Source organism: Eumetopias jubatus, unplaced genomic scaffold (assembly GCF_037043125.1).
Source record: "Eumetopias jubatus isolate StellerSeaLion01/CBP00866 unplaced genomic scaffold, mEumJub1_p1.0 scaffold_6, whole genome shotgun sequence".
Lineage (NCBI taxonomy): Eukaryota > Metazoa > Chordata > Mammalia > Carnivora > Otariidae > Eumetopias > Eumetopias jubatus.
This window is the reverse complement of record NW_028274812.1, coordinates 108,734,461-108,803,924: the sequence shown is the minus strand read 5'-3', so window position 1 is coordinate 108,803,924 and position 69,464 is coordinate 108,734,461. Positions and strand designations below refer to the sequence as shown.

The window sequence follows — 69,464 nt, the reverse complement described above, 5'->3', positions numbered from 1 at the left end:
AGTGAAATTGCTAAGTCCCCGTGTTTGAAATCAAGTTCAGTCCATAACATGAACAAACGTCCAGGATAGCGGGCTCTGGCCAGCCTTGCCCCTCTGACACAGTCCCATCCTCCAACTTGTGACATACCTATCCTGCCAAGAGAACAGAGATGTGGGAGGCTCCCGAAACCCAGGAACGGGTGCTCCTTGGGTCGCCCCTCACCTGGCTCCTGTCTCCTGGGACACCCTCAGAGCCGCAAGTACCCTGTGGACTAAATTGGAAAGTAGTACCTGAGACCCCAGGTGCTCAGCTTCCTGTCCTGGGCATTTGCCTTCAGAGAGAGCTCTGAGACTGGGATGCAGGCTGGGTGGGCTTTGAGAAAGTCCATGGGGTTCCATGGGTGGGGGGGCACAAAAGTCTTGGTGAGTAGCAGAGAGGGTGCCTCCCCCGTCTAACCTCTTTATTCCATAGGTGGGAGGGAGGGAGTCCTGGAAAGAGGGCTGCAAATCAGCTTCTGGATGCTGTTACTCTATCTCCTCAATATGATTCCTTCCCGGAGCAGTGAAAAGGCCAGGATTTGCCAGGATTTACTTAGCTGGGTGGCCTTAGACAAATTACTAAACCTCTCTGAGCCTTGGTGTCCTCCTCAATAACATGGGAACATTATTGTTTGTTAGCGTTGTAGTGCAGTAGCAAGAAATAGAATGTTGACAATGTTTTAGGTTTCAGAAATGGGAACAAATGTCAAAAAGTCAAAATAGCCAAATCAAAATGTCACATACCTATGCTTGGCACCTAAGAGATGTGGGTAAACTCTCCTTTCTTTCCTTCCTTCCTCCTGCCTCCTTTCCTCCCTTCCTTCTAACCAAATCAATTTTACCGTTCTTTTGACCAATTCATCCCTACCCTTTGGGGCAAGTCAAATTCCCTCCTGACCCAACTGTAAGCCTTCTGGCTCATCTGTGAGGGAGGGGCTGCCTTCAGGGTCCACTTAGGGCACTATCACTTCCAAGTCTTTGGGAAACCACAGTCTCAGAATTCCCAGGAACTCGCCAGTGATGCCAATTTCTGGACACTCCCCACCTGCTGAATTAGCACCCAGGGGTGGGCCTGGGCATCAGTGTTTAATAAGCCCCCTCGTGATTCTGACAACCACTAGATTTGAACGCCACCTCCTTGGCTCTTTCTTTTGCACCAGGTCCATACTGTGTGGTCTCAAGTTTGTCACATGGTGTTGAAAGTCCTTGTCTTGGGAACACGGCTGCTTCTTCTACCAGCCAGGAGACACACGCAGGACAGTCTGGGAGAACCCGAAGCCACTGGGCAGGATGGATCCCATGTTGCCTATATACATGCCTTCTCCACAGTCTGCGGGAGTTGGGGGCTTCCCAGCCCATCATCCACAGCAGACTCTGCCTTCCTCTGGTCAGTACCTCTGGGTTTCCCCAGCAGATGGCCTGGAACACTACTGGGGCTCCATGTCAAGCCAGTTATGAGCTCCCGGCCCTGGCATTCAAGGAGATGGGCTCAGGTGGGGCAGGTGGCCTTCAGACTTCCCAAAACCCTCCCTGCACTGGGGCTTGGGGAGCAGGGCAGCTTTCTGCGCCTTCTTCCCTCCCTGGACCATCCCCCAAAGGATGGCTGCCTTAGTGTTTGGGGAAGGACTGGAAGGGGGCCCATCTCAGCTCTCTGACAGCTTGCATTCCCCCTACATTCCAAGCCCCACACCCTTCTAACTACTCCCACCTGCCTTCACACGAGTTAAGTTGACCAGAACTCTACCAAGTGAGGTGCCCCTGGGAGAAGGGGGCAGTGGGATATGTGTTTGAAGTCCTGGCTTTCCACAACCAGTTGAGCAGACCATGGCAAGTCCCTCCCCTCCCCTCAGGGAGCAGCACCTGAAAGCTGGGGCCCCAGAGAGGCCACTTTTATAAGTGCTAAGTGAGCACAAGGTATGGATCCTTTTATTCACATTTTATAAGATGAATCCTTTTGTACCCTCCCCCTAACAGGTGCAGGCTACCTAGGAAGCCCCCTGTCCCACTGCCACCTCTCAGGGAGTCCCAGCCTCAAGCTGTCTGGCTCTTAAAACAAGCCCATATGTTTGAGGGGGCTCCAGAGGCAGCTGGGAGGGGCCCCCAATCACCCCACTCCTTCCAAGAATGGGTGAACCCTGTTCTAAGGTAGCCTTGAGCCATGATGTCTGCGCGGGAGGTACTGGGGGAGGCTGGGAGTGGAGGCACCAGGGAAGAGGACTCTGGGAGCCAGATCCTGAAACTCCCATGGGCGTGAGACCAGAAACCCAAACTCTGGCCCCCCACCCTACCCCCCAAGCCACCGTCCGGAAAAAATAAACTATTTCCTGCAACCAGCTCCGAAACAAAGTCTATGAGTGAGCTGTGACACATGTTACATAAATAGAAGCCGCAGAGGGGAAAAGCCTGTTTTCTCTTTCATTATTTATCACTCTCTAACCATCTCCAGCTGGGTGAGTAAACAGGCGCATTGGCCCATAATGAGGAACAGACTGCGCCACGGGGCTGCCGCAAGGGCGCGGGTGCGAGTGTGACAGTGTGTGTGCCCTGTGTCCATCTGTCTGTCTGCCTGCCTGTGTGCCGCCCCCGAGAGGGGAAAGTGGGAGTCTGCAAGGAGCAGGCTTGTGGGGGGACACCTGATTCCAGACAGCAAGGGACAGTCCCCCTGGTGCCTTGGCTGGGGTGCCACGCCTCCCCACCCCGAGCATTGTTTGGGGACCCAGTCGTGTTGGATGGAGGAGGCGTCAGAAAGGGAGAGACTGTGTGGGTGGGGGAGGATGTGAGCGGTATGGGTGGAGTGTGAGGCTGAGAACGTGCTAGGTCTCAGAGCCTGACCCTGGTGGTGTGGCCTCTGAGTGTGGCCAGGGGATGTGTGGGAGCAGGGCGGGAGCTGGAGGGTGTGGGGGGCTGTCTGTGAGACAAGGACTGAGGGAGAGGGGGGCCCGGGGAACGTGGATCGTGCGGGCACGATCTTGGGGGTATATATGGGTATGTGTGATTTGTGTGATTTTGTGACTAGGGGAATGTGCGAGACTTGACAGCATACACATCTGCATGTCACTGTGGGAGATGATCTGTACATGTGAGATTTTATGGCCATAAATGTGGTTATGGGTTGGATATATTGAAGTCCTAACCCCTGGCACCTCAGCATATGATCGTCTTTGGAAACGGGGCTGTTGTCAACATACTCAAGACGAGGTAGTGCTGGGATGTACTGGTGGCACCTGATGCAATGTGACTAGGGTCCTAGTAAAGAGACGTCCGTGTGAAGACGGAGGCAGAGATTGGATAATAATCGATAATAAGGTTCTGTTGCTTCAGCCATCCATCCACGACCCGAGGAAATGAACACACAAGTGTAGTGTATGAGCATGTGCGCCCACTCGGGAGTGGGCAAATAAGTGTGGGAATCCGTGGGAATGTGGACATGAGATCCTGGTAGTGAAGACGGGTGTGGGTGTGACTGACTATGGGAGCGTGTAAATATGTGTGTAAGACCAGGGAATGTGCAAATGTGCATGCTAGTATGTACATATACGCACTTGGTATCCACCTACCGTCATCCTGGAAAGGAATCCAGCATCCATCCTTCACTACTGGCTGCCTCGGCACACCCTCAGGACCTTTCCCTGACCTTGGCTAGTCCTCCCCGAGGTCAGGTCAGCCCTGGAGGAGGGCTGAGCTGGTCCTGCTGAGAACTGTCCACAGCCTGCCCCCGCCTTGGGGTTAACCCGACATCAAGATTTAAACCCCACTCATGCATGCAGAAACCCACGTGCTCATCAGACTCCTTGTTTGTGGCCCTGGGCATTCTCGCCCAAAGCCTGATTTCTCTCTAGCTCAGGGCTACTGAGCCAGTATCACCTGTCCTGCATGGGGAGTTAATAAGGGAGACAGGCCTAAACCCAGAGATTCTTTTTTTTTTTATTCATGAGAGACAGAGGCAGAGGGAGAAGCAAGCTTCCTGTAGAACAGAGAGCCCGGCGGACTCAATCCCAGGACCCTGGGATCATGACCTGAGCCGAAGGCAGACGCTTAACCGACTGAGCCACCCAGGCGTCCCAAAACCCAGAGATTCTTGGAACAGAACTGGGTTCCTGAGCACCTGTGTTGACAGGCCCATCCCAGGTGACCACTGAATGTCACAGAGCCACCCAGACACCTAGCCTCCTGGGCTATGTCCAGACTCACCTGTCCTGCCACCCAGTCTCTGCCCCTCCAACCAGGGGATACCACAATTGTTCAATTACTCAACACAGCACAGCACAGGCCCCTAGACTCTATCTTAGAATCCTCTAAGGTGTCCCAGAGAGGCCTTTCTGCAAAACCTCAGACAAGCCACTTAGCTCTGAGCCTCAGTTTCCCCTCTGTGAAAAGGGCACAACCCTTGCCCTGCCTATTTTATAGGAATGGTGTTGGGTTTAGGGGGCCTAATGGACATGAACTTGTCTTGTAAAGAAATGCCTTATAAATGCTCCCACAGGGGCACCTGGGTGGCTCAGTCGGTTAAGTGTCTGCCTTCGGCTCAGGTCATGATCCTGGGATCCTGCGATCAGGCTCCCTGCTCAGCAGGGAGTCTGCTTCTTACTCTCCCTCTGACCCTCTCTCCTGCTCATTCTCTCGCCTCTGGCTCTCTCTGTCAAATGAATAAATTTTTTTAAAAAATCTTTAAAAAATATGTTCCCACAGCCTGCCTCTTCGAATGGCACATCACAAGGGAGTCCCACATAGGAAGACCTGTGGTATCAGTATCCTCTCTACCATCAAGGTGGTCTTCTGTCTCCTTTCCCAGCTTCCCACAATCTCTTCCCTTAGCTTCGTAATGGTTTGATTTAATTCAGTGCTCTGCAAAGTGTAGCTCCTGGACCAAATCCTGCAGGTTTCTATATGGTCTATGAACTAAGAATGATTTTTTAAAAGATTGATTGATTGATTGATTGATTGATTTGAAAGAGAGAGAGGGTGCGTGCACAGAGATGGGGAAGGGCAGAGGGAGAGAAACTTTAAGCAGACTCCAAGCTGAGCATGAAGCCCAATGCAGGGCTCAATCCCACGACCCTGAGATCACGACCTGAGACGAAAAACCAAGTGGGATGCCCAAATGGCTACACCACCCAGGTGCCCCAAGAATGATTTTTATAGATGAACATTTGCCATCAATTTTATGATAGGGAGCATTAACTTTGAATTCCAATCAAACAAAATGTGAGCCCTTTCCTTCCCCCAAATCCCATTCTTTTCATTAGCAGACGTGTACTATAAAAAATTATATTCAGTTATCATTATAATTATAATGCCATTAATAAACATTTTGTGAAAGCTTGTTTTCTTTCTTGTTATATAAGTCCCTACATAATATCCCTGATGCTGCCTCTTGGTCCACAAAGCCTAAAATATTTACTATATATCCTGTTACAGAAATCATTTGCTGGTCTCGGCCTCCACTACTGAACTCTGCCATTCCAGAAACAAGTTGGCCATAGTTTGCCAGTCCCCAAAATAGAACACTCTAAACCCTTGGCCATTTTGATTGGTTTGGAGAGAGGCAAGTAAATTCCTAGACAGGTCCCAACAAGCCAGGGTTTGCTCGAACAGTTCACTGGCCTGGCCTGGGCAGGATGTGAAGTCTCAAGCCTATGGAACTCCCTCCAAGGACGCTGAGAACAAAGCCCACCCACGGAAAGGCAGAGTTAAGCAATGTAGAGAACCCAATGGCATTGGTTTAAGCCCCTGGATCACACATCACCTGCAGTGAGCCCTACCCTTTGATTTTTTGGTTACAGGAGCCAATCAATTCCCATTGTTATGTAAGCTTATTTGAAGTGAATTTTCTGATGCTTGCATGGAGACAAAAGCACAAAAGAAGAGTGTCTAATCTAGCTCAGGGCATTCAAGGAAAACTTCCAAGAGGAGGTGTCATCTAAGCTGGGTCTTAGAGTCAGCCATGAAAGCAGAAAGAAAAGGTATTCCAAGCGGAGAGCAGGACACAAGAGGAAGGAGCCCAGCACAGGCCACGAGTCCCAGGTGGCAGAGCTGGGAGTGGCCAGGGAGAGAATCGGAAGTTCAAGAAAGGAAAACTTGTGTACCAGGCCAGCATGCGTGATTTTAGCCCTGGGGAGATGGGTCTTAAGCAAGGCATCACAAGTTCGGGTTGGCCCTTAAGATAGAACTTTGGACCACTGCTGCAGGGAGGTGCAGGAAGGGGATGGGGTTGGAGGTGGGGAGGCAATGAGGAGCCTACTGGGATACCCCAGGGAAAAGATGATGAGGGTCCAGACCACTGGGAGTGGGGAATGGGGAGGAGGGAATGACTTTAAGAATATTCTGGAAGTCACATCCAGAGGACTTGGTGACTGATTCAACGTGAAAAGGAAGGGATAGGGAGAATCCAGGGGGTGTCTCCTACTTTCTAGAGGGACGGGGTGGATCACGATGCCACCGCTGAAGAGAAAATGCAAAGGTGAGGCATGTTTTTGGATACAGATGACGATTTGAGTCTGGGACGTGTTGAATATGCCATCACTGGCTCACAGACACGGGGGTGGGAGTGAGGTCCAAGATAGCGACAGTCCTCGGAGCCACCAACCCACAGATGTGGTTAAAACCACGAGAGTGGGTGGGATTGTCCAAGAGGACATGTAGCTTGAGGAGAGCAGTGGGTCAAGGCTGAAGCCTTGAGAACCACACCAAGCATTTAAGAGGGGAGTGGTAGGAAACGACACGAGCTCGCAAAGGCACATGGAAAGGAAAAGTCAAGGAGGAGAACAGAGGGCAGAGTGTGCCATGCGTGGGCACCCTGCCCATTATCTCTGGGCACATACGTCTAGATGAACAAGGCTGCTCCCTGCCAATACCTGCTCTTTGCCAGAGGGTTTTCCTGGCCAGAAACACCCTCGGCTCCAGCTAGGGGCATGCTGGAAGTGCTGGAGAGTCAATGCACCTGGAAGCAGCCCTGAACCGATTGCAAAGGGGGGGGCAGGGTGAGTAGCTAAGTACCCCAGCTTCCCTGCCCTGTGGTATGGATGACCTGAGGCCTATCCCATATGTCTTCCCAAGGTTCCAGCCAATGGAGGACGTGTTCCCGTGCATTCCCAGCCTGCCTTCTGTCCCGTTCCTCAACAGGTGTTTCCTGGGACCATTTCCCAAATAGACCACTTGTGCTTGGATCTTGGTTTCAGAGTCTGCTTCTGGGAGAATCTACCCTTATCACAAAAACCAAACACATAGAACATTTCAAACATGCTCCCTCCAGGTAACTTTTGTCTTGGGGCAGAGGTGGGGGGGGGGGATTCAGGTCATGCCGGCCCCAGGCACAGTGCCCACCTCCACATTCATAAAGAGGCGGGCTAATTTGTGCCCTGATCCTGAGGTTCTCAGCAGGGGTATTCCCATTCTGAGGCTGAGCAAACTTCACTATCAAAATATCCTTTCCGGGGGTGGGGGGTCCTTTCCTAGCTCCCCACCTCAGCTTCTCCTGTGTTACAGGGTATCCTGTGGACAGGGAGGTGTGCTCACAGCCCCTTGAATACTGCAGAGGTTTAGAAAGACTCCCTCAGCCTGAACACCTCTCCTGGGACTCCTGGCTCAGCCCTCTCCTTTTCCAGCACTCCAGGTGGCTTTCACTTCTTTCCAGTCATCCAGCCCAGGTGTTCATCGCTTCTCTTTCCATCTGCGACCCAGGGACTGGCTCTGATGGCCAGCAGCGACCCACAGGGAGGTAGGGAGGGCTGGGTGGCCTGGAAACACTCCCCACTTACAACCTGCTCTTCACCCCTTATCTCTCAAGGCAAGAAACCAAGGAGAATGGCCTGGAACCAGAGTTCTGGGGGCAGGGAGAAAGGGCCCTCAAGAAGCCATATGGTAGAGCCATGAAGTGGACACTTGATGGGTACCAAGCCAGGGTGTGAACACAGGTACTTTGCTTTCGTTACTGTGGAACTCTGTATGAGTTTCACTGAGCTGTGGGCTTGTCACTTGTAAAGTGAGGACAACAACAGTACCCACTCAAGTGTAAATTGGTGCAGCCACTGTGGAAAACTGGACGGAGGTTCCTCTAGAAATTAAAAATAGAACTACCATATGATCCAATACTCCCACTACTAGATATTTACCCAAAGAAAACAAAAACACTAATTTGAAAAGGTATATGCATCCCTTCGTTTACTGCAGCATTATTTACAATAGCCAAGATTATGGAAGCAGCCCAAGTGTCCACCAATAGATGAATGGATAAGGAAGATGGAATATCACACAATGGAATAGTACTCAGCCATAAAAAAAAGGATGAGCTCTTGCCATTTGTGACACCATGGACGGACCTGGAAGGTATCATGGGAAGTGAAATAAGTCAGACTGAGAAAGACAAATCCCATATGATTTCACTTATATGTGGAATCAAAAAAACAAATGAGCAAACAAAGAAAGAGAAACAGACCCATATATGGAGAGAATAAACTGACAGTTGAGGACGGGAGGAAGAGCCTGGAACAAATGGGGTGAAGGGAACACAGGCTTCCAGGTATGGAAGGAATAAATCACAGGGTTGAAAGACACAGCATAGGGAATAGAGTCAAGGGTATTGTAAGAGTGACCTGTGGTGCCAGATGGTCGCTACACTTGTGAGCACAGCATAATGTACAGACTTGCGGAATCACTGTGTTGTACACCTGAAACTAATGTCATGTTGTGTGTCAACTAGACTTCATTTTTTTTTAAATGGGGTGGGGGGAAATGGCCCCTGTACCTATGAAAGCTGTATACTACTACTCCCAATGATGGAAATGCAAATTTTAAAAAAATAACAGTACCCACCTGACTTCTGCTGGGTTCCCCCAGAAGTAGGCCCTGAGACAACTATTCTAGTACACATGGTTGATTTAGGAGGTAAAGGAAACACCAGTAGAGAAGTGAAGAATTAAGACACAGAAGGGAGGGAAGGCAACAAAGTGTATGCTATCACACCATATCCTAGGGTAGGCTCTCCCTGGGCATGCACACAGAACACATACCACCAGAGGGATGAGGGAGTGGCACTATTTATACACCAATCCCACACTTTATGGGTGGAGGGCTCTCCCCGAAAACTGTGAATGCCCCCACACTTCTGGCCTCCCACATAGTGGTAAAGTGGGCATGATGCCCAGAGGGAGCCCTCTCAGGCAAGGACAGACAGGTAGGTGCTGGTGATTGGAAGCCTTGGGAGTGGAAGCGGTCAGGGGAAGGGGGCATAGGAACAGGGCACCAACAGCATCTGCTGCATCATCTCAGGGAGCTGTTAAGAGGCAAAATGAGGTCACACATGAAGAATGCTTAACACGGTGCTTGATGCACAGTTGATTCATCGCTAATTGAGATCCAGCCTCACTCCAGCCTTCAGATGCCTAGCTTCAGTGACTTCCTGTTGCCTAACAACCATAAAGGAGGTCTTGGGGACGGGAGGGCCAGGGATCAAGAGAAGAAGGGACTGGAGAAGAGAAGGCCAGAAAGCAGAGGGGGTGCAAAAGAACCAGGAAGGAAGTGGGCCCTGGAGCCCAGGCCTGGCATGGAATGTGATCTGGAACAGAGTATGAAAGCCACAGGAAAATGTGGGACGCCCACTCCATGGGCCCAGCCAGACACCACAGACAATAATGAACCTATAAAAACTCTCTCTTATCATCTCCCCTTATGTCCATACTACATTCATTGCCTCTACCTTTTGGGATGGTGCCTTCTCTTAGGAAGGAAGGAAAGAAAGAAGAGAAAGAAGAGAAAAAGAAAGAAAGAGAGAGAGAGAGAGGGAGGGAGGGAGGGAGGGAGGAAGGAAGGAAGGAAGGAAGGAAGGAAGGAGGGAAGGAAGGAAGGAAGGAAGGAAGGAAGGAAGGAAGGAAGGAAGGAAGGAAGGAAGGAAACCACATTGGGACCATTGTGGGGATCGGAGATACATGTGAGCAGTGCCTGGTAGAAGATGCCTCCTAGGTGTTAGCTTTTTCCAGTGTGAGGCTACCTTGGCTTTGACCTTGCTCCTCCACATCTCATCTCACCCTCCAGTGCCAGCAACTAAGACCCCAAATCCTAGGCCTTCAAAGTTCCCCAGGGAAGGAATGCTTCCCTTGTTCAGCACAGAGTTCAGAAGGCATCCATCCCCGGGGACCAAGAGGAAGGGAGCTGGGAGGAGCGAGGACAATGGGAGCACAGCCCTCTGAGAGGAGGGGATGGTCCCCAGGGAGAGAGAGAGAGCCACCTAGCTCCATTTTCTATCCAAGTCCCGCCCCCACCTCCCTTGCCTGCAAGCTCCGCCGGTTCCTGCCCAGGTTCTACAACCCCCAGCGGATACCTTCAGGGCACCAACTTGCTCTGAGGTGTGTCAGGCTTTTTTTTTTTTTTTTTAACTGTGCTCTAAAGTATCAAATCATAATAAAAATGAAATCAACAAGCATTTACTGTGCAGCTACTATGCAAAATACACTGGGCGGGGTGCAACAGGAAATTCCAAAACAACTACAATTGTCCGCCACTGACCTCAGTGTATTATGTTGTTGGAGAGATGAGGCATAAATGATTAAACAGTTAACAACACAATAGAATGTGTTAGAAGTTTCTAGGTGCTTATTAAATAAAAGTTAGCCAACAGCACATCGTAACATCCACAGGAGTGCCAAAGAGGAGAGGCAAGGAGGTGTCAGCGGGTCCGTAGGTAATCAAGGAACAGCCACCCAGCTCCAATCTACCCTGTGCGGACACTGAGGAGAAGCCTGTGGGACTTCTCTTCCTCCCCACCTCTCCACCAGACCCTCCATTCTCAGTCGGTCCTGCAGCCCTGAGCGAAGAAACACAGTAAGCCCCTTGCTTCGGAATTCAGCCTAGAAAGTACCAGAATTGGGATTAAAATCCCAGGATCTTCACAAGGAAGGAAATCATGGGGCAGGTCCCGAAGGATGAAGGGAGAAGGGGTTCTTTCCTCTGTGCCTGCTCCTTGGCTTTTCCTCGTCCCCAGGCACAACTCTTCCACAGAAGGCTGGGTGCCCTGCACTGAGGAGGGGGAAGGGCACTGGGTGCGCTCTCCCCGCCCCCCCACCCCATTCTTGAGTGTGTGTCGTGCTATCTCCCTTCATCAAAATCCCTCCAGAGAGAACTCTCACTTGACCCAAAGACACTGTGTTCTAATTGATGTAAAATTGTCCGTTGCTTGTCAAGTTATTGTTCATTTCCTGATCCTTAATGACTGATTTTCCACCAATTAGCCTAGAGTCCCATGCCTGCCACCCCATGGACCAGGCCTGAGTCTCTGAGGCCCTAAAAATGACTGCCGGGGACCCCGCAGATATCTCCCAGGACCCAGGCACCCAGCCAGCCTGGCACCAAGCAGGGCAACTGGGCCCCACCCCCAGTCCTGAGTGCCTTCCACCCCACAGCCCCCTAGAACAGCTCCCCACAGTACATGGTCCTCTACTCGGGGCAATATGGTAACCTGATAAGCTTCCCCCCCCCCAGGGCTAGGAGCCTCCCTGAAAAGGGGGGCATCTAGAGAGTGTCTTGAGGATTCCTGGCACAGTTCATTAAGATATCAACCCTTAATGAAATATTTCTTTGTTTAAATCATCATTTATCTTGGGGAACAGGGGCCTTTGTGGCCAAGGAAAAGGCTGCCCCCTTCCATGCCTCCCCCACCTCCACCCAGCACAGTCCCCCGATCTTTCTGAGTCAGAAAGACTGGGAAGCAGGGTGGGGAGGAGCAGCTTAGAAATGGGGAGGGGAGGAGATTCCAGAGTGGACGAACCACAGGGAGAAAGGGGGACAACTTGATTGAGCAGAGAGCAAAGGAGGAGAGAGAAACAGAAGGCCTAGGGTGGGATGGGGAGGGGAGGTGCACACAGAAGGAAGCCCACTGCAGTGTGACCACAATGGCCAAAGGTTGGAAACAACCCAACTGTCCATCACTGGGAGACTGGGCAAAGAAACCGGGGCACGCTGATACAGTGGAATGCTCTCCACCAGCCTTTTCAATGATTGACCTAGAGATACATGTAGCAAACTTAAATTAATCTCCCCAGCATGAAATAAACACCAAGAAAGAACAAAAAGTAAAAGCAAGGAGCAGAAAGATACCTTCTATTTAAAATTTCAAGATACCCAAGCAACACTGAACGATTAATAATATAAACCTTACTTGGGAGGGCTACCCACCAGCTGCAAGAAACTGGCTACCTCTGGCCAGGGAAGTTTGGAGAAAGTGAAAGGGATACGGAGAGGTCCTCAACTATATCAGCAACAATGTTGATACTTTTTAGTTTTAAGCATGAGGAAAGGCACACCAATTAGAAGTATACAGCAGCTCAATTAATTTTCACAAAGGGAACACACCCTTGCAACCAACTCCTGATTTCAAAAACTCAGAACACTCCCAGACCCCCCAGGAGCCCTCTCGTACCCTCTCCCGGTCATGCCCCTTCTCTCCTGAGTTCTAATGCTGGAACCAGTTTTTGAATTTCAGAGAAATGGAATCTTACTGGGTGCTTTGTCTTGTGTGATGTGTTTATGCTCAACATTCTGTGTGTGAGATTTCTCCATGTTGCTGTGCATGGCAATGCTCGGTTCGTTCTCATTGCCAAGTACTAGCCCATGTATGAGAATACCATGATTTGTTCACTTATTGCACTGCTGATGGCTATTGTGCAGGGTGCTGCGGAGAACATTCTAGTGTATGTCTTTTGGTGAACACATATATATGTTTTAGGAGTGGAGCTGCTGTGTTATGCTGGAACGTTTTATTCCTTAATAAGGCTAAAAAAAGGTTTTGAGGGGGAAAAAAAGTAAGACTCAAACAGTCAGATGAATGGAAACATAAACCATCTGGGCCTAGATGTGTTGAGACTGTGGAATTAAGGAGACTAATGTTTTTGTACACACCTCCACCCCCACCCCTGAGTGCCAGGCCTGGAATGAGGAATAAGCTCACCCCCTAGCCCACTTCACCCCTACCACAGGGAGGCAGCTGACCCTGGGGAGGGGTTTCTGCTTGGAGCAGGAAGACCTGGGAGCACACCTTGCTTCCCCACTCCCAGCTGTGTGACCTGGGGCAAGTTGCCTGACCTCTCTGAGCCTCAAGTTCCCCACTTAGAAAACGAGAAGAGCCACTATATCTGGGGCGATAAAGCACAAAGGCACGTGAGAGTCAGGTGGTCAGCGCACGGCAAGCATTTAATAAGTATCAACTGCAGTTGTGTGTATGGTTTGCATTTTTGTGAGGTCAGTACTCCTCATTTTTAGGTGAGGAAACCAGGGCTTACAAAAGGGAATGGGAGCATTTCTGGAAAGCTAGATGATTTGCCCATGCTTTTTCCTGCCAGCCACCTAAGGAGCCATTCTCCTAGTGTTGTGGATAAGGAAACTAAGGCTCAGACATCATGTAACTTGCCCAGGTCACACTGCTGGTAAATGACAGAGGCTGAAGTTCAACCCAAGGTCACCTCATGCCAGCCCCTGTGCTTTTGACTACAGCTTCCCCAGCAGGGCTAGGCCATGGGCCCTCATTCTTGCCATAGTCAATGCCCCTGGCCCCTTTGAAGGAATGATAGTGCCTCTTCCAGGTGACTCCACCTCGGGAGCCAAGGTCTCCTCTTAAGCCTTCTCACAGAGCTCTTGTACCAGAAGGAAGAGCTTCAGACTGGCTGCGTTGATTTTGGGGTGATTGTTTGGTACCTTTCTTTGATGAGGCCTTGTTTTCCTCACCAAAATGCCCGTTAGGTGAGGATAAGACAGGGTCTCTTGCCTCCCTTGTGCCCCCCACTGTGACTCACAGGGCGCTGGACACTGAGATGGCCTGGAGATGACCAGTAACCTGAAATGAAAGCCAAAGCATTTCCCAGGGAACCCCTTTTGGGCAAGGGAGCCCCTGTGGGAGGTGCGGAGGGCTGCTGCAGGAAGGTGATGGGTAAAGGACTTGGTGAGGCTGAGAGTTAGCCAGAAAAGAGGTGGACAAGCCTGTTCCACCTCCCCTCTGCCCAAATCCCTTCTTTTGTACTGAAAGCCATCCTGAGCCTCTGCAGAAAGGATGGGCAGGAGGCCTGAGGGGCATGGCCACAGACCAGCTGGGCTTAGACAAGGACTGGCCAACTCCAGGCCAGGCCCAAACCTGTCCACACACCCCGACTCCCACCAGAGCTGACTCTCCATGGAAGCTAAACTGGATCACATTACCAAGGGCCTCCTTTCTCCCAGACTGCACTCCTCCTCAGGTAAGCCACAAGCCAGTGCTGCTTTAGAAGCCTCCATGTGGTTCTTCCCCAACCTCACTGAAGTGGTCAGAATCCTGCTTCAGCACTTACCAGCTCTGTAACCCTGGGCAAGTGGCTTAATCTTTCCGTGCCTCAGCTTTCTCTTCTGTAAAATAGAGATAATGGTACTATCCACCTCATCGGGTTATTGTGAAGATGAAATAAGGTCTTTGCCTTGGGGCGTCTGGGTAGCTCAGTCGTTAAGGCTCTGCCTTCAGCTCAGGTCATGATCCCCAGGGTCCTGGGAGGGAGCCCTGGATCGAGCCCTGCATTGAGTGCTGCATCTGCATCGGGCTCCCTGCTCAGTGGGGAGCCTGCTTCTCCCTCTCCCTCACCTGCTGCTCCCCAAGCTTATGCTCTCTGTCAAATGAATAAATAAAACCTTTAAAAATAATAATAATAAGGCCTCTGCCTGGCCTGTTGTCGGACTTGAACATTAGCTATTGTTATTCCTTATTGAACTGCTATTACTGCACTGGGAAGGACACTGGAGAGTCACATAAATGACATTTAAAATCCTCCTCCCTACAATTTCCCACCTAAATACTGAAGGGTCCCTGTCACACCCACCCAGTAGGGCAAAAACATAGGGTCTGGACAATGGACGAGGTATCACTAACCTTACAACCACTTCTGACTATTTGTACCTGCAGAAAAGGGATGGAATAATTGATGAAGAGCAACCCAAAGCGAGCCTCCTTCCCTAGGTTCCTTCTCTTCCAAGAGATCCTTCTCTCCCCAAGCGACAGGACTGACTCACCCTAAGCACCCACAGCTTACACTCCACAGGGGCAGCAATGTGTCTGCCCTGTCTCCATCTGCCTCAGGTGATCTGGGCCTGGAAAGCTTTCAAGAGCCACTGCCTTCCTGCCCTCCTCCCACAGCAGGGCCCTCCCTTAGTCATGGGCATTCCTGGAAGATCTCTGGGGTGTCCTTCACCTCTCCCCACCCGCAACACACAGAGACAGACAGGAGACGTTTTGTGAGTGGAGGTTTTATTCAGGTTTCCACGGGTGTCTGAGTCGAGCATCTGCTACCAGCATACCCCTCCGCCTTGGAACTCGGGCCTTTCCCCATCCGGACTCCCCCACCCTCGCCCCCGCCCCAACCCACGCCACTGCCACCACCACTATCCCTCCCAGCCCCCAGGCAAAGACACAGTTTTGTTTGCAATCCAATTTGTCCGGATAATTGCCTCGACTTTGCACTTCGCTTTGCCCGCGTGTATCCGGCTCTGGGCCCCTTCTTCACCGGTTCGCAGAGCACTTTCTGGGAAATTCCCCTTCCGGTAAGGGAGTCAGCGCGCGCCGGGGGTGAACGTTCACAATGCCCAAAGGAGCCTCCCCACCTCCCCCACCCCGGTTCAGAAAGCTCACCCCCAGTCCCCCACGCAGTGCGGAGCAGGAGGGAGGCAAGGAAGAACTCGGGCCGGACACCCGCTCCGGGATCAGGGCCCCGGGCCACTCCCCGCGCCGAGCGCAGCCCGCCGGGAACCAATGAACCGTGTGGGAGCAGGGTTCGGCCGTACCTCCAGACTCCAGGGAAAAGCTGGGGTTTGCAAAGCGCGCCACAGGATTCGCGGGAGCAGGGAGAATCCCTGGGGTCTTTCCACCTCCCGCCTTTCTCAGGTCTGCAGCCCCGTGTCTTCTCCCCAAGTCCCCACTTTCCTTCCCCTAAAGTTCGGTCCACGTGGTCTTCTCTTGCTCGCCGCGGCGGCCTGGCCGGGTGAAAGCGGCTGCACCTGCTTTAGGCGAATTATGGTAGCGCTAGAAGTTGGTCTCCCCTCCCTCCACCGCTCGCTCGCTCCCTCCTCCCAGGCTCTCCGCGCGCTCCCTCCTTCCCCCTCCACCCCGCGTCCCCCGCCCCCTCCCGCCCCGCCCGCGCGCCGCCCGCTCGCAGCCACTCGCAGCCCGGGCTCAGTCGCAGCCCCTCGGAGTCCGGAGCCGGCCGCCCCTGCGGACCGGACAGCGCGACCGGCGGCCGGGACGGAGCCCCCAGCCCGCGAGGAGGGCGCGGCGCAGGCGGCGGCGGCGCGGCGGGGAGGAGCCCGGGCCGGAACCAGGGCTGGGCCGGGGGCGGGGACGCCGGGGTCCCGGAGCCCCGGAGCCGGAGCTAGCGAACAGGCGTCGCGGGAGGACCGAGAAGGAGGAGCACCGCCGGAGCGAGCCGAGCTGCCCACGAAGTGCGATGCCCCGGCGGGGCTAGGGCGCGCAGCGGCCGGCGCGGCGCGGCGCGGAGGGAGGACGCCCGGGAGCTGCGCGGCGCCGGGCGGCGCGGAGGGGCAGCCCCAGCGGGCGGCGGCGGGCCCGGGCTGCGACCCGAGCGAGCCTCATGCCCCGCGCGGGCTGACGGGCCGGAGCCCGCACGGAGCGGCCGGGCCGGACAGGTAGGTGGCCGGCCGAGCCCGGGGACGCGGGTGGGGGCTGGGCCGGCGACCAGACCAACTCCCTAGCTCGCGCACTCTCTCGCCCGCTCACTGGCTCACTTTGTGTTTGCAAACTGCCCGCCGGAGACGCGCCGGGCGCCGGGAGGAGCCGGGCCCAGGCCGGCGCACTTTGTTCCAGCCGGGGCCGGCTGCGGCGCCCTGACCCCGCGCTGCCACCACACCCCGCCCCCGGCCTGGGCCCCCGCGGCCCAGAGCCGCCTTGGGAACAGGTGGGGGCTGCGGCGGGGAGGCGGGAGGTGGGGGCAGCCGGAGGTCGGCGGTTGGGGGGGGGGCTGGAAAGGCTACTGAGGCCCGCCCTTCCCCCAGAATCTGGGCCCCGCCCCCTCCTGGCCTGGCCGCTAGGAGTGGGGTGTAAGGGGGCGCGACCCCCCCCGCCCCCCGCCCGAGTCAAACAAAGAGTACTTCCCGGCCCGGACTTTCCTGAGCTGGGGAGGGAAGTGATTGGCGCGAGCTCCCCCAACCCAACCCCAGTCAGTCTAGGATTCCCCGAGACGCGCCGGAGGCAGATGGGGGGGTGGGGGGGACCGCGGTCACACCCGCCGCGTCGCCTCGGGTGAGAAGGGGACTTGTTTTGCTGGGCTCGCACCTTGGAGGTTCCGGGGCCAGTCAGCCCCGTTCCCCTGTGGCTCGGCCAGCTCGGATATAGAGTGGAAAACTTCTTGGGGACTTGAGAGCGTCTGGAAACGGCCCCTGTGATTTTGTGCGCCTGTGCTGGAGGGCGGGGGACGGACCCGGCGGATACCTTTATTCACCCCGTTTAGGACGAGCCACCCCCACCCCACCCGCCTCATCCTGTTGGGGGGAAGGGGAGGGCGGCAGCAGGGTTCCGAGGCCCCAGGGAAAAGGGTTCCCGAGTGACCAAGCAGGACCAGCAGGGAGGCCTCAGATTGCCGACCCCAGTGTCTCCTCCGGACAGCCCCCCCACGGACGCCTCTCTGACCCGCAGTCACCCCGGCGGCGCCCCGGCCTCGCGCTCCGCGTCAACGCCAAACTAACTTGGGGCTGAGCCCGGGCAAAGCCTGTGGCGCTAGAATGCGGGGCGCCCTGAGCGACCTGGGGTCCCGGCCTCCCCGGCAAAAGACCGTGTGATTTCGCGGGACGCGGATTCTGAGACAGAGGCCCTAACGGCTGCGGATGCCTTACTACAACTGGGGCGATCTCGTGAACACGGCCGCGTCCCTCCCGGACCCTCTAGGCTGGGGGAAGATGATACGGGAACGCGGAGACCCTGAGCCTATAGAGCGCCAGGCTCATCCCTTTGCACTCCGGCTCCTCTTGCCAACCCCCGCCTGGCGGATTGCCTCGCTCCCTCGGCGCCTGGGGTTGAAGGCGTCTGGAGATCACCGTGTGTCTCGCACCCCAGCACCGGGTCTCCCTGCAGATTGGCCGCGGATCCTGGAGCAGGGGTTCCGTTGGGGGGATGAAAGAGCAAACCTGAGTCTGAAACTGTCATCCCTGAGGTTCCTGAGAAAGCCCAGGGACATTTTGGCCAATGCGGGTTTTTACTTGAACTTCAGCGTCTTCATACCCCGTTTTCAAGCACCGCCTGGATTGTCCCAGGGCAAAACTGTGTTGGGTCTGGGATTGAGGGCCCCGGGAGTGAAGCTTGAAGGGCAGCAGGGGTTGGAGCCAGAGACTGGCTGGGGTGCCCCCATCTCCCACGCAGAAAGAAGGAGCAGTGGGACCGTCTATACTACTGCCTGTAGCTGAGGGAGGGTCTAACCTGCACCACCGGAGAGCGCAGTGGGTAACCCAGACTGGAACACCGAGAATTTGAACCCAGACTCTCACTTTCAGCAGAGAACCAGGACTGAACGCTTCCGGCTCTGGGCATTTCAAGCCCCTGACTCTCCTGGTGAGCCAGCGGGTGGTCACAGGGGCCGGAAGGGCAGGGATGGCCGTGTCTCAGCTGCCGGAAAGAGAGACCCTCGCTTCAGACAGCCCCTGCCCCAGACAGTCCCCACACAACCCTGCAGAAAATTGCTTCGGGGAATGGGAAGTCTGGAGGCTTGTTTTGTTTTGTTTTAAACTTGAGAAACTTTGTCTTGCCTGGGTTCTAGGGTTCTTTGTCACCTGGCAGGCTGGAGGGAGGGCCCCAGGACTGCTGTAGGCACCTGGACGACTTGCTTTTTCTGGCTGCTTTAGATCTGAGCCTCTCAAAAGCAGGGATGTGCCTGGGGGGGTGGGGGGACTCCCTATCTGGCGTTGCTCCAACTCTTGTCAGCTGGGCAAGGTAGCATGGGAAGGAGGTGGTGCTGTGGGTGCCCGGTCCCCCAAACATACCCAGGACCCTAGCAAGATAGGAATCTCTTCTTCCAGACCTTCGGCCCACCACCTTACTCTGGTCCCAGCCTTAGCACTGAGTTAGGGGAGACCATGGGAACCTTTTCTCTTGGCACTAAGCCGTTGAGTGTCTGGGTGGGGTTTTCTATCCTTCTCCCAGTCCTGGGCAGGTTTCCCAGGAGTTATGTAGTTGGGGAACCCCTGAGCCCTGGGGAGAGAAAGCCCTGACACCAATGCTGGGGAATGCCAGGGGTAGGGCAGGTTGGACCCAACTTGCAAGAGGACCTGCCCCTGTCCCTTTCTGTGTAGGTGCCCTTCTCACACCTAGACACTGATACCCCCACCCCCTTTCCTCTGTCTTTGGCCAGAAACTTCCTTTCTGGCTGCTGGCAGGTAGGTCCCTTTTTGCCAGGAATGTGCATATCCTGCTGGGCCCCTACTCCAAACACACCTCTTCCTTAGGGGGAAGAAGGCAGGGGGACATGGGGGGGGGCTTCCTTTGATCCAGTAATTCGCCAAGTGTTTGCTGAGCCCCTACTCTGTCTGGGCAGGTCCCAGTCTGGGTACTAGAGAGCCCAAGAAAGAAGGCTGGGGTCTGTTCTCTGATCCTCCTATTGCCCAGGTAGGAGAGACAGACAAGATGTCACATCAGGGAGAGGAGAGTGGGAGCAGGGTGTCTGTTTCGGAGGAGAGGTGTGAGCTGCAAAGGGAAGGAAGGGTCATCTCAAAAAGAAACCCCCCTGCTCCGCTACACCTGGCCTGGCCGCACCCTCTTTCCCAACATCCTAACCCTTCCCTGTGCCACTGCCTTGGTGGTTTGCCTGTCTTCCCAGCTGAAATGCAAGCCCCTCCACATCTATCCCCAGCACAATAACTTTACTTTCCTAGTAGCCCAAATTGTGCCAAATAAGAATTTCTTCTTCCCAAGGAGCTCCACACAGTGTCCTATCATGCTCTTACAACTCTCCCAGCTTCCCCAGAACCAAGGCCAGGCAGGTGCTACTCTTGACAGGATTCTACTGGCGGAAATGGTTTCCTTGGACTTGGTTCCGGAACCCGGGGCAAGGAACTGGGGCCTGCCTAGGGCAGAACATGGGTCAGGGTGGAAAAGGCTTTGGAACCCACCAGCTGTGATGGGACTCTGGGTAACTTAATGAAGCTCTTGGAACCTCAGTTTTCCTCTGTGTAAAGTGGGTCAATAATACCCACCTTAGAGAGTCTGTTTGGGAGTTGAATGTAAAGTACCTAGCATGGTGCCTGGCACTTGGCAGTGCTGACCAAGGGGTGGTTTTTATTACTAGATTCCCAGCACTGCCAGGACACACGTTGGACTGAATACTGGAAATGCTTATGTTTTAACCTCCATTTCACGAGCTGGGGAAATGAAGCCCAAAGAGAAGAAGCAACTTGTCTGAGGTTATACAACTAATCAGTGGTAGAATCGGGGCTAAAATGTGGGGCTCCTAACTCCCAGTACAACCAGTAGGGCTTGAGCCTCTGCTGTGGGGAAGGGAGAAAGGAGCGGATGGGAGGGCTTGTCAACTCCCCCCTCACTCTTTTACAGACTCAGGCCTGGGCTGCCCCTCTGCCCTGAGGTGAGAAGGCTGTGTTTTTTCCTCCTGCCTTCCCTTTAAGGGAGGGTCTATGTTCAGAACCTGGCATTTCCCACCTGTACTTAACCCTGGAACAGTGCAGTCATATGTTACCCACCCCCCCCCACACACACACACCACCCTTTTAAGGTGCTGATGAAGACAAATAAAAATGCGAGGGATAATTCCCCAGAGTGCAGAGGAGGAAAATGGCTGGCACCACCTCCAGAAGGGAGACCTCTGGGATTTGGAACCCTAGCCTACACAGTCTTACGGAAGACAATTTTGACCACCAGTCTTAGATCAGTTTGGGACCTACCTGTGGATGGATCATCTCAAAGAAGCAAAAAAAAAAAAAAAATACACACACACACACAACTTTGGCCTGAAGTTCCTGGCTTTTTCAGCATTGCCTTCCTGGATTCTCCATGGGAATGCACCCCTTCTTCACCCAGTCCCACCCACCACGCTGGGATCACAGCAGGAACCCTTTACCAAGCCTTGTGGCTGCCCATGCAGTGGTCTCGTGAGATGGCATGGGGGGGAACGCGGCTTACGGAGCCTGGACTCAGGGCACGCCTGCCTGAGCTAGAAATCCAGAGCTCCCAGCACAGAAAGCGCATGAGTCTAAGTGTCCTGTGCCTTGAGGGGTTCATCCAGGCCTGGGCCTGATGGATGTCCTCCCTTCCCTTGATCCCTGTCCCAGGCCTCCTCCTTTCCAGGTCTTTGCCAGGGTGTCCCTCACTCCAGTGCAGCCCCGCACCTTCTCCCCACCCTGGCCAGAGCCCTGCAGCCTGTGCCTGGAATCCCAGTAGCTCTGCTGACTTCACAGGTCCCAATCCTCTGCTCAGCTGGAGCCTCCAGAGCTGGGGCCTGAAGGCCACTGGGCTCACTGGTGGTACTGAACAGAGGTAAATGGCGTTTTCTCTACTACTCCAAGCTGATTCCGATGGAACCTGACCTGGGCTACCATGCACATAGGGCGGGGGGACAAGATGGTGGGTTTTCCTCACAGTAAGAGTGGAGTGTGTGGACTAGCGACCCTTTGGCATTTGTTCAAGATAGTCAGGGTCAGCAGGTGGAAGTTACCTAGAATTCTCACCAGCAGCAAAGGAGGGACAGAGGATGGCGACTCAAGGGCAGGGTGACTCACGGAATGGAGACCAGGAGGAGGGCTGCTCTCCATCCCACAAACACTGTGGCGTGCATACTGTGCAGTGGCAAACAAGGGTTTAGGGGAGGAGGTTTAATAAGAGGTGACTCGATTGCCACTTGGAAAATCAGAAATGGAGCAAGCGCCGCAGGACTGATCTTTCAGATAGGGACTGGGGACTGGAAGCAGGGCTCTGGTCCTGATGCTCCCGAGGGGGGAGGGGGCGCGACAGGATGCCTCTGCTGGCCTGGGAGAGCCCTCAGGAGGTCTGTGCTGTGTGAAGGGAAACTGGGGGCTGGGTGGGCGAATGGGCTCCCATTCTGGGTTCCTCAACCGGATGAGCTCCCTTGGATGGGGTTCTGCAGCTCTGGAGCCCACACTTCCGGGAGACCCAGGCTGAAAGAAATTGGTCCCCAAAAGGGTAGCGGTGTACTTCCTCCTTTCCTTCAGGGGTTCCCCGGCCAGATGTGCATCCGCACCCTGCGAGGAAGGGCGTGCGCAGCTGAGGAGAATTTGGGGGAGAGACTGAATGGCGGGATTTGCGGGAGACCCAGGGAGTGGCTGCAGCTGTAAGCGTTTAGGGAGCAAAGCGCTGAGCGTGGAGAAGCTCCCTATCTTCTCAAGGCTTCCGCATAACTGGATCGGGGCAGGAGGCGCTTGTGAAGGTCGGGTCTTGTTAAGGATGCCGAGTTGGTCCACCTGGGAGAACCCTTCCTTTAGGAAGCCTCCGGGATTTCCCCCAGAGAGCCTGGGCTACTGGTCTTCCCTCCCAGCTCAGCGCACTTGCCCGGGGTTGCTGGCTTCGCCAGCGTTTCCCCGAGCCTCCGCGAGCGCATCCGTGCAAGTTGCAGGAAGCTCCTTCATCTCTGAGCTCCGGGACGCAGCCCCGGGACCAGAGCACCGGGAAAGAGCCTGGGGCTCAGGACCCACTCTGGCCAGTGCCTGGGGGTCTAGGGAATATTGGAAGAGGGGACTGCTGGTCTTTTAGCTAGCGGGAGGGCCGCTTACTCCCCGCGTGCTGCACTCCTCTCACTTGGGGATGACTTAGCAGGTCTGAATGGTAAACAAGGTCTGGATTCACTGACGAGAGTCACTGCTATGCTTGCTGCTAACCCACTTCCTAACCCCCTGTAGGACCTTAGGCATGGCCCACTTCTCTCTGGGCCTCGGTTTTCCTAGCTGCACAGCTGACTTGGGAACACCCGCAGTGTCTTCTCCCGGGCCTCCCCTGGCCGAAGCTGCGGGCTGGGCATCAGGCGAGAAGAGAAGCGGAAGGTCTCAGCGCACTCCCCCTTTGTTCACCGTGGCCCGAGCCTCCTGCCTCTGTCGCTCCTTCCCGAAAGGGGCGCTGTGGAGTGCGGGGCAGGCGGCCTAGGCAAGGCTCCTCCTTCTCAATTAGGCGGCGAAGCCTGATTAAAAGGGGGTGCTGCCCGCCCCCCACTACCCGATCTCCATCGACGAGATTTCCCTTCATCAGAATCTCACATCCTCCAGAAATTAATTTGATGCCTCTTGTTATCAATTAATTGAATCTCGTTGGGAGAGAGAGCTCAACGAGGCTGGCAGCGGCTTGGCCCTTGTGCGTCGCTGTTCTGCCCTCCCCCTCATAGCAGGACAGCCTCACCCCCTCCCCATTTCTCTGTTTCTGCCTTGCCTTTAATTCCACTTATTTTCTAAAATAAAACCACCGCTATGAACCCTTTTGCCCAGTTTGGCTCGGATGGGTACCCATCCATGGACGGGGCACTGCCTGGGATTCACCCTGAGCTGCGGAGGGGGGCGGGGCAGGGGTTCCTCTTCTCTGGGCCCTGTTCCATCCCTCTGAAAATCAACAGAACCTCACCCTTGGGGAATTTGGCCCTGACCCTGACCCTGTGTACTCCAGGGGCTGCTGGTGAGAAACTTGGAGAGGAGGCCTGGGGGAGGGATGGCTAGGGACAGACTGCAAGGAGCCTCCCCCACTAGACACACACACCCTAGTTGGAGGAGGGGACACTGGAGGGCCGGGCTAGGGCCCTGTCAGTCATCAGGATTTTGTCCCTGTGAAAGTTTCATCTTTTTTAGAAGAGGCAGTTAGGAGCTGTTGCCCTGCCAGGGCTGATCTGCTCAATGAAGGGAGAGAGGGCACAGATGTGTGGTACTTCCTAGCTGCCTAAGAGCTAAGTCGGGCATCCACAGGAACAAGGTGAATGAGAGAGGAAGGAGGAAGGTTCTAGAAGACATCCCAGTCTGGGAGGGGGTTGTGGCCAGTACAGGGTACAACTAAGTGGTCACCAGACCCTGACTGAGGGGCTGTGCCTTGCCATTTCACATACCTTCCCTTCCCTTCCCTTGTCGTGATCCTCACAACAGCCCTGGGAGATTCTCCAGGCAATGATCCGTATTATTCTCAATTGATGGGTGAGGGACCCAGGCCTGGAGAGGTAATGTAACTTGCCCGGGGTCACACAGCTAACTGGAACCTGCTTCTCTGGAATGCTGGCCATAAGGGCTGAGGTCACAAGTTGACCAACTTCACCCCTTCAGAGTTTTGTTGACCCACACAAAGCTTATTACAAGGGTACATTTCACACAAATATCCCCACTTTGGCTTCTTTTGAAAACCCCAAACCCCGTCAACACTCAGCCTGAATTGCCACGTGTGGTAAGGACAGACCGGGATTGAGTGCCCCACACTTCTCACCTGGCCTCCTAGGTGACCGGCCTAGCCCCTGAGGGCATTTTGGGTAGTAATTCTGTCTTGGAGATCTCACCGGTCCTCAGTATTCTCCAAGGAAGAGCTGGGGAAAGGGGGGTGGTCTGAGAGACTCAGAGAGGTCTTTACTAGAGCTCAGAGAAGACCTTTAAGGACACCCTGACCCCAGTTGAATTCCCACACAACTGTTTGAAACTGATAGTGGGGGATAATTCTCCTGTTTTTTTACCCTGGAGGGGACTATAGGGTCTTGTGTCTCCAGGAGCCCGTTCTAACCTGAAAGCAGCCCATCCTTGCGCAGGTGAGCCCCTCTGTGAAAGTCACCCTCACCCTCTTACCTATCCCGCAAACTTATGTATTTTTGTGGGGGAGGGGAGAGACTTTCTCCCAAGAATGAAACCGCAGGTGACGACTAGAGAAGAACTGGGCATAAGTCACCTTTCTGGAACTCATTTTGGAACAGAGAAAGAGGGGGAAGGATGCTGAATCTTGCGTGTTTGGATGTGGATGTGTTCTGGATGCCCCTTGAGTTGGTACCCGGGAGCCCTGTAAATGCCACACTTGAACATCATCAGGGAAGAAAGCGAGAGGGCCCAGGGCCGGTCAGGGGCAGGTTGGGTGTGAAGCAGTCAGGGACCCAGGAAGGGCCAGAACCCAGTGGTCTGTCCCAGGCTGGCTGGAGCCCCTCCTCTGCTCACGGGAGCCCCCTGGTGCCAAGGGCACTACCAGAACCAGGCTCCAGATGGCCACTCAGGCCCTGGATGAGTCACCCCCACCCCTTAACCAGCGGGGGGCCCCCCCACATACGACGTCACTATTTAATTAGCCATCTCTGATTAACCAAACTTGGCATTCGGCTTCTCTTGCCCTCATCTTTCCCAGCTCCGAATCAATGGCTTTGATATGCTAATTAGGGAGTAATTTAATTTCAAAAGGCCGCAATTAACAAGGGTGTTGTGGACATGCTGTAGTTAAGCGGAGTAATCTAATTTGCATTAGTAACAAGCAGGGACTAATTAGAAGCTTAATTAGACACTTAGATGGCTCTTATGTTTACTTTCTTAATGAGATGGAGTGGGATCTTTGGTTCTCTTTCTTTTTTATTTTTTTTTTTTATTGTTAATTCTTCCTCCTGGTATGGTTCTAGAAAGGAGTGTTGAGGGAGGCCACCTTGCTAGGGCCTGGTGGGAGCATTTCAGGGCTGGGGTGGGTAGAAAGTACACTGGGTGGGGAGGGGGGGCAGTGGTGAGGAAAGGTTTAGATTCCAGGGAGATTCCAAAGTGACTGCCCTCCAGGCCTTGCCACCTCTGAGGTGGGATTCCGGAGAAGAGCACTGATTTGGGAGTCAGAAGAGCTGTAGGGTTTCAGTTGGGCTCAGCCTCCTAGCAGCCAGGTGACCTTGTCAAGTCAGTAGGCATCTTCAAAGTGTGGTTCCTTCATCTGTCAAAGGAATTCCAGGTTGTATGCAGAAGAGGGGAGGGGACAGGGCATGGGAAAGGGCTTTCAAGGACTCTGTGAGTGGGATGGCTGTTATTAAAATAAAATATAGTCACAAATTTGTGTGCCCAGGCTTCCCTTCCTTGGGACTCCTGACTCAGCTTAGAAGTCACCTCCCACTGGAAGAGCCTTCCCAGAGTATCCGCATTCCCTCTAGGCACCCATAGCCAGCCACCCAGTGTCAATTTAACATAACATTTGTAAAGCTGTGTGTCTTACAGAGGGGAGGTTCTCAATCCTGGCTGCAATTGACGTTTAAGATTTTTTTTTTTTTTTTTTTTTGAGAGAGCTCAAGTGGGAGGAAGGGCAGAGGCAGAAGGGGAAGCAGACTCCCCACTGAGCAAGGAGCCTGATGCAGGGCTAGTGCCCAGGACCCTGGGATCGTGACCTGAGATGAAGGCAGACGCTTAACCGACTGAGCCACCCAGGCGCCCCTGCATTTGAAGTTTAGAATGGACAAGATTTTAAAATTATCCATGCCTGGGTCCCACTCTCCAGAGTCCAGTTTGATGACGGGTGCAGCCTAGGTATTGGGTATTTTTCTTAACGCTGTGTTTGCCTGGGTGTCTCTCTTTCTCTCCTAATGTGTAAGCCCCCAAAAGCAAGGGCTGTGTTTTGTTCCCTCTGTCTGCCCAGATCCCAGTACGTACTGTGTTCAGTATTAGCTGCAGGCAGAGGGCCACCAGCCCGCTGTGTGCCCTGTAAACTCACCCAAGTGTTGCTTTTTGAATGCCTGATGCAGGATCTGAGAATCTTCTGGAAACAGACCTGAGGAGAATGGAGGGAAAATGCTAAAAAGGTGAGGGGGCTTGTGAGTCCTCCAGGGTATGGGTGCTTTGCCAAAGGTAGGATAAAATTGGTACAAATTTCATGGATGTCAATTAGGGAATAAATGTATTAACAGCCTTAAAAATACACAGTTCCACCTAAACATGTATCGTAAACAAATAGAAAGGTCGAGTATTCTGTTCGCATAAGGGTGTTTACTGCAGCGTCCTAGAAAAAAAAAAGGTAATCTGGATGTCCAACTCTAGGGGATTGGCTAAATAAATTCTGGAACATGCAGCCCATTCGAGCAACTATGTGACCACTAAAAACTGTTGCTTAAAATATTTGATGTCATGTGGAAATGGTTATGGTAGTAAGTGGTGAGTGGAAAAATAGGAAAATTCAAACCATGTACAGATTATGACCCCAGTTTCACTTTTTAAATGTTTATATGCCAAAGAGAGTGAAAATGAACTGACTAGAAAGGGTGGATCCCAAAAGGCTAGCTCTCTGGGTAGCACAATTACGGGTACAACTTTTTTCTTTATACTTTTTTTTCCTCTTCAAAGTGTTCTACCAAAGTGTCTGTTACTTTTAAGATTAAAAAATAAAGTTATTTGAAACTTGGGAGAGAACTTGAAGCAGCACAGGATGGTGGTTCACCTTCCAAATCAGAGGCTTTTTGCCACCTTTTATTTATTTTTAAAGATTTTATTTATTTGAGAGAGAGAGCATGTGTGCATGTGCAGCGAGAGAGCAGGGGGAGGGGCAGAGGGAGAAGCAGGCTCCCCGCTGAGCAGGGAGCCCGATGCTATTCGGGGGCTTGATCTCAGAACCCTGAGATCATGACCTGAGCCGAAGGGAGATGCTTCACCCACTGAGCCACCCAGGCGCCCTTGCTGCCAACTTTTAGAGAGGCAGATCCTCACCCTGCCATTTGCACTAAGTTCCTCGGGCCCTGAAGTTTTGTGCTGAGAGGTCTTGAATGGCCCCTAACACTGGGGCATATGGCTGCTATTGTGTCATTTAGGGAGAATCTTGGGCAGAAATTGGAGTACAGAGGGAAGCCTAGGGTCCCCGCCTCTGACCCACCCAAAGGAGAGTCCCAAAGTACGGGACGACATGGGCTTGGAGCGGGATTAAGCTTTTTCTGGAACTCAAGAGAGCCCCATCTTCTTGGGGAAAGGCACCATTGGCCTAATCAGAAAGCCAGGTAGCGACGTGACTCACATCATCCTGCTCTGGTTTGGGGACGCATTTTGGAGCTACAGAGACATTCTAACCCATGGGCCCTGCCTCACTTTCCTCAAATGCTGAACCCAGGGCTGTGATAAAGGATCCTAAACCCTGGTCCGCTCAGAGTTGAGTTATAACAGGACTTTCTGGGCCCCCGTAATTATAGCCTCCTCTGAGTGGCTTCTTCATGTATTGGATTTTATTTGCTATCACAGCAACCCTGAAAGTAAGATTTATTGGTATTAGCCCCAAATGACAAATAAGGACACTGAGGCTCAGACTGGTGACCTCACTGCTCAGTGCTCTCCATACAAAGATAAGAGACCAGAAATTGGTCAGCAGGTAGGATGGCAAATGAGTGGCTCGCTAAGGAGGGCCAAGGCCAGAAGTGGCTACTGCCCGAACCCTCATCTCTTCTGGCAGCCTGACCCCACAGGCCTTTGGGGCCTGAGCTGAATGAGGGAGGGGGATCCCCAGGCCTTTGCATGATGGATGGGGAAGCGTTCTTCGGTTACTTGTAATGTCAGTGCTTATTGCTTTGAAAAGCCCTCTGCTTTATGTCCCTGACACAAGATCTGATAGCAAGACAGCTAGAAAGATAGGGAAAGAAAATGGGAAATATAAGGCGTCTTCATGCTCTATGTGGTACCCAGGTCTTTTTATGGAATCTAGCAATATGTCCATTTCAAACACTTTTAGCTCTCGAAAAGTCTGAAACTGGCAACCTCTCTTACAAAGTAAGGGCCCTTGCCTATGCTGTTTCCCCTGCATTCAGTGTATACTTCACCTGGCCAACACCGACTCACCTTTCATTTCTGAGCATAAATGCCATTTCCTCGAAAAGAAGGCCTTCCCTGCATTCCCCTCCCCGCCCCCGTTTAAGTTAGAGTCCCCTGTTTATTCCCTGTACTCACATTTGATGGAACCTACTTTATGTGAGCTTATCTATATATTTGTGTCCTCATTTATCATCTGCCTCCCCTCATGGGAACCATGAGCTCCAGCAGAGTAGGGCCTGTGCCCTGTTCTGCTCAGGTCTGCATACACAGAGCCTGGTGCACTGTAGATGCTTAAGTATCTGGCGAACCAGTGAATAGATGAAGGGTCATTGCTGGTGCTGTACGCTCTTGGCCATCCAATGGAGGAGAGAGAAGAATGACTTCGTTCATGGCCAAAACTCTACTAGTGGCTAAATTTTCAAAAAGACAAATGCCAGATTTACCCAGTAAAAAGGGGTGGGGGTGAATAGGATCCCCATTATTACAAATTACCCTCAAAGCATCTAGGGCACTGCTGCACTGGTTTGTTCAAGATTTGGAAACCTGCAGAGGGCAGGGACCAGATTCCAGTGTCCTGCAAGATAGATCATCAGGGTTTGTCTTTTTTTTTTTTTTTTAAGTAAGTTCTATGCCCATCGTGGGGCTTGAACTCACCACCCCGAGATCAAGAGTTGCATGCTCTACCAACTAAGCCAGCCAGGCACCGCCCCCCACCTCCCTGTCAGTGTGTGTTTGTCTTAATCAGGCACTAAATCCATGTTGAATGAATAAATGGCCTTGGAGATGGATTGTCTCATTTTGCCCATCAGGCAGCTCGTAAAGTCAGTGGTCATCACCGGGAGACCTGTGGTCTTGGACGAGCAGCACCAACATCACTTGGGAACTTTTTAGAAATGAGGATTCTCAGGCGCACTCCAGACCTACTGAATTAGAAACTCTGGGCCTGGGGCCCAGCAGTCTGTGTTCTGACAAGCCCTCCAAGGGCATTCTGATGCATTCAAGTTTGAGATCATCTGGCTTAAGGTTTTGGCCCATTTCGTTCTCCCTTCCTACTACCCCGTGATATATTTTAAGAAGCTTCATCTGTCTTTTATTGTAGTCGGCTTCCTGATCTTTCTTGGAAGTCGACAGGGGTATACACTGTAAATAGATGGCTACATCTAGTCTGGTTTCCCCCATTATACAGAGGAGAAAAGGGGGTAATGAACTTGGTTGGCCCAAGTCCCCCAGCAAGTTGGTGATAGACGGGGGGCCACATGCCAGGTTTCCCGACTTCCAAGCTCAGGTTCTCAGCTCTCTCCCTGACTAGATTGTGGGTTGGTGGAGGGCTGGAAGCTGTGACTACTTGTTTCAACCCAAACCACCACCATTGCTGCGGGTACGAGTTACCTGTGGTCACGCCCCCATGGCCTTGCTCTGGTTAGAGCTGGGGTGCAGCAGCTGTCCAGTTGCTGCGTGTGCACATGTGCGCTGGGGGCTGCCCCGCCCCTTCCCCCCCTCCCTTGCGGGTAAACTCCGGGCATCCATCAGTCTGTTAATTGCACTAATTAGAGATCGCAGAGGTGTTAATTGGAAAACCCTGGTATTGTGCCTGTTTGGGGAAGAAAACGTCAATAAAAATTAATTGATGAGTTGGCAAGGCGGGCGGCGCGGGTTCACGGCAAGGCGCAGGGTGTCGTGGCAAATGTTACGGCTCAGATTAAGTGATTGTTAATTAAAAAGCTACGGTAATTAATACTCCCTGTACCATATGTGCCCACGGAAAAGGCACAAAGGTTTCTCTGCGTGTGGGGCTCCCGGCCCTTCTTCCTCTCACCCAAAACACCCTAGTCCTTGGGTTCTCCTTTTAGCCCCAAGGTGGGTAGAACCCGTCACTTCTTGCCTGGGAGGGGACCAGGCAGACCAGGAAAGTTACAAGGAGGCGTCCCCTGTGACATGCCCGCCAGGGTTCTTCGAAGGGCCAGGAGCCTCAGGGGAAGTGGGTGCCCCCAGCGGCCCGCAGCCTCCCCCAAAGCGGAAGAGGAAACTGCGGCTTTGACCCAGCTTCCTTCCTTTCTTCCTAAGGTGTCTGCAGGAGCTTCGGGGCCTGGCCCAAGGCTCTGAGGTGCGCTGGCTCCAGGCAAGGGGTTCCTTGAGAGATGGGAGACTGGGGACCTGCTTAAAGGTGGGACTAGAGCCCCAGAGAGAAATCCTAGACCACCTAAAAACAATTCGGCCTCAGTCACTTGCCCCTGTCCCCAACACATGGTAGAAGATGGGTCAGGGAAGGCTGGGGTGGGTGCGGGATGAGGGCCTCAAATTTAGCGAATCCTAGAAAGACCTAATTGCCCGCTCCTGACGTGCTGTATGAAGGAAGACCAACCGGGTGACTTGGGCAAGGGGCAGTAACTTGCCCAAGGTCACATAGCTGGCCTTGAAACCAGATGGTCTCCTTCCCCAAGCTCTCCTCTTCTGCAGGAGTGTGTGGAGAGAGGGGGTGGGGCAGGAGTGAAGGGAGGAGGGGTCTCTTGGAGGGTGCCCCCCCACCTGTCCCAGAGAAGGCAGCTCAGGTCCACATTAGGTGGAGCCCTTTGGGCAAGGGACCACAGCCGTGACTCAGATGGGCCCTCGGTGGCTCCCACCGGCCACTAGAACGCTGTGGCTTCATGTGCACATGCTGAGACTAGGGAGTTTTACTCCTGGAGCTTTCCAACTCTGAAAAGACCTCCAGGACCACCTCTCCATGTAGAAATGGGGAAACTGAGGCCTAAAGGAGGAAGGCAGAGGATTCACAGCTGGTTGTGGCTGAGCTCAGGCCCCTGCCTTCTCCTAGCCAGGGTCCAGGTTGTCAGGGCACTGCTACCAAGGCCTGCCTCCAGCACCCCACCCCGGGCCCAGCTGCCCTGGCCCCCAGAGCCTGCGCACCCACAGGGCAGAGAACACCCCAGTGCTATCACAACACCCAGTGGAGAGATGGGCAGGAGGCGTGAGGCTGCTGGTATGCTCATCCTCAGAGGGCAGAGAAGGTGAGGGTGTGGAGATGCCTGGGACCATGTGCAGATTTGGATGCGTGTTGAGGGGTGGGTGGGAGCAAGGAAGGAGGTGAAAGCCCTAGGAGAGGGCAGAGCATGCCACATGGGAATTAATGCCATTCATACACCCTGCGGAAATGACTTTTCAAATGCATATAATCTCAAGCATGCAAATGAGAGGCTTGCTTCACCCTGTTTAATATGAATGATCGGTCCTTGAATAGCTATTATTACACGCCACATTGCAGCAATTATGTTCACTGGGTGTCGCTCTGTACCCCCCCATAAAAAGACAGAAAAGAAAGGGACACCTCTGTTTGCAGCCTCCTTCCTTTCTTCTCCCTTTTTCCAAACTCGCTGTCTGATCTACAACTTTATGGTGTGTGTGTGAGTGTTGGAAGGGGGGCACTCTCCCTTACCCCAGGGAAGTAACTGCTGGGTTCTCTTTCCTTTCTCCTGTGCACACACACATACCCCTGAGGCTCTGGTCTTTGTCCCCCTGGGGCCCAGGAGTTCTCAGATCTCAGAGAAGCTAGACTTGGGATCAAGGCAGGCAGCTGCTCTCTACCCCCAGCAAGGCCAGGGTTGGGGAAGAGGGAGCAGAGTGGGCCCCTGCTGTTGCCCCATCCCCCTTATGTGTAGCTGGGGCCCTGGCCTGAGTGGGGGAAGGTGCTCTGTAGGCTGCTGGCAGGGATCAGGGTGGGTGGCTCAGAGGAGGGGGTTGGGGCCCTGTGCTCTGACGGGTGGAGGATGGCGCCCACCCCATCCATCATTTGGCAGCCACTGGCTCTCGGGCTGACACGGCCATTAAGGCCTGGGCCCAAGTGCTCAATCTCTTCCGAACCATCGCCCCCAACCTCACCCTCGCCCTGGCTCACCTCCTCTCAGAACTCAGGAGTGGGAGCGGCAGCTGGGGGACAAGCCCTTGGAAACACACAGAAACGCACAAACACGGGACACATTAGCAGCATAGGGTTGCCCAGGGGGCCACACAGATCAAGCCATTAGGACAAAGACACCTGGGGTCACAGATGGAGAGGGGCACAGGAGCACACGTGACCGGTGGGCTGCCCATGGACCCTTAACACCTCTCTGTCCCCTTCACAAGCCTCCAGGCCCTCACATTCCTCCCAACTCTGCTTCCAGCAGGGACAAAAACAGCAAGTGGCACAGCCAAGGGTGGGAAAAGAGTTCTTCCAGAGTGAAGGGAGAGAATTTCTGGGCAGGAGGGAGATGCTCTTGGGAGCGGCCACCTTGGGGAAGGAGCTAGGGAAACAATCCAGCCTCTCCCAGCAGCTCTCTGGTCCGCTCCTCAGCTGCCTACCAGGAGACCCTGCGGTCCTGGGTCTGCCTAGGCCAAAAGGGGACCAAGAAGGGAAGAACAAATGAACCCTGGCTGGCTTCCATAGGTCCCTCGATCTCTGTGCGATCTGGACCAAGTCTTGGGCCTCTCGGAGCCTCAGTCTTCACCCTTACAAATAGGGCAGGTGGAGAAGGGGTGAATTGGAGCTCACGTGATGCAAGGTGGTTTTACATGTGCTGTTTTATTTACTCCTCACAGGACTCCAAGAGGCTGAGATTAATTGCTTCCACAGACAAGGAAACTAAAGTTTAGGGAAGGTATTTTTTTTTTTAAAGATTTTATTTATTTATTCATGAGAGACAGAGAGAGAGAGAGGCAGAGGGAGAAGCAGGCTCCCAAGGAGCAGGGAGCCTGATGTGGGACTCGATCCCAGGACTCTGGGATCGTGACCTGAGCCGAAGGCAGACGCTTAACCATCTGAGCCACGCAGGTGCCCGTTTTTTTTTTTTAAAGTTAATTTATTTAAGTAATCTCTGTACCCAACATGAGGCTCATACTCACTACCCTGAGATCAAAAGTCACATGCTCTTCTGACTGAACCAGCCAGGCGCCCTGAGGTTTAGGGAGTTTAAGACGCGTGTCAAAGATCAGTGGTGGGTACCAACCAGGTCCCTTTTGACTGCAGTCCATGTTCCTTTCAAGGGCGTCTGGCTTTGGGGATAGCTGGGGCCTGCGGACACTCCAGACTTGGCGAGCAGCCCTGTATACACACACCCCACCCCCGCACCCCCGCACCCCCGCGTAGCAGATGTTGGAACCTCCTTGAGTGGTAGAAGGAAGCTCAGGCCTTCTCCTGGCTACCTTTGACCGTCCAAACATACCCTCTCTTTCTGGGAATGCTTCCACCACTGGAGAAACACCTGGGGGAGGGAGGGAGGGCACAGGATTCAGGCCTTGACTCTTTGCCTTGAACTCTCTGGACCCTCAGTTTTTCCATCTGTAAAATCAGGATGATAATGACTACCTCGCACCATCCTTGTGAGAAGGCATCATGGTACTTATAGAAACAGTAAATATTATGGAGTGTCTGCTTTTGGCCAGGTGCTGGGCTGAGGGCTTTAGAATGGCAGGGTGGGGAAGTGGGACCATTGGCTGCCTTCACCGGCAGCTCCAGGCCCAGCCAAGGGGCTCCCAGTAGGTGCTGGGCAAAGGGCAACCACATTTGTGGAATGAATGTGGATTAGAACCTTTCTGGGTCCCAGGGAAGGAGACCCTATAAGGAGGCCCAACCCTGGGGGAAGTCTCTATCTATGGGGACACACACAGAGGTCATTACTGGTGGGGGTGAGGCTCAGCAATATGGTTGGTCCCAGTGAATAGCTCCTCCGTGCTTCCATATCCTAGCAGGTTGATAGCCTAGCGGGACCCTAGCTTCCCCAGCGCCCTAGACTGGAAGGAGAGGCCAACACAGGTTTCCCGCCCCACCCTACCCAGGGGCAGGGGTGAAGACATCACCTCCTCCCCTTCCCTGCCAAGGTCCCCTGGAAGTCCAGGAAATGTGGGGGAGGACCTGCCCCTTCCCCCCAGCCTAGGGAGAGGATGACATTGGGAGGGGGCCCGCAACCCAAGAGGGGTCCCAGGAGCCGCCTCCAGGAAGTTGAGGAGGAAGAGATACCCTAAGACGGGATTGGGGGGGCATGGGAGTATTAAGCGGTGGTGATGTGTTGTTTGGGGGTTGAGGGGCTTTTTGTTGGGGGGGGGGCTTCGGTGGCTGCCCCAGGGAGACTGCGTCCAGACTTGAGCCTTAGCCCCTCCCCCATGTCTCTCCCCGACTCCAGGTCCTGCTAGAGCGACATGATGGTGGAATCCGCCTCGGAGACAATCAGGTCGGCTCCCTCTGGTCAGAACGGCGTGGGCAGCATCTCTGGGCAGGCGGATGGCAGCGGCGGCGGGGCCGGGGCGGCGGGCTCTGGTGGCACGGGCAGGGACTCGGCGGCCGGAGCAGACAGCAACGGCGAGATGAGCCCGGCGGAGCTGCTGCACTTCCAGCAGCAACAGGTAGGATCAGGCACCCCTCCCCAGCATCTGGGAGGAGGAGAGGGGCGCGCTGGGCCTCGTCCCACACTCTCTTCCTGGCAGCGCCGGTCGCAGGCTTCCTGCCAAGCAGCTTCACTTTTAACCCTCTTGAAAAGGTCCAGCCTCCAGGGACCCCCCTCTGTGCCCTCCCATTCCAGTGGCCACCTAAGGGGGGCGGGGAGCCGTGCTCCCAGGAGAGAGAAGTGGGACCCAGGAGGCCCACAAGTCAGGGAGCTTGGAACAGTCTGAGAAATGCCCACAAAAAGAGACGCCCCGGGCAGTAGGCTTGAGAGTGTGTCTCTGGGGTGGGTGGTGGCCTCGGCTCTCCTCCTGCACACTGGCTAGGTTAACAGGGTTGCGACAGGGAGACCACTCTCTAGGGTGCATGTTCCTTGGAGGAATGGGCTGTGTACGCAGCGGTATCTTTACTTTATTTGTATTGTAAAATATTCCCCACCGCCATCTCTGCCTGGGCCCCTAAATCCAAGCCGTGAAGAAATGAAACTTCCAGGCACTAGAGTCCAAAGCAGCTAGGAAAAGGCCAAGAGCAGGAGGTGATGACAGGCCTCCATTTTTAGGGGTCAGACTGGGAATCCCTATCTGCCTCCTCCTTCTCTTTTCTCCCCTCCATCATTCCACCCTAAGCTGCAGAGTTCAGGAGTTCAAGACCAGCCGCTGAAGTTTGAGAGGCCCTGGGGTGGGGAGCCTGGTTGGGTGATGACAGAGCAGGGGCCCCAGGTTCTGGCCCCACGGCCCCACCCCTGGAAAAAGGGAGAATCATGCTTGACAAGTTCAGGAGAACCGGCCCAGCCAGCCCTGGCCTTGGGATTCTCCTCCTTTTATTTGACTGCTCCCCAAGCTAGCTGGTGGCACTACCCCTTGGGGGCTCCACTGAGAATGCATAATAGTTAGGTCCTGCGCGCATCCCACGCACACCCCCACCCCTGCCTCAAGTGTGCACAGATGTGTATACCCATCTTGCCCTCATGTTCTCTCCCAGGCTCACCCTGGGGCTCCTCCCCTGATCCATAGCCCCTCATAGGGCCCTTTCCCACCACACTCTGCAGAGCGGGAGGTCAGACTTGGAGCAGCACCGTCCGAAGCCCAGCGCCCTGCCCGGAGTTGGTCAGCCACCACTAACACAGAAACTGAACCAATGCGGGTTAAGTCTCAGCCAGCCCCTTAACCAGCAGGACAACCTTGGCCAAGTCCTGGGGCCTCCCTTGAGCCTTGGCCTCCTCAATGCCTAAAGTATCGGGTTTTTAGGATCAGGTGCAATTTGAGCGTGAAGTCTCTTCACACACCGAATGGCCCATGTGGATGCTGACAGAATTGAGGACTTTAGAAATCACTTCCTCTTACGGACTGTGGAGACCTGTCACCTTTCCCTGGGGAGATAGCTCTTGGGAGTTTGCTGGCATCTCCCAAGCCTTCCCAATAAGCAGGATCTCTGGGAAAGAGACCCACAGAGTTTGTGACATCTCCTGGGGACAGAAGCTCAAAGGTCCAAATTCTACCCTTTATGAAAATAATAACAAGACACACCCCACCAGAAGTCTCCAAGGCCACCCGTTTTTTATAACCACCTCTTCCCTTCCCCTACCTCTGTGCACACAGGGCTAGGAAAGATTTTGAATGTGGTGGGGGATGGGATGGGGTGGGGAGAACTACTGACACTGGAAAGTGTCTTTTAAACAATTACTTCAACTGCAGAGTGAACATAGGTATCTGTATAACTGGGAGATGTGTGGGGTGGAGAGAGACAGGACTTTCTGTACTGATCGGGTTTCTTTGCTCTGCATTGCACACAAGCCATGTTTTGCCATCTATATTCCACATTCTAGTTATTCCTGTTTGTTTTGGGGAATATCCCAAAGGCCTGGAAAATCCTATATCTGTTTCACAAATAAACTGGGGTGGAGACTTGGAGGCAGGCGGAGGGCTGTTTTATCCATTTGGGCTCACTCTAGGCCTGGTGCCTGGAGCCAAGGAAAATATTTGAGATTTAAAAAAGGTCCTGTTGGCTCTGAACTATGAAAGAACCCCACAAAATTAAAATGATAAGTTTTTCAATTAACAGGAAAGTGTGTGGCCCATCCTTCCAGCCCCAGTCTATGAGCCAGGCTTTGGGGGAAAACTTCAGGGGTAACATTTTCCGGTACCCTCAACGACAAATGTCCCTTACTATTTGTGGCGTAGATTAACTGTAGAAAAAAAAGTCCTGGCCCAGTGGGTTCCTCCTTCCTCCCCTCAGCCCCAGTCAGGAAGTCCTTCAAGGACAAACAAATGACCTTGCCTCGGTTTGGTGCTTTGGGTCTTTCTCATACGCCAGTCACTTAATCACCTGGCCAGCCCTGGGAAGTGGGTATTATTATTCCCATTCTGCAGATGAGGTGTCACTGACGGCTTGGTGACCTCAGGTCTCCCGGTTCCTGGACTGGAGCTCAGCACAGCCTTGTTTTGGCCGCTACCCTTGTCACACAGTTCCCTGTGGGAAATGGAGGGAGTGAGGCCTGGAACATAGTAGATGCTAAATAAACGTTCACTGGTGAATGCGGGAGAGCCACTCCATTCCCAGCCTTAAAAGCCCTTAGACAACTGAAAGCAGTGGAAATCAACACTCTCCGCAGGCCCTACGTCACCACTCTAGAGGAGGGAGGTTGGGGGCAGGTGTGCAGGCTGTGCACTGCTCCCACTCCTCCTCCTCGGGCCTCCTCGGGCCTCCAAGCCCCTCTCCCTCTTTCCGTCCGTCTGCTGGGCTCTGTCCCTCTACTCTGGGTAAACAAGCCCTGGAAATGCAGGCTTGGCCTTTGGGAGTAATGAGTTGACAGAGGGGAGGGAGATAAACAGGGCGAGTCAGAAGTCAGACCAGTGACAGGACTGGAGGCTGAAACAAACAGTGCCAAAGAGGGAGGCTGCATCACTTTGGAACAAGAGCAGGCACCTGTTTCCATGCAACAGCAGGCCCGGAGCTTGTTCAAACAGAGGCTAGGGGTGGGGGTGGGGGGGAGACATGGTTTGGTGGCCAGGCCCTGTCTGACTAGAGAGAGGGTCCCCAGGTGGCTGCCCCCTCTCTGAGCAGCCAAGACCCGCTGCTTCTGGCTCCCTCCTCTCAAGCCCCTGATTGCTGAGTGGCAGAGCCCCACTGCCTCCGCGCTGTCCTTCGGGCTTTCACCGGGTCTCCAGTCTCACCCCCTTACGGGAAAAGAAGGCTCACGGTGCAGTAGGCCTTGGAGCGTGCATTCATTCAGCAAACATGCATTGAACCTTATTTACACCGGGCTCCCCGCACGCCAGCTGGGGTTGATGATCCCCAGCTACTATGAAAGAATACCCTGGACCAGCAGACATGCTGGCTACCCACCCATCCCCTTCCTTCACCGAGCAAAGTCTCCTTCCTCATTGCTCCTTCCTCCCCTGTTTTCCCTCTGATGGGTTTTTTCTTTGAAGGTTGGCCTTGCATTTTATCCTAATCTGATTTCACCTGGATGAAATGTCCCCCCGAGGCGGGGGTCCCTAGGGACTGCGCAGAAACCCTTTGGGCTCTGATGGGGAGCAGTGAGGGCCAGGACGAGTGTGGGAGGTGGCGGGCCTAGAGCAGCCTGGGGAACAGGGCCTGGCCGCTCTGGCCCAGGAGAGCCAGTCTTGGGGCCAGAGGGCTGGGCCAGGCGGGGTGGGGGCTACCAGGGCTGCTGGCGGCCACACTGAAAGGCGTCCTGGGCCTCCAGAGCCTGCACTTCCATTGTCCTCAGGTTTCGGGGGTGACAGGTCAGGGAGGGTCACAGGAGGGTTGCCTAGCGTCTGGGCACTCCCACTGCAGTTGCTGTGACAACCAGGGCCAAATCCCACCCTGTTCACATCCTGTGAGGACATTCAAAGGGGTTGGGGGGCTCTGCACATTAATGGGCTTTTAACTCACCCCCTCTAAGAGATGGGGGGGATGTCAGGGCATGGAGGAAAGGAAGAATGGAAGACATTTTTGTTTTCCTCCTGCGTCTGGCCCTCCTCTGCCCAAGCTACTTAGGGGAACGGGGTGGGGAGGCTTCTGGGGTGAATTAGCACACACACCCCCACCTCACACACACTGTCAACAGTGGTCTTTGGTCCTCAGGTCAGGGGCTCGTTTCTCCTTGGGACTCATGCCCCCAGACTCCACTCTTCCTCTCTGGTCTCACATCTTCTGGACTCTTCTCTTTTCTTTCAGTAAGGTGAGGCCCTCCCCAGGAGGTGCTGGGGACCTGGAGGGGAAGGGGGCCTGAAACCCAGCTGTGCATCCAGGCTCTGAGTCTCCCACCCACGTGGGCCTGCCTGTATCAGTGCATTGCTGGTTTTCATTTTAATGGTTCTAATTTGAGAATGCGCCGATGTCATTTTTACGAGGTTGGTGTAAAAAAAATTTACAGCCTTTCCAAAAAGCTTTTTTTTTTTGCAAGGGAAAAAGGTGTAGAATCACTTCGGGGATTTTATGGTCTCCTCTCCCCCATCCTCCTTGCCCCCCTTTGCTGTGTCATTTCATTTTTTATGTCTCTGTTGGAGGACAGAGCCTAGCTAGTCAAGAACCTGGATCTCCCCAGGTCAGTACCTTTAGTGGTTGGGGCCACTGACCTCTGACCCTTCTCCCTGGGCCCCTTCCCTCCACTCTCAGGCTTCAGAGGAGTTGCATTTCAAGCAGTGGACGGAGAAGTGTTTCCTGTTTAATTCAACAAGTCCTTATTAGGCACCTGCTGTTTACTAGCTGTGGATTAGGTATCTACCCTCGGAGATTAATTATATCACTGCCTGCTTAAAATCCTCCAGCAATTCTTTCTTAAGCAAAGAATGAAATCTAGAATGAAAACCCTTGTCCCTGTGTAATCTGGCTCCTGCTCGCCTCTGGGACTTCCTCCCAGGCTACTCAGCTTGGCCACTCTGGCCTTAGTGGTTCATAATGCTCCAAGCTTAGTCCCACCTCAGGGCCCTTGCACCAGCTCTTTTTGTCCACCGTGAATACTGTCCCCTGAAAGAGTTCCCTCCTCACCCTAAATGTCTCCTCAGAGAGGCCTTCCCTGGCCCCAAAACTTAAGTAGGCAGCCAGCCATCCTCTGGGTAATGCTCAGTGTAACGCTAACCACCATCTCTTCTTAGCCTGCTTGTCTTTGTTTTCATGTCTGGTTCATCCCGTTAGAACGTGATCCCTGTTAAAGCAAACACCCGGCGTCCCCAGAGGCTAGGATGGTGCAAGTGCCCTGTGGGGCTTCACAAATCCTCGCTGCATTATTGATAAATGAATAGAGAGTCACACTAGGGCTGTGGGGGGCAGGGACAGGTGATGGGCTTTCCTGGGGCTCTTTTCAGGTTTGGGATAGGCTAACCACCACCTCCCCAATTGCCCTCCTGTGCCCCTTCCCCTAAATCTAGCCAGCCCCAGTTGAAATTAATTATCAAGACAATTTCTATCTCAGTTTTGCCAAAATTAGCTAGATGCAGACAAAAGAAGTTTGGATTTCATTTTGGCTGCCCTTCCGCACAGTCCAAATTAAACCAGAATTTGCCAGAAGGTCCTCCATCTTGCCCGGCCGCCCATGGCTCCTCTTCCCTGCACAGAGCCTCTGTCAGGCCCAGGGGATTCAGGTTCTGCCTCTGCTACTGTGTGACTTTGGGCGTGTCACTGTCCCTCTCTGTATCGTTTCCAAATCTATGAAGTGAACTACAGCTACGTTTCACAAACCATTTAGCTTAAGATCCACCCAAAGAGATAGATTTTACTTGGAGCCCTAACACACGGTTTCATGAAACAGTGCTTATGCTTTACCTAATAACTCTGATGCTTTCTTGAGTGAGTGTGTGTGTGTGTGTGTGTGTGTTCCAATTTTTTTGACCCACTAAATTGCTATTATGACCCACCATTAGATCATGACCAGCAATTTAGAAAACACAAGACTAGATGCCCTCCAACATTTCCAACTCACCAGGTCTTTGGGATTCTGCCGCTCCTACTCAAAGTTCAGCCCTTTCAAGCTCAAGTCTCTGAGCACCACATCCCCCTCCCTTGCAGTCCTCAGCCTGCAGAAAGGACCGGTAAACAGCCCTGCACCTGGCCTCCATCAAGAGCATGCCGGCCCCTCCCCCCTGAACTCTCAGAGACAGAAATGAGGGTGTGGTCTCATCCTGCCGACGACGAGAGACCCTCCTGCTCCAAGACTTGTTTTTCCTTTCATAGCAGCCCCTGTTGCCCTCCAAGCTCTGGCTTCATTCCCCTCCATCCCGCCCTCCCTGGTTGCCATCCGTTATAAGCCATTTGTTCCTAATTGTGGAGATCCTGCTAATGACTTCTGAATGGCTGAGGGGGGGAGGAGAGTTCGCCTTCATTAGCAAGACAGTTCTTGGGCTGGAGGGGGAGGGGGGCTCTAGGCTGGGGGGAGGGTTTGATGAGCGTGTCCTGCCAGGTGGCACTGGACAAAACCAGGAGCTGCCAGGGAAGGTGGCAGATTAATAGTAAAGACAAAAGTTGGTGTCCATTCCAGACCTACTGGGTGCCAGGCACTGTGCTAAGTACTCCACAAGCCTCCTGTACTCCTCACAACAGCCCTGGGAACCAAGGGCAGGGTTATCCCTACTTTGCAGAGGAAGAAACTGAGGCTCAGAGAGGTACCTTACCCAAGGTCACACAGTATATGGTGGAGCCAGGACTTGGATCCAGATCTCTGACCAGGGTCCATGAACTGAATGGCCTAGTACTGCCTCCTTTGAAGGAAAATTGGACTTTATCCCCCACACCACAGAGCTGGAGATGAGGTTTTGAGTCCAAGGGGTAGAGAGAGGGAATTTAAGAGGCCTGATGACTCCCAGTTTGCCATTCTGCCCCGAGCCCCCACCCCCACCCCCGTTCCCTCCCTCCTCCTAGGGTTTCCTTGATGGCTTCTCCTTGGTGTGGGATACTAAATGCCTTTTCCCACCCCAGGCTGTATTTGGGTGTCTCTGGCCCTCAGGGAAAGGACATTGAGCTCAGCTTTCCAAAGATTCCTGTCTTGGTCTTGTCTGCCTGCCTGCACCAGCCTTACCTGCCCTTCACCCCTAGACAGCTGAAAGCACCCAGGCTCAGGGGAGAACAGAGTCACAGGCCTCGAGGGACCATGCACAAGCTCCTGAAGGCCCGGCAGGGGGTTGGGGGGCTGGGCAGTCAGAGGTGTCCACTCCATTTCCTGCCCATAGGACCTTGGGTCTCAGTTTCCCTGTCTGGAAGATGGAGACCATGACACGGGCCCTGCCTCCCTCAAGGTGGTGAAGTTTCAACAAGATGTAGCCCTATACAAACACCAGCTCTTGAACTCTGTCCACCTGGCCTGCCTCCCCTATTCAGCCTAGACCAAAGTGCATTGCACAAATGAGTCTGCTGTCTGCTGCTGGCCGGGGAGGGGGCTCACAGATGCATTTGACAACATCTGTGTTTTCAAGGGGGCTGTGACCTGGTCAGCATAATCAGAGAAAGTGGGGCTGGCTCGGTCGGGGTGGGGGCCACCATCACCCATGTCTCTCAGCAGTGGGCAGGCTGGTGATGTAATCAGGCCTCAGGGCCAGCAGCTGGTGTAGATGAGGCCTGGTGTGTCAGAGTGGTGGATGGGACTCAGGTGGGGCTCCAGGAAGTCTCTGACCTACCTGATCCCTTGGGTGACCCACCCTGGAGAGGGCATCCTGGGCCAGAGGGACCCCCTCGCTCCCAGAGTGCTGTCCCCAGCCGTGGGTCTGGATGTGTGGACATTGGTGTGGAGTGGGGGATGGAGCAGCACTGGAGTATGCTGGGACAGGGTCATGTCCAGGCCATCCAGGGAGGGGAGCTTGGACTCCAGGTCCAGGGTCTGCCCATCACCCTTACTCCTGGGCACCCACAGCATGATTTTTTGGTGGTACCCAAACCACTCTAAATTGGGTCAGGGCTGAGCTCTAAGCAAATGACACAAAATGACCTTGGTTTGTCCACTGTCACCTCCCTGTCTTCTCTAAGCACAGGGCCTGTGCATGGTGGGCGGCCGTACATGTGAGTAAGTGAACAAATGAAGGAATGAAGGAATGAAGTGCCTGCAGGCCCCTGTGGGCTCCTCCAGCTTCTCCTGCTGGCAGCGTGGGAATGGTTTCAAGGTCCCTGGACTTGCTGGGGCATTTCACTCCTCTGTGCAGTGGGGGTCACTGTGCCAGGAACACACTTCAGCCTCCTGGCCCACTGGTCCACCTGAGGACCTTGCCCCTCAGGACTCAGGCCAGGGGCAGCGAGCGCCGCCACCTTCTCTGGGCTCTGCCGCCTGGTGCTCGCCTGCGCTCCAGCTCTGAGGGGCCTCTGATGGGTCCCGCAGCTCCGCAGCCATGAGTCCTGGGGCAGGCCAGGTTCTGTGTGTGTGTGTCTGTGTGTCTCAGCACCCAGAACAGCCCCTGGCACACAGCAGGCACTCAGTAATGTGAAGGAAGAAGTGAGTGGGGGCTGTCCCAGGAGGGTCCGGCCTTGGCTGGGCTCCTTGTCACTTGGCCTGCTGGGGAGGTAAGGCCCAAAGTGGGAGGAGGCCAGGCGGGTGAGTAAAGGATCCATCACAGATTAAGACTATAAAGCCTGTCATTTTTTCCTGTAAATCTTGTAACTTCGTGCTCCAGGGGACCACAAAGTAAGAGAGTCTGCGGGGAGTGAATCCAGCTCCCCGGGCCCCTCCCCCCAACTTCCCCTGGAAACCCCTCCCCTGGGTCACCTGGGCTGGCCAGCTTCTCCAAGCCTTTCTCTTCCCCCCAGCTCGCCCCCTGACCTCTGGCCCCCTACCTCTTTACCCCACATCTCCACCTTTGGAGGACAAGGAGCATGTGTCTGACTCATTAGACCCGGAGGGGCTCACTCAAGCACCTAGAGGCAGGGGCTCCTTCCTGATGACCATGTGGCCACCTCCCTTCCTTCCCTCACCGCCTCTCCCCCTTGCCACCGCTTCTCGGAGCCTTTTGACTCAGAGAGGTCAGATTTCTACTTTCGGAAGTGAATCTTGGAGAAGATTCCCCAGGCCACTTGTCCAGGGGAAGAAAGAGGGGCTGGGGAAGGCCTAGGATCTGGGGGGCTGGTGAGGGGCATGCTCGTGAGCTCCAGGTCTTCTGGGGGCCCCATGCCCGCAGATACACCAGGGAGTATTTGGAGACCATGCTAAGGGAAGCTAGGTTCAAGGCTGGGGGCAGCTTGGCTATTTGATGGCAGTGAAGAACGGGCTTCGAAGGGCATGTGCATACATGCAGTGGGCACTCGTGAGCGTTTGCCAGGTGGTGAGTGTGTATGAGTGCATCCGTGTTGTACCGCACAAGATTTTGCCTTGTTGGTTTTTGTGGTGAGGTCAGAGAACAGAAGTCCATGTGAGGACAAACACAAGTGTGTGTGTGTGTGTGTGTGTGTGTGTGTGTGTGTGTGTGTGTGTGGACAGAGGTGAGGGAGCCGCAATGAGCACGCTTCATTACATAGGTACACCAGGCAGGAGGCCGTGCTGGCCACCGGCTGGCTGAGCCGATGGAGAGAACCCACATTCCCAAGAAGGGAAGGGAATGGACACTTCTCGAAGCCACCTTGGTGCCAAGCTTGGGTCCTTTCGTCCCCCTGGTGTTTCAGAGATGGGTAGTGTTCCGGGTTTGCAGAAGAAAGTGAAGCACAGGGAGAGCATAACGTGCCCGAGGTCATACTGCTGGTCAGCAGCACAACTGGGATTCAAACCCAGGCATATCTGATGCCAGAGCCCCCTGCCAGAGGCCTGGAGGCAACTGCCTAGGGGTGCCGAAGGAGATCTTTGCGGAACACGGGAGAAGACAGGTTTTGTGCTCCTGGAATGTGGATTCAGGACAGGTCCCCACATCCCCTGCCTCTGAACCCCACAGTGACCCAGAGTGGGGTGATGGAGGGCTTGGCCGTCCTTACAGAGAACTTCCTGGGCCTCCCTCCCTGACCTCCCATTCTCCCACCAGACCTCTCAGTGCTCACCTTCCAGGCTCATGGATGGGCTGGAGCTGCTCCCCCTGCAAACTCCACACACCTCCCACTGCTACGACCCTGCTGACTCCGAGTCCAGTCCAAGCCACTGGGGCCTCTGAGCCCAGACCACCACAGTGAGGTCGGAGTTACTCACCAGAGGTTCAGACACACCCTTGAGGACTTGACCGAACTCCCCCATACCATGAGGCCCTGCACCCAGATTCCCTAGACTCAGAAGGTCACACAATGCTCAGACCCTGACACTCCACCCTCATCCCCCTCAGCTGGGTGCAGTGACTCCAAGTGAATGTTACTCCCTTTGCTTCCAGACCAGCCACCCGGCCGAGGCTTCCTGGGCTCAGATCCTCTCTCTGACACCTCCTGGCTGTGTGATCCTGGGCAGGTTACTTTACCTCCTGGAGACTGTTTCCTCAGCTGTAGAATGAAACTGATAACCTCCACCTCACAGCCTCACAGGAAGGAGCCAATGAGATCTTGTGTGTAAAGGCCCTGACGCATAGTAGATGCTCAGCAAGTAGTACCTAGCATTAGTACCTGGAGTCCATCTGCTGTACTTTCCCCTGGGATCCTTTGTTGCCACTGTCCCTTCCATTTGCTGCCCCCATTAAGTCCCAACAAAACCTCTCAGGTCCCAGAGTGAGGCCCCTGTAAGGCTCTGATCCCCACACCCTGGCAGCTCCTACATTTAGGCTTACTGCCAAGTCCAAGTGGACCCTGTGACCCTCTCACTCACCCCCAAGACCTTCCACCTTAGTCTGGCCTCCTCCCCCTTACTGCCCCCAGACTCTCCCTAAAACCTGGATGCTGCACTGTCCCCTGATGGACCCTGCCTCCTCCGGGCCCTTCAGGCCATTGTTGGAGCAGGTAGGCCCTCCGCTGACAGCTGACCAGGCCCCTTTCTTGCAGGCTCTCCAGGTGGCCAGGCAGTTCCTGCTGCAGCAGGCCTCTGGCCTGAGCTCCCCGGGCAACAATGACAGCAAGCAGTCGGCCTCTGCCGTGCAGGTGAGGAGGAGGGCAGGGGAGGCCGGGTGGGGAGGGTGGTCTTGGCCCCGGAGACGGGCCCTCTGGAGGATGGCTCTGGCCAGTCCCCAGTGCCACAAAGTAGGCAGCTTTCCAGAAGCAAATGCAGTCAGTGCAGGGGTGGGGTGAAGAAACTTCACTTTCTCTTGTCTCCACCTGATCGCCCAGGCCTTCCTGTGCTCAGCCTCTTTGTGTGCGTGGCTCAGAGTGTGTGTCTGCGTTCAGCTCTCGCCCTCTCTGGGTACCTCCCGCTTGCTTCCTTTCCCTCGCTCTGCCCTCTGGGTCCCCGTCCCTTCTCAGGTTTCTGTTTCTGCATCCCCGTGGGTCACTTGGTCTGTCCCTTTCTCCCGGGCTCTTTCTTAGATGCTGAGGTCACCACATGCCTCCTCCCCACCTCTCATTCACCAACTCTGTCTCCCCCAGTTTCCTGTCTCTTGGTGTCTCTCTGTCTCTTTTGTTTTCCTTTGCACAATCTGCCCTTCTTTCCCCCTTTCCCTTCCCCCAGCTTGCTGGCCCATCTGGCTGGCTGGGGGGAGGGGAGATCTGTGGGAGGTGGGGGGGTGGGGAAGCCGGGCCTTCTGTTTACCTTTTGTGTCACAAAGAACTTGGGAGAATTGCGGTCTGAGTCGGGTGGGTCACGATCCGGGCAGCCAGCTCCCCTCCCCCTGGGCCATGCAGCCCTCCTTCCTCGCTTCCCCACCCCTCCCCACAGCAGCAGGGGAGGCTCGGAATTGGGGAGAGGATTAAGCAGAGCTTTGAAAGGAAGTTTATCTAGGGGAGGAAGGGTGAGCCCGATCCTGAGCGAGAAGCTTTGGAGTTTGTGGGGGTGGGGTGCTGAGGGAAGGAGGGAAGTGAAGAGCACAGCAGGGATGAGGTGCTCCGTGCTCCAAGAAGGACCTGGGACTAGGCTCTGTCCTGGGGTGGGGGGGGGGGGGGAGTGGCAGATTCCAGACTCGGAGGAGTATCTGAGTCCTATGTCAAACAAGCTTATGTTTGGAAAATGGTTTGAAGACGTTCAAGGTGACTGACGGATGTGGGGCCTGAGCAGTGGCCCTCTTTTAGAAGTCTTGAACCTATTGAGACAGCCCTCAAGGAGGAGGAGTTGGACCAAAATGGGTAGTGGTCTGGATGGAGAAGTGAGAACCGAATCCAGAAGGTTAATAATTGGAAGAAGAGAAAGTTCTCGCGCTGGACAGATGTAGAAGGTTCGCATGCCCATGTGGTGTCAGGACTGGGCTTCTTGGAATTAGGGATCCCCCCATGCCCCCATCTCCCCTGGGTCTGAAATGGCCCTCAGGCTACTGCTCTGAGTCGTCCTCACCTTGGGCCCGGCCTCACACCCCCTTCTAAGAGCAGGGAGCAGCATTCCTGTTCCCCCAGCAAGAGAGGGCCTGCTGACCCAAGGCAGGAGGGCAGGAGCTTGATGGTAGTTGGAGGGACTTAGGTCAGCCATCAGGAAGGACTTCACAGCTGGCTGTGAGGGGTAGGAAATCTGAAATAATTGAGAAGGGGAGGGAGGCTATGGAATCTTCCTCAGGAGAGTCCCTCACCCAAAATGAGATCAGCCCTGGATGGCTTAGAGTAAGAGGCAGAGGTTTTGGTCAGAGAGACAGAGCAAAGGCTCCTTTTCTCAGGCCTCCTCTCTCCTTGCTTCCCCCTCCGAATCATTGCCTGATTCATCCATTCATCAAATACTTGCTCAGTACTAATGAAACTAACAGCATTCACAGAGTGCTTACCATGGGGCAGACGCTAAGTGCTTTACAAGTGTCATTTGTCTCCCTTTACCCTCACGATCCTCTGGGGTCTAGCAATGCTATTATTAGCCTCATCTTGCAGATGAGGAGATCTTGGCCCAGATAGGTTAGGTCACTTGTCCAGAGTCACACAGCTAATAAGGGACAGAGCCAGGATTTGACCCCAAACAACTAGCTCCAGAATTTAGACTTGAATGCCTACACTGTGCACAGCAGTGAACACCAGTAGTCCCCAGATGCAGAGCCCCGGCTGGATGATGCTCTGGGTTCAGGGAGATGGGGTTCATGGGGCCGTGTCTGAACTTCCCCAGGAGACTCATGCTCCGACTGTTGACCCTCTTCCTCTTCCAACTCTGGATACCTTCCTTGCCTCTCATCCCCGTCTTTGGTTCACAGTCTTTAAGGAGGTGGAGATTCTGTCCCTGAGTGGGGCCCAGGGCTTACAAATTGCTTCTCTGTGAATAAAGTGGTTAATGAAGATAGATAGATGGCTACTCATTTCTGGTGACACTGCTCTGCTCCCCAATGCAAGGCAGGATTGACTGCCTCACCTCCCAACTGTGTTCACCACCCCTCTCCTGGAGCCAGCTTCAGAAGTTTCTAGAACCATGTTAGTCTCCAGCTCCAGCCTGGAGATGGCCTAGTTTGTGCCCAGGCCTGCGCCCCAGGCAGGGAGAGGTCAGTTACAGAAGGCAGCAAAGGTAGCTGGGAGTTTTAGGGGGCAGAAGGGACAATGGCTAGGGCCAGGGCCCTTAGCTCTGCCCAGCATCCATAGCATCTTCTCAGTGCCCCTGAGGCTGACCCTTCCAGGATTTCTGGAAATTCATCTTGGTGCCCCATCACTTCTTTCTTGCTGCAGTCCCAGCCCAGAACTAGTCTGAGGAATTCCTTCTGGTCTTCTAGAAGGGAGTTTAACCTAAACCAAGCTCTAGCCTGGTCTCCCCACTTGAGCCAAGACCCTAGACCCCACTTCAGAGTTTGAGTTTGGGTCCTTGATTCTGGCACCAAATTGCATCCGTTACTCAGCCTCCCCACCCTCAGCCCCCGGACAAGCTTCCTCTCTGTAAGCTGCCACCCAGCCCAGCACACTGTACTCATGGTGGGTGGAGGACCCAGGGGCCTGGGCAGGGTCCCTGAGGGAGGGCCTGGAGGCAGCTGTGGGCATACAGCCCATGGCTCACACTGCTTTTAGTAAGCATTTAGCTGCCTTGGCCACCCTCCAGACAGTGACTCACGGGCCTTGCTGAGCTGACAAGCTGACACTGTCTATCCTGGCACATCCTAGAGGGGTCAGCGGGGACACCAGGGGAGCTCCAGCTCAGTTCTCAGAACCCTAAGGGGCGTGGGGGGATGGCGTCAGCCAGCTCAGGAGCTCAGCATGCAGCAGCCACCTCCCTGACCTTTCTTGACCCCCTGGACCCCGGTGGACAAGTACACACCAGGTAATCCGTCTGCAGCTCTGCAGCCGCCTCTCTGGCCAGCTGTTCGGCCAATTGGCAGGAATGGCGGGGGCCAGGGAGGCCTTCCAAGGTCATCTCTTCCATTCCCCTGTGTCCAAGTAGGAAAGCCCCAAGGAAGGAAATGCCACATCCTTTTTTGCATGCCACTCACCGTGACTCACAGCCCTATGGCTGGAAAGATCCCTGGGTGTCTGGTCTGTCTCCCTGCCTGGGCCGTGTCCATCTCTAGTTCAGTCCTCCCAGGATGAGAAGGACAGGCCCTGGGCACTGGTCCTCAGGGACCCCGGCCGGCCATACGGTGCCTTCTGGGATTGGGGAAGTCATGGAGACAGGAGAGGGAAAGGAGAAAAGAGAAGAGGGATACCTAGAATGTTTTACAAAGAAGTTTTCTCTACATTGGCATAGAATTTAATGGCCTACAAATCACTTTCATTTACCCCTATTCCCACTGTCCCTTTGGGGACAGACCAGGTTATTTAAGTTCTCTAGGTCTCAGTTTTCTCATCTGTAAAACGGTAACAATGATTAGACCCACCCCCATTTGCTGTGAAGATTTAGCCAAGTGCCTAAAGGCATGTAATTAGCATTAGCGGTCTGGATGGAAAAGGTGAGGCGGGGTGATTTCAAAGAGTAGTCCCTGTCAGGGACAAGAACCTAGGTCACCTGACTCAGACATGCAGGACTCTGAGCTCTGTGCCACCACAGTGGGCACCCCCACAGGAGGAGGAGAACAGAAAGGGCGGCTGAGCCGCGCCTCCCAGTCTCGGGGGCGCCCAGCAAGGGACGCAGGCTGGCTTCGCGAGGGGTATGGGTCTGTGCCACTGTCTGCCCCCTCACCCAAGCCCCTCCGAGAGTGAGGACCAGAAGACCCCTACAGCCTGGCTTTCCTGAGTCTCCTCCAGATACAGTTGTAAAAAGGAGCTTCGGCTTTGGATCTCCAGCCTCCTCCACCCCTCCGCTCCCTGGATAATTCAGTTTCCACCCACACTTCCTAACCTTCCTCAAGATCTGCTCCAAGGTAGGGAAGGCAGTGTGGACAGGGAAACCACCAGGAGCCATGGAGTTCACAGACCCGGGCTTGAATCCCAACCCTGCCACTTAAGGCTCCTCATTAGAGGCCCCTGGGAGCCTTCATTCACACAGAGCATTCACTGCTAAAGAGCTAGGGCTTGCCCCTCCCAGGGCTGTTGGCACAGAGCTGGCTGGGATAAAGGAGAAAAGCCCAGGGCTGGGGCTCAGCCACAAGTTATCGGGGTGGGGCGTAAGAAGAATTGGGGGCACTGGGACTTCCCCCTGATGTCCCTGGGTCCGCTACACTTCCCCCGCTGCTCTCCTGCCAGGGGATTCCCTAACTGGTGGCTTGAGGCTGAGTCCTGCCCCTGGCAGGGATCTGGAAGGGCACCAGCTCCTCCTCCCCTGCCCAACAACCCATGAAGCTAGGGGGAGGTGACAGGGGCCACAAGTCCCCTGAGGACATAACCTGTCACATCCTGCCCAGGACAAGTCCCTGCAGGATACTCCTCCCTGACTAGGCTGCCCGAACCCCTCCCTCCCCACCCCTGGGCTGGCAGAGGGGCCTCTGATCTGCTGGGGAAGGTATTTCAGCTCAGCGGAGCAAACAGAGTGCCTGCTGTGTGTGGGAAGGGGGGGCGGGGGGTGCTTCTTGGGTTTGGCAGTGGGAGGGGGAGATGAGACAAGCCAGGCTCCGAGCCCCATCAGGGCACCTGTCCTGCCAAAACAGCGGGACAAGACAGTGTTGCAACTGGGGCCTCCCTGGCTATGAGCACCCAAAGCCCAGGGATTTCGGGGAGGTGGGGCGGAGAAAAGAATGATGTTCTTGCTTTTCCAGGAACCTTTTGCTGGTAGCTAGGTTCTCTGAGCCTCCTCCAGAGGCCTAAGCCAGGGCAGGGGATAGAGAGCTGTTCCACTCTGAGAATCCTGCATGTTCCTGCCAGAAGGCGTCATCTCTCTCGTAGTTCAGTGCCTGGTTTAGGCTTTGAGGAAACCGACACGCCAGAGACAGCAAGTGACTTGCCTGGAGGGCACACAGCAAATTCGGTCCAGAGCTCAGAGTAGCAGCCTACCTCCTGACTCCCTGCCTGGTGTTCTTTTCCAGCCCGCTTTGGCTTGACTAATACACCCAGGCGGGCACTCGCTGGGTCAGCTCTGGCCTCTGTGTGTGCCCTCCAGACAGCCGTGCCACAGTATGTGACGTGTATGGGATCAGAGCCAAAGTCCAGGTCCTCATGCCATGTGGGCCGCAGACTGCCCTCTGGCCAGGCCCGCCTTGGAGATCGGGCTCTTGGAACAGACCGAGCAAGAGCTGGGGATGGCTAGGTGTGGCCCGTCCCCATCACTGGGGGAGAAAACCTGCAAGGCATGGCTATGGGTTCTACTGACTGGTGTCACTGGGGTCTGCTCTTGGTGCCCTGGATAAAGGGCCTCCTACCGTAACAGCCCACCCTCATGGGCACCTGCTGTGTACCCGGCTCTGTTCTCAGTATCAGTTCATTAATCCTCATGAGAGCCCTAAGAAGTGGGCGCTGCTCTACTTCCCTTCAGAGACAAGGACATGGAGAACAGGGCGGTAAATCACTTGTCCAAAGACACACGGCTCATAGGTGGCAGAGCCAGAATTTGAACCCATGCCGTCTCCCTCCAGTCCACGCTGCCATACTGTGGGTGGGAGCGCGGGAGCAGGCTAATGGGGCCCAATCCCACAGGTGCCTGTGTCGGTGGCCATGATGTCGCCGCAGATGCTTACCCCCCAACAGATGCAGCAGATCCTGTCGCCCCCACAGCTGCAGGCCTTGCTCCAGCAGCAACAGGCACTCATGCTGCAGCAGGTGAGTCTGGCCCCAGGGCAGCTGGGAGGTCCTGGCCTCCCATCTCCCACCCTGTTTACTGCCAACATCCCTGCTGGCCAAAGCCAGGGCAGAAACCTGAGAGACTGCTCAGGCTGGATTGATCTGCATTCCTGCAGGGCAGCTGGGGAAAGGTCAGGGGTCAGGCCTCTCCCACAGCAGCACCCCCATGCTCCCCCTCTTGCCGGCCCCACCTCTGTATCCAGAACCCCAGGGAAGGGCAAAGCACTGGAACATCCTGGCACCTCGCCATGATGTATTCAGGAGACCCAAAGAGAGGCAGGGAGGGCTCAGAGCTGTGGGGTGAAGCCCCCTCTCCCTTCTCCACTCCCTCCCCATCCAGGCCCTGCTGGGGACCCTCAGAGCAGACTGAGGAGAGCAGGCATCTCCCCGCGGGGTATCTCTTTCATCACCCCAGTGAGACTTCCCTACTTCTGCCTCCAGGAGCCCCATAACGACAGGGCTGGGGTTGTTCCCGGTCCGCAGTCCCCGGCACATGGTAACCCACTCCCCCCCCCGCCCCCCTCCACCTCCCACCCAGCTGCAGGAATACTATAAGAAGCAGCAAGAGCAGCTCCACTTACAGCTCCTCACCCAACAGCAGCAGGCTGGGAAGCAGCAACCCAAAGAGGTAAGGGCTTGGAGAGACCTGATGTGCCCCCTCAAAGGACCGCTGCCCCAGTCCTCTCCTGGCCAGAGGCTGGGTGTCCTGCAGTGGCCAGGAGAGAATTGCCTTGTGGGAATAGGAGACAGATCAGGAAGTGCTGGGAGGGAATCATGGGGCAGGGGGGGGAATGGGAACGGGGTGGGGGCGCTGCACACAGTTCTCCGTGCCCTCATCCCCACTCCGTCCTTCTCTCCTTGCCTCGTGTTGTCGGATTAATGAGAACGGGCATCTGGTGGCCCTTGCTCATGACCAGCTGCCTTGTCTGGCCCTTTCCTGCCCACTTGTCTCTTAGTGACTTAGCACTTCAGCGCCCCCCCCCGTTTGCTAGTCCCTCAGCAAACCACTTGCACTGCTCCCCCCAACCCTGCCCCAATCTCTGCCACTTCTTGTAATATCCCGCCCTTCCCCTCCAGAGAACTCCCCAGCTTACATCCCGGGCCTCACCTGGGCCACAGTGCCTCCTGAGCTTCCATACCAGGCCCCTGGGCTCCTCCTCCATGTCCCAGACATGTGCCTCCCTCCTGCTGGCCAAACCACAGCCAAGTCCTGAGTTGCCTCTTCCCAGAAGGCTGCCCTGCTGACGCCCAGTCATTTCCCAACGCCCTCAGCCTCCCCCTCAAGGTCTTGTCATTGTTGCATTCCCTGCATTATCTCTAGGCTGGCTTTATTGAATAGCCAGCCCCCCACCCCCCACCCCCAGGGCAGGCAGGCAGCCAGCGACGTCCCTGCCTCCCGAGCACCCAGGACAGGCTTGGCTCCTGGGGCTCAGAAAAGACTTGCTGACGGGCTGACTTGTTAGTGCCTGTGTGAAGAACTGAAGGGGGCGGGGGGGGGGGGGGGGGTTGAGGGAGAGAGCCGAGCTCCAGACCTACAGCGAGCAAGTGAGCAAGAGTGCGCCTGAACAGAAGAGCTGTGACTCTCCCCCAAGCCTGGGTCCCGATGACCAGCTGATGCTGATCTTTTAAGGTCCCGTCAGACTCTTCGATTCCCTGTATCTAAGAAGCAGGAGAAGAGAGGAGCTGGAGGGGGTAGGCCCCCTCCTCAGCGCAGAAGGGGGGCACCCAGGCATGTGGGAAGGGTGCCCGCCAGGCGGGAGTGGCCCCCGGAGTCTGACAGGCTCATCGATCATTGTGATGAGAGCCCCCCCCCCACTCCGGCTTTTCCAGGCGAGCACAGCTGCGGTGCGGGGAGCTGAGGCAGCGGAAGGAGGGGGGCGGGAGCAGGAGGGCGTCGTGCTGAGCGTCTGGGTCCGCTGTGTGTGTTTGCGTGCGCGCACGCGCGTGCGTGCGTGCGTGTGTTTACTGCGAGGAGGCATGCAGCCCTATGGAAGCTGGGCCGGGAGCAGAGAGGCTGCAGCCGCGGACGCCACTACGACAGCTCCGGGGCCTGACAGGCCCTGGGAGGGGGTGGCCGCAGGGTGGGGGCCGGAGGGCGTGCCAGAGGCTGATGGCACCCCTCTCTGCCCGCCCCCTCGGGCCCCCCACCAGGCACTGGGGAACAAGCAGCTGGCCTTCCAGCAGCAGCTCCTGCAAATGCAACAGTTGCAGCAGCAGCACCTGCTCAACCTGCAGAGACAGGGGCTGGTCAGCCTGCAGCCCAGCCAAGCCTCAGGGCCCCTCCAGACCCTCCCGCAAGGTGAGTACCCCCCCACCCCACCAGCCCAGACCCGGCCTGCTACCCCCTCCCCCCTTCCTCGCCGCCCCCCCCCAGCTGGGAGGCCCCTTGGGTTCCTGAGGCCCCGCCAGCCTCCTGCCTCTCTCTCCTGCAGCAGCCGTGTGCCCGACGGACCTGCCCCAGCTGTGGAAGGGCGAGGGTGCCCCCGGGCAGCCCGCCGAGGACAGCGTCAAGCAGGAGGGGCTGGACCTCACCGGCTCAGCCACCACCGCTACCTCGTTTGCCGCCCCCCCCAAAGTCTCACCCCCCCTCTCCCACCACACCCTGCCCAACGGACAGCCCACTGTGCTCACACCTCGGAGAGACAGGTGCGGAGCCCAGGCGGGGAGAGGGCAGTGCAGACCTGCCCAGGGGCACCCTGCGACCCCAAGGGATGGCATCCGTGGTGAGGGATGGCAGGGGGAGGCGGAGCTCGGGGACCTGGAAGTTTACCCCTCTCCCAGGGCACACAGAATTGTTTTCAGCCTCTGGGAAACCCATATTAGGGACAGAAACATCACCAGCAGGGGAACGGGGCCAAAGTAGCCCCAGGGCTGTTGGGGTCTTAAGGATCCCTGACCACTGCCTCCCTCTTGCTTTCCTAGCTCCTCCCACGAGGAGACACCAGGCTCCCACCCCCTCTACGGACATGGAGAGTGTAAGTGGCCAGGCTGTGAGACACTGTGTGAAGACCTGGGCCAGTTTATCAAGTAAGTGTTGCCCCCACTCTCCATTCCCCGCCCCCCAGCAGCCTTTCCACAGGGCCCCTCACCTCCGCAGCCGGCCACCTAGCTTGCCCCTCTTTGGTCCTTCAGCCACCAGCTGTCCTGCTGTCCTCACCCCTGGGGCGCCTACCCTAGCTCCTTCCCTGCCCCCACCAGCTCCCCGATCCCCCCCATCTATTTTTGCAGGGACCTGCAGGCTCCATAAACCCTGTCCCCAGGCTGTTAGAGCCCCTCAGGGTGGGGGTGTGAGGAGCAGGCGAGGACACCGCCACTGCCCTCCCCAGCTTCCCCCAGACTCAGCCCGGGAGACTGATGGCCGAGTGACAGGCTGTAGGCCGGTGGACAGGCAGAGCGGGAGGCGGCCAGCTGCCACAGCCGTGCCAGGCTCTGTCACTGACTGATTAACTCTGCTGTCTCCCAGACCCTTGCAGCATCAGGGTCAAACAAATTGTTTTCACGCTTCGTCAGAGGTTTACTTAATTAGTTCATTTGCAATTAGATCTCTCTGTAGCTGGGATTTTAGCAAAGACATCAAAGGAGGCTGACGAGAAGGCAGCTTCCTTCGTTGCCCCATTGCCCCGGTTTTTTTGTTTTGTTTTGTTTTGTTTTTTCCCCCCACCTCTTTCCCTTTGTATCTCTTGGTCTGTCTGCTTTCCAGGCTGTGGGCGGGATGGGAGGGTGGTGGCTGCAGGCAAAGTAGGGCCAACTCTCTTCTCTGCCCCCTCCTGCCCCGAAGACACCTCAACACAGAGCACGCCCTGGATGACCGGAGCACAGCCCAGTGCCGGGTGCAGATGCAGGTGGTACAGCAGCTGGAGATCCAGGTGCGGCTCTGAGGATGCTCGGGAGGGATGCGGGGAATGCCAGCCCCTGCCCCACCCTCAGCACTGACTTTCCAGGAGGAGTTGAGAGGGTCTTGAGGATGGGTTGAGAGAGTCTTGATCTTATGCTTTCTTGCTCCTAAGTGCCAAGGTCGTGAGGTCATTGCAGTTATATTCTCAGGAGCAAAGCAAGGCTGGGGGTGTATCTGCTGGGAGGCCCAGAAGAGCAGCATCCATATAAAAACCATAAAAATACCAACAGCTAACATACAGAGCACTTACTTGGTGCTGACTTAAATACTTTACCTATAGAATTCCAGGAGTCCTAAACAACAGTATATGGCAGATACTATTCTCATCCCCACTTTACAGATACGGAAAACTGAGGCCCGGAGAGGTGAAGTGACTTGCTTCTGTTCACTCATCCTAGTGGGTGGCAGAGCCAGGATCAGAATCTCGGCTGTCTGGCTCCCGAGTCTACACCCTGTAGCACGTAGTACTCAGGACAGTCCGTCATTTCCCTCTGGCACCTAGCAGAGCGCCCTGCCATGAGAGGGTAGTTGTGAAAGACCTATTGAATTTATGAATGGGGGTGAATGAATCATTCATCCATTCCTGTGTTTCCATTCATTGCACGAGGACCCTCTCACACACAAGTGCCACTGAACTTGGGTGTTGTTCAGCCACAGCCTCTGCCTTCGATGGGGAGAAAAAGCATGTGTTGTTAGCAAGGGGGCCCCTGACCTGTAGCTCAGCAGCTTGCTGAGCTCGAGGCTGGGACGCACGGTCTGGAGGAGAAGTGGGGAGGGCTTCACGGAGCTGGCAACCCCAGGCCCTGGCCTTAAGGGTAGGAGGGGGCAGAGCAGAGCCGAGGCCTTCTAGGAGCAGGGGACAGAGGGAGCCAGATGCTGACGTGTGGAGGAGAGGGGTGGTGGGAAGAGGGATTTTCTTGGGTGTCTGGTGGGGGAGAGGTGGATGTGGAGGAGGAAGGGGACCGGACCCCTCGGGGGCTCAGCCCCTGCCCACATCCCGCCTCTCCACAGCTCGCCAAGGAGAGTGAGAGGCTGCAGGCCATGATGGCCCACCTGCACATGCGGCCCTCCGAGCCCAAGCCCTTCAGCCAGCCAGTGAGTGACTCTCCCCTCCCTGCGCCCTCCCAGGACCCCTGGGACTCCCACCCTTGGCGCTGGTCTCAGCACCCTCCCCGTTGCTCACAGCTGAACCCGGTCCCCGGCTCCTCCTCATTCTCCAAGGTGACCATCTCTGCAGCAGACTCATTCCCAGATGGTCTTGTGCACCCCCCCACCTCGGCCGCTGCCCCTGTCACCCCCCTACGGCCCCCTGGCCTCAGCTCTGCCTCCCTGCACAGCGGGGGCCCCGCCCGCCGGAGGAGCAGTGACAAGTTCTGCTCCCCCATCTCCTCAGGTAAGGACTGCCAGGAGGGTCATCCCCTCCCCCCCAGGCTGGACCCCCCCACCCCCACCCCCGGTCCGGCTACCTCATCCTCTGCCTCTCTCCCCCAGAGCTGGCCCAGAATCATGAGTTCTACAAAAACGCCGACGTCAGGCCCCCCTTCACCTACGCCTCCCTCATCCGCCAGGTGAGCGTGGAAGGTAGACGGGGTGGGAAGGGAACCCAGGCTGCACCCCCACCTCAGTGTCCCAGCCTCCATCAGGGTCCTGGGGCCAGAGGAGAGACTTCCCCTCCCACACCTGTCCTCTCCCACGGGCACAAGGGCTTTCCTTCCCAGCTGGACAGCCTCTGGCCCAGGCTCTGTCTGAGTCCGTGCACTGCTCGTGCAGGTGTCCCTCTGAGGGCACACGCGCTGGTTTTGCTGACCCACCGTGTCATTCATTCTCTCATTCCCATGTACGGACGCTCCTGGGAGACTATTTTCTGATAGACTTACGGTCACTCTCAGTTGGCTGCCACCTGCCTGCCTGCCCCTCCTTTCCTCCCTCCCTCCCTCCCTCCCTCCCTGCCAACCCTCCCTCTCTCTCTCTCTCTCTCACTCTCACACACACACCCCTCTGTTCCTTCCCTCACGGCCTTAATGCTCACGAATATTCATACGAATAGGCATTTGCACAGATGTGCTCTTGCTCTGACCTCCCAGATAGGCACATCCTCACACGTTTCCTTATATGCAAACATACCCAACCTCGTGCTTAGGATGCCCTTTGCCAAAATCAGGATAAATTGCAAACAGTCCCTACCCCGTGGGTATCTCTCTCCAGAGAATACTGCTTCATTTTCCTTCCAGGGCAGGGGCCCTTGACGCCAGTTCCCCTCCAGAAGGAGTTCACGTGCTCCTTGCACAAATGCATAGCCCTTGAGGCTCATGTTTCCTTCGGCCTCTGGCTGGACCATAAGTAGCCTGCCCCACGCAGGGGATCGACAACACCCACCAGTCCTCCTGTCCATAAGCCTCTGTAGTGGGCATCCTCTGTTCTCAGGGCTGAGATTCAGGGGCCAGGCAGAAAGGATAGAGCACAGGCCTGTGACCCTTCAAGGCCCAGACTGAGGGTCCCTCTGCTTCTTTCTGGCCCACAGGCCATTCTGGAAACCCCTGACAGGCAGCTGACCCTGAATGAGATCTACAACTGGTTCACCAGGATGTTCGCCTATTTCCGGAGAAACACTGCCACCTGGAAGGTGAGGCATGCTCCTTCCTCCTTGCCAAGGGCCCCAGTCACCCTCAGACATCTCCACATCTCCTTGAGACCAAGGCTGTGTCACATTTAGTCCCCTCAGAGGGGCAGTTCTGCAGAAATGGCCCCAGTAGGGTCTGAGCCGCACCATGGGCCCCTCCACTCTCATCATGGGCTATGGAACGTTCTCTAACTGCCCCTTAATAGCCCCATCTTTCCAGCCTTGTGCTGCCTTCTTTCTGGCAAAAAGCCCTCCCCTTCCCTGGAGTGCTCCCCCATAGGCCCCACGAAGTAGGGCCTCCAGAAGTTCGTAATGCCTGAGGCTGTTAGGCCTGGGTTACACTCTCAAGAGACCCTAAGGGTCTGGGTACCTTGGCTAAAGGTGCATGCTCTGTAGCCGGGGGGCGGGGTGGGCAGTGTGTAGGCGCGGACCCATGGACTGTGCAGTGGGACAGAACCACAGGCACCCCCACCCTCTCCCCAGCTCTACCATGGCAGCAGGAAGATAATTGTCTCCGTCCAGTTAGTCGTTTCAACACCTTCAGCCATAGAGTTTTCTCAGGGGACCAGAGGCAAGGAAGGGAGGAACCCTAAAAAAATGGGACACAGAGATGTGGACTGGGGCACTCAGCCATTTGTTTTCCCACAGCCAAGATGGGAGGGGGGTGTGTGTCTGTGTGTCTGTGTGTCTGTCTGTCTGTCTGATGGGTGAGAATCTTAGTGTCTGTGCAGCAGAGTGGAAAGGGATATCTAAATTGGGAGGGGGTGGAGGGAAGGAGAAGGGAGTGTTGGCGCCCTGCGGGGAAGGTTAGACACCGGGGAAGGAGTCCTTAGCTCAGAACCTTAATTGGATCCCTGGCTCTTGAGTCCCCCTGCTGGCCAGCTCATAAACTGCAGCAAAACAAGCTACCTCCCCCACTTCCCGGCCAGCTTTCAACAAGTGTCACTGAGGCCCTCTCCCCACCAGTGCCGGGCTGGGTGGGGTCTACACAGGGCCCAGTCTCCTCTGCACCGAAACGTGCTAACCGCAGCAGGACAGACTGCTCCACGACCTTTCCTATCCCCGCGCTGGGGAGAGAGGCTGCGAGGCTGGGGCAGCTACTCTGATTGGCTGTGAGTGATGTCATTTCCTGTCAGCAGGGTCCTGCCCTCTCCCTGAGCCAGCAGGGCCTTGCTGGGGCACTGGGTCCAGTCTCCAACCTTCCGGGCCAGTTTGGATACCAGGTTTTAGAAAGCGATAGAGTCCTCTGCAAACATAAGGGATCATTAAAGCTGTGACCTAATGTTTATGTTCATAACGCAGGTTAATCCTCTACCTGTAGGGGTGAGACTAGAGAACCTTGTTTCCAAGACAGCTTCCTCCTCCTCGGGGGCAGAGTGTCCCTCACCCACCTACCCTCCTTTCCTGTTCCCTCCTTTCTCGAGATCAGGAGGAGCTGGTTTGGGTGGGTGACTTAAACCCCTCGAGGACCATCCTGAAGCCCCTCCCGCTTAGCCGAGCCTCTTTGGCCTTCCATGCCACTCTCTGTGGTCACCCGGCCAGGGTCATCCCAGTGGTGTGTCTCTCACCCACCCACCGGGTCTTCACCTCCACGTCCCCTCACCTCGTGTGGGTCCCGGTGCGACACTAGCTGAATGAGCAGGTGACCTTCCTAGTGAGCAGCGCTCTCCCGTTTCTGCCACTTCCTCCCTGTGGCACAGCAGAATCTGTCTCAGCTTGAGGTCCACTTCGACCTTCAGGATTTTTGCAGCCAAGCTTCCTTCATGTTTCTTGGGAAACGTGCCCTGTCTACACTCAACCGTTCGCCTTCCACCATCCACTCATTTATCTGCCCCTTGAGGTCCCTCTTTTCCTCAACTCCTCCTCCTCCTTCCACCCTCCCTCTTCCACCCTCTCTGGCCCCCAGCCTGAGATGCCGTCTACTTCGGACCAGGGCAGAAGGGCTCGGGAGCCAGCGTGGGCCAGGCCAGCTGCCGTGCATCCGGGGACAGAGCTGCCATCTGCCAAGCCGATGGTCCTCACCAGCCCTCCCTCCGTGTCCGTCCCCTCCCGGGGCCCATGTTGTGGGCCCGTCCTTTTGTTTACGCAGCCCCTGCCAGACCCCTTAAATTGCCGTTAATGTTTCAGCGTAACGAATTAGTCTCTCATCACGAATCAGGCTTCGAAATGAGGGAAAAAAGCCCCGGTGAGGCCATCCTCGGAAATTGGGGTCATTCTCATTTGCAAAGCGGAGGATCGGAGCCCCGTAATGCGGGCAAATTTATTCCGAGGCAGGAGCCCCGGCGTGATTAGGCCCTTTGTAATTATCGCTCCAAGAGATTCCACTCCAGCCGCCCGCCTCCCTCGTGGATTAGCAAGCGAGTCGGAAAAATACACAGGATTTAATTAGAGGCAAATTAAAATTGGTAATGAAATCGGGCCAGTTGCAAGTGGCAAGAGTTGGAAGGGAGAGAGGAGGAGGGGCTCTCCAGGGGCACGGGCTGCTGGCCCCGCCGGCTTTCTTCCCCGTTTAGAAATGTAAAGAGGAGGCAAGGATGGGGGCGAGGCGGGGGAGGCTGAGAGAGGACAGGTAACAGGGACAGGGACGGCTGATGGGGAGGGGCCTGAAGCTGAGAGAGGGGAGTACAGAGACACGACTGAGGGACGTGGAGGGAGTGGGTGGGCCCGGGCCCTCATCTAGGCCCCCTGGGGGGAATGGAGCCCAGCCCCCCCGCCTCCTTACCCAAGTGTCCTACAATTCAGGTGGCCTCAATTCCTGAAGTCACCCTGCCAGGAGGAGGTGGGAGCGACAAGGTGACTTTCCCTCTTTTCTCTCCTCTTCCTGCCTCACCGCTACTAAACCCGTGCTCTTCTTTCTCCCAGTTTTTTTCAACAAGTGTATATGAGAGGACTGCTGTGTACCTCATGTCCTTAAGCTGTCTCTTCTCGAAGCCATGGCTCCCACATTCCTAGAGGCTGAAGAAGGTTGCAGCGAGGGTTCCTGACTTATTTCCAAAACTTGTAAAGCCGAATGCACCTGAGATAACAGGTCCCGGGCTCGCTGATGGGCCAGGGCCCAAGTGGGCTCATGGCAACCAGGGGCCCCAAGTGACAGCTACGTGTGTCTGATCGTTGCTGCCGGGGAAACAAATTCCTACCTGGATAGTGTTCAGTTGGTAGACAGTTTTCCAAAACACGGCAGGGAGAAGGGGAGCAGATCATAAAACGGGTTGTCAGCAACGAAGACCCTGGCGGTCCCTGGGTGCAGGGCAGGAGAGAGGCAGGGGGACTCCTCCCTGTAGCAGCCTGCGTGGCCTTGGGCCTGGGGAGGTGGGACGTGGTGGCAGTGACTGTGGGGCAGGGACTTTGCTGTGTGAGCTTGCCAGAGCAGGGAAGGGGCTGAGCAGGCTGCCTCTGAGCATGCGCCCTGTCACTACACCCCCAGAACGCTGTGCGGCACAACCTTAGCCTGCACAAGTGCTTTGTGCGCGTGGAGAACGTCAAGGGCGCCGTGTGGACTGTGGACGAACGCGAGTATCAGAAGCGGAGGCCACCAAAGATGACGGGGTATGTGGGCCTCGCCCTGAGCAGAGGCACTCACCTGCGGTGTGGACTGGGTCACCCCGGATTTCTCTCCAGGACACCCCTGTGTACCCAGTCCTTCCCACTTTGGGGGTGAGGTGGGGAGAAGAGGGATGGAGGAACCCAGGGGAGCCCAGAATTTGGAAGTGATAGGTGATCAGACAGAGGACATTTATGTCTTCTTCTGTCCCTGTTTCTGACTGAGGGAAGGAGCCTGAGGGCCTGGGACCAGAGAGAGACGGAGACCCAAAGTAGCCGTGGTCGGAGCTGGGACATGGGCAGATGCCAGCTAGAAGACCTGGGTTCCAGTGCACCTCTGCTGCTCCCTGGCTGTGTGACCTTGGGCCAGTTCCTTAACCTCTCGTAGATGCTCTGTAAATAGAAGATGGGGGATTAATCTTTATGGAAGAGGGACAGCCTTGAGCCATTGCTTTACCCGCCCCAACTCCTGAACACCTTCCCATGCAGAAAAGCCTTTGGCGTGGAGCCCACGGGGACCAGCTGAGCGCATGGCTGTTAGATGTCCCAGAATTCAGGATGGCAAGATAGTGTGGGTATTACAGATGCGGGACTATCAGGGCTCTAGCTTGGACCTGCCGAACCCTGGAAACAGCAGAGAAAACCCGCTGGGGTGGCATGATGTGAAGACAGGTGTGGGGAGGGATCCCTGTTTCCCCTGCTCCAGAACCCCGAAGAGCCTCAGCGCGGGAGCTGTGAAGGGGCTGTGCCCTGTCAGCGTAAGACTCAGCAGACAGTGCTCACCCTGCCTTGGCCTCCTAGGATTGGGAATGGAACGGTCCCTGGCACAGAGCAGGGCCTAGTAAGGGTCGGGGCGCAAAGGAGGAGTAACTGAATGAAGGAACCAAACAGTGCCTTCTCTGTCTTCCAGGAGCCCCACCCTGGTGAAGAACATGATCTCGGGCCTCAGTTATGGAGCACTTAATGCCAGCTACCAGGTGCGTGCACCGTGACCAGAGCCCTCTTCGTCTTGGTCCCTTGCTTCCCTGTCCCCACACACTGACCTTCCCCCACTCTCCCCTGCCAAGGGCCCATCTGTCAGAGGAGGGGCAGGAGGGTGAAGACCACTCCGGGTGGCCCAAACCCCAGCCCTCTGCCCCAGCCCAGCTCTGGGCTCAGCCCCCACCTCTGGCTTTCAAGGCTGGGTTCAGGCGGGGCAGAGAGCAAGGAGAGAGGCTAGCATAACCAATGGGGTCCCATTCCCTGGCTTGGCAGTCTCGGGGTCCTCTGCCTCCTGGGAAGGGATAGGTCAGGTCCAGGCTCCCAGGAAGGCTGGGAGGCGGCAGCAGGTCAGGGTCATGATCTGGCCTTGGAGGGCTGTGCTGTGTTGGCAAGGCCGTCTGCACAGAGACCCCCTGCCCCCGAAGCTGGCTGTGGGCAGGGCAGGGACACCCTGGACGTCGGCTCATCTGGGCCAACCCTGCGCCCTCCAGGCTGCGCTGGCCGAGAGCAGCTTCCCCCTCCTCAGCAGCCCTGGCGTGCTGAACCCGGGCTCCGCAGGCAGCCTCCTGCCCCTCAGCCACGACGAAGTGGGTGCCCCCGTGGAGCCGCTCCCCAGCAATGGCAGCAGCAGCCCCCCTCGCCTCTCCCCGCCCCAGTACAGGTGAGCAGGCAGCATGGAGCCCCCCAGTGCCCCCCAGATGCCCCTGCAGGTGGGATCCCCCTCTTACCACCACCCCCCCATACACACACACCTGTCTTCCCAGGACAAGTGACCTCTCTCTTTCTCTCTCCCTTCTTGTGGCACCTCTCCCTCCCCTCTCCCTTCTTATTCTCTTCCCTCTTCCCCCTTTTTATTCCCCTTTCCCAAAACTTTCCTTCCTCTTCCTCTTCTCCTTCCTCCTCTCCCACTGTTGTCTCCTCCCCTACCGGGAGTCAACCTCTGTCCTTCCCAACCCACCCCTTCGTCAGAGGAGAGCTCCTGGGGAGAGCAGACCTAAGACGTCAGGCCCCAGGGGCTCAGGGATGATGCGGTCCTGGGGAGGTGAGCTGGGAATAGCCCCCACTGCGCCCCCAAATTCTGGATGTTTTGGGGGGCCGGGGAAGGCCCCTGGGGTGCCCACACGATCGCTCCTGTCACAGCCACCAGGTGCAGGTGAAAGAGGAGCCGGCCGAGGCGGAGGAAGACAGGCGGCCGGGCCCTCCTCTGGGCCCCCCCAACCCCAGCACCGCGGGGCCTCCAGAAGACAGGGACCTGGAGGAGGAGCTGCCGGGAGAGGAACTGTCCTAAGGGCCTCTAGGGACAGGCAGGGCAGGGGTGAGACCCCTCCCTCCGGAACCCAGGCCCCACCTACCCCCACTCCTCAGCCCCGCCCAAACCTCAAGGCACTTCCAGGACTCAGATGGGGGGGCTGGGCCAGCAACTCCCAATGTGACCTGACTGACAGACGCTCAGGGGCAGGGACGGCCCCGCCCCCGAGGGGACACAGAAGCCCTGGTCTGGGACCGGCAGAGGACACGGAGGGCCCAGACCCTTCCTCAGACCCTCCCCTACATCTGAATACCACCTCCCCCCCCAACCACCAGCAGCAGCAGGGCCCTCCTCCCCCACCAGCTCTCCCCTACAGGGCCCCTCAGCGCCATGGAGACCCGCAGGCGGGGCTAAGCCACTCCTCTCAAACCCAGGGCCCCTCGCACCTGGCTCTGGCAGTGTGTTCTGGCCAGAGGCCCCCCGCTTTCCTAATTTGTGCTCCCTTCCACCTTCTTTTCTGTACTGTGAAGAAATCTCCCGGCTGCCCGAACTCCCGCCCCTGCCCCGGCCTAGGGCGGCAGAGCTGAAGTTTAAGACCATCCCCAGAAGAAACCGGCCCCCTCAGCTGCGCCCACTTAAAGGCCACAGCTGGGGCAGGACAAGTTGTGTGCCCTGTTGGGGGGTTGGTGGGAGCCAGGTTGCCTGGCTCCAGCCCCTGACCTCAACCTGAGACAGAACCCAGGCTGAACCGGGCCTCTCTGCCCGCTTCACTGGTTGCTCCTCAGCTGCCCCCCACAACCGGGAGCAGAGCAAGAGGCCCAGCGCCGGCCTCCTCACAGAGGTCAGTGCCAGGTGGACTAATGGGGGGGGCGCTGGAGGGAGCCACGCTGTCCTTGAAGCTGGAGCTGGGGTCAGAGGCACGGCCAGGGCCACCAGGAAGCATCCTGCCTCTGTCACAGGAAAGGCCAGGCTGAAACCAGGTTTGAGGGGCAGGTGGTTGCTGTGACCCCGACAGGTCACCCCCAGCCTACAGGTCCCCCATTGTAGTCCTCCCTCAGCACCCCTCCCTGACCCCTCTCCACCGCCCCCCCCAGTTAAACCGATGACCAAAGACCTTTCTTATGCCGGAAGCAAAAACCAAAACTTTTTGTTGGCTTTTTCCTTTGTCGCCTCCTGCACCCCCTGCTCCTCCTTGCTTCCCGACCCTGGCCCCAGGCTGGAAGCCCTCCCTCCACTTAAGTTATTGTTTTAAACCAAAGTTTACAGTGTCTGTTGGTGGCCCAGACCCTCTCTCCACCCTTCCTCCACCCCACCCCGAGGACCCTGGGACTCAGTAGAGGCTGGGGGCCCTGCTCACCCCCACTCTGCTCTCGGCCAGCCTGGAGGAAGGAAAGAGGGCAGAGGGAAGGAGGCGCACTGCCCTCAGCACCCCAAGGGGTTCTCCTCTCCTTGGGCAGTGGGCCTCAAGCCCTAGTCCCAACCCTGGGCTGCTTCCTGGGGGCTCTCCAGACCCCTCGCTAGGACCAAGTCCCCTATCACGCTGGGAGTGTGGATTCCAGCAAAGGAGCTGGAAAAAAAAAAAAAAGTGAGACTCCACAGACCCCCTATGGGGGACCCCAACTTAGGCCAAGGACTGGGTGTGTTGGATGCTCATGATACCCCAGGCCAGGCCCCTTTGCTGAGAAGACTCCTTGGACTATTTCCCAAGAACCACCCCCCCACATACACCCCTTCCCAAGCCACCCCTCCTTAGAGGCAGGGGGCCTTCCACCCCCTCCCCTATGTACTCCCCACCTGTGTTCTGTTTGACCAGCACAGAAATATTAAACGTCCTCTATTCACCGGGCCCTGCGTGTGTCACCAAGGTGAGGGGGGAAGGACACGGAAGTGGCAAGATTGCTCTGGGGGCCGAAGGCAGCAGGCCCCTGCAGACAGTGGGGGCTCCGTGAGGGCGCTTTCTGGGAGCGCATGAGTGGGCCAGGAGCACCCCCCCTCCTGCCCACCTCTTCCACTGTCACCCACGTTCTCTCGTATTTTCTCTCAAACCAGGTCTCTGGGTCATTCTGCTTTCTCCCCAAAGTTACAATTCCTTCTTGCCGGGCCCCGCCCCTTCCTGCAAGGCTGTGTTCAGCAGGGAGGTTTCCTTCAGGGCTGGAGAGGGTTCTTTCTGCGGGGCCACCACCCCCGAAGACGTCTGTCTGCCTGCAGGCCCAGGTGCCTTTCTGGGCCCATCACGCTGTCTTCGCGGGGGGCTACCTGGAGAGGGGCGTGTGTATGCGCATGCGTGTGGGGATGGGGCTGTCAGTGGGTGCGCGCCTGCCGCCCAGTGTGGGGTCGGTGTCGGGCTCAGGGTCAGAAAAAAGGTTACTCTAAATGCGCGGGGTAGGGGCACCCTGGACAGTTAGGCGAGAGAAAGGAGGAAACCTAAGCTGTTAAACCAAAGGTGTGTCCTGACACCTCCCTCAGCCTTGCGTCCCCAGGCAATTCCTGGCCCCGCCCCAACGGGGGAGCCCCGCCTGCCTCAGTGTCCAGAGCCTATCAGCCACCAGCTTCATCTACCAGTTCCCTTCTTCCAGCACCTCGAGCACCTTCCAAACACTTCCTCCTCATGGGCACGGCCCCCAGACCTCTGGGGCAGGGGCCCCCGGAAAGAATGTGTGTCCTTGGGGGAAAGCAGGGAGGTAGAGGGTGGGTGTGGAGAAAGCAACCCAGTTGGAATCAGTCACCCTTCCCCCAAATCACCAAACTGCTGGAACTTTCCAAAAACCAAACTTGGGGAGGGGGGAAAGGGGGCAGGATCTGAAAATGGGAGTTTTCGCTGACTTCTCTCAGAGCTGTCTTGTCGTTTCCTACTGCTTCCCATCATGATCTGTTATCTTCTGTGTCTCTCCCATTTCTCTGCCTCACCCCTGTCCACGCCACCTCCTCCACCCACCCCGCCCTAATCCTCCAGACACTTGCAGGGGCCTGGGGTGAATTCCTGGTTTCTCAGGGCATCTCAGAGGGCCCAGCCAGGTCAGGCCTGGGGAGCTCGGCCTGGAGTTTGAGTACCCCGCAAGCCTCCACCCACAGGCTGGCCCTCCCTGCCCGGTGTGGAGGCTGCTGGCCCTTACAGAGCTAGTTGCACATCATCTGTGTGGACAGCAGCATCCCCTGCGATGTAATAAAACAATTACCAATGATTTCACTGCCGCTGCTTCCCCTGGGGGACACACCTGCCCCATCCAAAGCCCCAAATCCAGAGGTGTTGCTGCCCAGCTCCCAGCTCCCTTACTGTGCACTGGGAGAAGATCTCTGGTCTACAGACTAGCCCCACAGACGTCCCTCCTGCACCAGAGACAACACCCAGCCTCACTCTCATGACAGTCCTTCCAGCAGTCTAACTTCAGTTTTTCCTGCTTCAACTAGAGTTTTGGTTTTGGTCTTTGTTTTTAATTCCTTCCCCAGAGGTAGAGCAAATGTCTGGTCAGTGCACTTGGACATGGAGTGAGGATCTGTCTCGGGCTTTGACTGAGGAGGAGAGGAGTCTTGTAATATAAGCAACAGGAAACTGTTGTGGGCCACCACCTTCCAAGTGCACCGGGCTTACAATTCCATAACTCATTTTTCTTACTGATCTCACAGGTTCCTTGGGGGACCCCGTCCCATGACCTTCCTCTAAATAAGAACCAACTCCCTAAGCCCCCCCGTCATGTTTTGCTGTCCAGAAGTGCTGCCTACTGTCTCGTCTCTCCTTACTGCTGTGCCTGGGGATGGGGGCAGGTGGCTAGTGCGGGCTGCCGCTTTTCCTGGTCTTAGCCTTTCTGCCTTGATGGGGAGAGGGAGACTCTCCGCTGAACCTGTTCTCAGGCTGGCAAAAAAGGAGGGCTCCTCCAAGTCGGATATTTTGGGGGTGAGAGGATAGCACTCTGGGCTCTGCACCGGACAGAAGTCCCCCTTCTCACATTTGGAAAGTTCTCGCCCTCTACCATTAACTGGTTTTCCCTGCCCAAGGTCTTTTGCCAACGGCCAGCAGAGGGCGCTTTAGACAAAGCGAACCTTGGGCTCCTCCTTTGAGCGCAAGTGCCGGCCAGAGGAGAGGAGGAGGGGCTCAACCTCCTGTGAGAGCTACAGCCCTTCAGCCCACGGCCCAGGGCACAAAAGGGTTCCCTCTGCTGCCTGGGGGTTTCCCGGACCTCTCCAACACCGTGACCTAGGAAGCCTCCTGAACAGGAATGGTCTCGGGAAGGCAGGGGAAGGAAGTGGTCTCCGAAGACGAGTACAGCAGGCAGACAGGCTCAATAAACATGTTCGATGGTAACCATTGCTAACATTTAATGAGCTCTTCTTGTGCGGACACAGTTCTAGGCACTTTATCTTTCATGTCATCCTCACAACTCTGAGTCAGATGCCATCATTATCCCCACTTTACAGATGAGGAAGATGAGGCACAGGAACTGAAGAGGTTAACAGATAAAGCGTTAAGAATGAGGAACCTGTGGCTTACGGTGGGGAAACGGAAGAGGGAGGCTCCAGTGGCTTAGTCTTAGCGTTGTAGTGACACTATTTACCTTGGCTTTTCCCCCCACCCCTTCTTGAAGACTTCCAATGGGGAAACTGAGGTAAAAGTGCTTCAGAGCCAGGGTCAAGGCCCTGGCTTCGGAGCTCCCCAGCGGCCATCCTCCTCTCGGCAGGATGAGGTAAGTCGGGGTTTGGAATCATCACTGTGGGACAGAGGGACCTGGAGAGAGAAGGCTGGAACACCCTATAAAAACAAGCAAGCGGGGGCCTTCTGACGGAGCAGAGCGTCAGAGCGGCGGAGACAGAGAGGCCCTTGTCTGAGGTGGGGAATTCACAGGGACCACACACCAGCACACACCTGAGCCTGTGCTCAGACGCACACGGGCGCGCACACGTGCTGCTTGCTACTCGGGCTCTGTTTACACCCCGAGGTCTCTTCCAGCTTGGCAGCCCGCAGTTAGCCTGTGGACACCCAGGCCAGGGA

General features: G+C 55.8%; 1 protein-coding gene across 4 annotated transcripts; it reads left to right on the top strand.

The window, feature by feature from the left end:
- The first annotated feature begins 16,571 nt into the window (after positions 1–16,571).
- Positions 16,572–66,321, top strand: FOXP4 (forkhead box P4). Of its 4 annotated transcripts, none has more exons than XM_028097812.2 (17): positions 16,572–16,659; positions 34,875–35,094; positions 45,998–46,093; positions 52,052–52,174; positions 52,734–52,823; positions 54,347–54,494; positions 54,631–54,841; positions 55,118–55,222; positions 55,974–56,061; positions 57,102–57,185; positions 57,312–57,483; positions 57,582–57,658; positions 58,612–58,713; positions 62,135–62,256; positions 63,161–63,227; positions 63,723–63,892; positions 64,372–66,321. In XM_028097812.2, exons 2-17 carry the CDS (start codon positions 34,891–34,893, stop codon positions 64,517–64,519), a joined length of 2,007 nt encoding a protein of 668 aa, XP_027953613.1. In that variant the 5' UTR covers positions 16,572–16,659; positions 34,875–34,890; the 3' UTR covers positions 64,520–66,321. The 4 variants fall into 4 exon arrangements, with proteins under 4 accessions (XP_027953613.1, XP_027953611.1, XP_027953612.1 ...); XM_028097810.2 differs by having other exon boundaries at positions 57,276–57,483; XM_028097811.2 differs by having other exon boundaries at positions 54,628–54,841.
- Positions 66,322–69,464: the final 3,143 nt, after the last annotated feature.

What these genes read in the sequence shown, in the direction of transcription:
- FOXP4 (XM_028097809.2), top strand. Translation starts at nt 34,891, where the DNA reads ATGATGGTGGAATCCGCCTCGGAGACAATCAGGTCGGCTCCCTCTGGT. An exon ending in CCTCCAGACCCTCCCGCAAG is followed by an intron (nt 54,495 to 54,627) that starts GTGAGTACCCCC and finishes TCTCTCCTGCAG; the next exon opens with CAGCCGTGTGCCCGACGGAC. An exon ending in CTCACACCTCGGAGAGACAG is followed by an intron (nt 54,842 to 55,117) that starts GTGCGGAGCCCA and finishes TTGCTTTCCTAG; the next exon opens with CTCCTCCCACGAGGAGACAC.